This window comes from Haliotis asinina, chromosome 10 (assembly GCF_037392515.1).
Source record: "Haliotis asinina isolate JCU_RB_2024 chromosome 10, JCU_Hal_asi_v2, whole genome shotgun sequence".
Classification (NCBI taxonomy): domain Eukaryota; kingdom Metazoa; phylum Mollusca; class Gastropoda; order Lepetellida; family Haliotidae; genus Haliotis; species Haliotis asinina.
Window position 1 is genome coordinate 30,591,545 of NC_090289.1, and position 72,089 is coordinate 30,663,633.

Sequence of the window (72,089 nt, forward strand, 5' to 3'; positions counted from 1 at the left end):
TACCCACTTGGGTGTCCCATTTCCTTTGCATCAGATGACGGACATACGATCTAATTATAGCCCTATAATCAGAGTATGGAATATGAAGTGGTGTCACAGATTTGTTTATTGCTGCTTTAGCAGCAAGATCAGCCATGGTGTTACCAGAAATGCCAACATGGCTGGGCAACCAACAACATACGATGTCATATTGGCCAGTAGCAAGATCATTATATAACTCAATAATTTCTATTAAAAGTGGATGTTTACATGATAAGTTTTTAATTGCCTGAAGACATGAAAGTGAGTCAGAAAATATTATATACTGTTTATGCTTAGGATGCCTTTGAATATATTTAAGGGATGAGACTATTGCGTTTGTTTCTGCTGTAAATATAGAACTATCATCCGGTAATCTAGAAGATATTGTTCTGGATCGAATGACAGTGGCACAAGCCGCTGCGCCACCATCCTTGGATCCATCAGTAAATAATGATTTGTATGCATTGGATTCAATTTTTAATTGACTGTATTCTTGTTTATATTGTAATTCATTAGTTTGCGATTTTTTAAAAGTTGTCAGTGTTAAGTCAACTTGTGGCCTTACTAGTTGCCAGGGAGGAGAAGAAAGAAGGCGGAAAGGAGCTATATTTTCCAGTTCAATGCCGGCAGCCGGAATGAGTGTTTGAATTCTGAGCCCCAGAGGTGGAGTAAGAGAAGACTTTTTGTTATACAGATCCTCATAAAGAGTAGTAAACACACAGTTATAAGCAGGCTTGGACTCATTGGAATATAGTTTTGTGACATATTGAACCCATTTAGAACTGGCAACAACTTTCAGTAAATCTAGAGCCTTCAGGCATTTATTTTTCAAGTACTTTATGTGAGGTAAAAACGTCAGGTGATGATCAAACATTATACTTAAGAACTTACCTTCTTTAACAACTTTTATAGGAGTGCTATCTAGAACTAAATCTGGATCCTTGTGAGGCTTATATTTCCTACAGAAGTGTATACATTTTGTTTTAATCTTCGAAAATTTAAATCCATTTTCTAACGACCACTTATGAATTCTATTTAAACATAACTGCAACTGCCTCTCAATAGTATTCATATTTTTTCCAAGACATGAAATGTTAAAATCATCCACAAAAAGAGATCCATCAATGCAATCATTTAAAACCTTAGAAAGACCATTGATTTTTACACTGAACAATGTGACAGATAAAATGCTGCCTTGCGAGATACCCTGATCCTGATTTATAATGATCAGACAGGGTAGATCCCACTCGGACTTGAAATTGTCTGTCATTTAAAAACCTGGATATGAACTGAGGCAAACGGCCACGTAATCCAAAATCATGTAAATCTTTTAAAATTCCGTGTTTCCATGTAGTGTCGTATGCCTTTTCTAAGTCAAAGAATATAGACACTGCATGTTGATTTTGAATCATTGCATTTTTTACGAATGATTGTAATCGAACTAAATGGTCAATAGTACTTCGATGTTTCCGAAATCCACACTGAATATTTGTGATTAGATTATTAGATTCGAAGTACCATGTCAGTCTATTGTTGACCATGCGTTCCATGGTTTTGCAAACGCAGCTGGTTCATGAAATGGGTCTATAATTTGAGGGGTCAGTATGGTCACGTCCAGGTTTAGGTATGGGCACAACCATTGCTTCACGCCATGATGGGGGGAAGATACCAGACTTCCAGATTTCATCAAAGATTGCAAGCAGAGTTTCCAAACATGCTTCTGGTAAGTGCTTCAGGAGTTGATAATGGATATTATCCGCTCCCGTAGCAGTATCATGAGCTTGACTAAGTGCAGTATGAAGTTCGTGGATGGAAAACAACGCATTGTAATCTTCTCCATTATCTGAAGTAAAGCTGATATTTTTCTTTTCTTGTTCTTTTTGATATCTTATAATTTATATTTTTGATATTTATAATTTAGGATCGTAATTAGATGAGGAAGAATGTTTAGCAAATCAAATTTAGTTTAGGCGTTTGTGTTGTTTAAATGTACGCCTTGCTTTTGCATTTAAAATTTTAAAGGTATTAAAATTATGTACCATAGGATGGCGACGGAAAAAACGCTCGGCCTTTTTCCTTGCCTTCCTTGCTTGCTTGCAATTATTGTCAAACCATGGTTTACAAATGTGAGGGTTTGCAGAGGACCTAGGAATACATGCATCAGCTATGCCATGTAGTACATCAGAGAAACGTTTTATTGGATCTGAAACATTACGTAGAAGAGCATGCGTTAATTTCTTTGATGTTTCTTTTTCAAACAAGGACCAGTTTGCCTTTGAACAATTCCATCGTGAAGAAGCAGGGTTATCAGCTGGCACAACAGAGTGTAATATAGTGGGGAAATGGTCACTGCCACAGAGGTCATCATGGACTGACCATTCGAATTCAGAAAGTAGAGTGGAATCAGAAGCAGATAGATCAAGAGACGAATAGGTTCCTGTCCCTGGGTGTAAATAGGTTTTAGAATTGTCATTGAAAATGCATAAATCATTCTGTGAAATGAATTCATCCAATGTCTTCCCTTTATTGTTTGTATTAGCACTTCCCCAGAGCGGGTTATGTCCATTAAGGTCGCCCATAATGATACACGGCTTAGGAAGTTGATCATACAGTGCCTGAAGATCGGTTTGATGAAGATTAGAAGATGGTGGAATATAAAGAGAACACAAAGTAAAGACAATGTGTAATGTTATACGCACAGCAACAGCTTGAAGTGGAGTATTTAGTGGAAGTCGGCTCTGGATGACACCTTGTTTCACGAAGACTGATGAGCCGCCAGTTGTTTTAACACCTGGAGGCGAATACAAATGATATGAATTATACTGCCGAGCATCCAAGTGATCGGTATTCTTCAGATACGTTTCTTGAAGACAAAATGCTGATAGACTTATGTCTTGTATTAATAACTGTAAGTCATTTAGATTATTCCTAAATCCTCTACAGTTCCATTGAATAATGTTACAGGAGCTATTCATGGTGGCTCGATTGGTGATCTAGACCGGGGTGGGGGTCCACTCCCATGCACTTGAGGTGAAGGGAGAGCCTCCATATCAAGAAGCCCATATGAGTTATGGACCTCAACTGGGGATGAGGAAGAAGGAACCTTCAAATTTTGTAGGCCCCTGGATCGTCTCATCTGCTTCTTTTCCTTTTGTGCTAATTGGACATTATCCTGAATAATTTCACTTTCAATTTCTGGTTCTATGTCAGATTGAGTCATCTTGGTCTGTGAAGCTGAAGTAAGACAATGTGAAGCATAGTGACTGTAAGTAGTATCACCAAATGTAAGCTCGTCTTTCACCCATGATATGGTTGTTTGACAACTTTTCGAAGCAGTAAGAACTTTGTTAACAGGAGTAGGAGCTGCAGATGAAACAGTAGCAGAATATGTTTTGGCAGACGTAATTATGGAAGGATGCTGAACCAATTTTTTTGCTTCTTGCTAAGAAAAAATTTGAGTATACTTTAGTTTGAGAATGTTAGATTCATGAACATATCGATTCAGATTTTGGATGAAGCAGTATGGTCATTTGCACAGTTTGCACATTTGGTGGTGTCACTGGTGCAATCTGAGCTCTCATGAGCGCCAGCACAACGGACACACACAGCATTACGAGTGCAGGATTTTGCACCATGACCAAATTTCTGACACTTAAAACGTCGGAGCGGGTTTGGTATGTATACCTCCACCCCAATGTTGAAGTATCCAGCCTTGATTGATTTTGGAATTTGTTGAAGAGCAAAGGTGAACAAATATGTGTTTGTTTTGAATATTTTATCATTTTGTTTTTTTGGTGAAACGCTTGACAACTGTAACGCCTTGGTCTTTTAGTTCGGCAACAATCTCACTTTCGTCCATGTCAGAGAGAACACGGCGATAATCTCTAATGATACCTTGACAGGAGTTGAGAGTTTTGAGTACTGAGACAACTACCTTGACATTGACAAATTGTTGTAACCCCAACAGATTGACGGATTGTTGCCTTCGTGTGCATTCAACTAAGAGTGAACCATTTTGAAGGCTTGTAACATTTTTCACGCCTCCACAAATACTTTCAATACCTTTGGAAATGGCAAACGGATTCACCTTCACCGGGTTACCACCAGCAGAAGTGATAACAATAAACCGAGGCCATGAAGTACTATTGGTAGTAATTGCTTCATCATCAGATGAAACACAATCTACATGTCTCCTTTTGTAATTTTTTGATGGACCAGATTGTGCGTGTTTTGCCATGGTGGTAGAATAGGATTCAACACCCTTGCTCCCCACCCGCCATCGAGTGTCAACATGGACGGTGATGCAGGGGAAGCCAGCCTGCAACACCAGGGTTACAAAGGTGTCATACTCCAGAATACATAGACATGAAAAGCCATGATATCTTAAAGACAAAGTGTCAGACTGGTTCAATCCATGACACAGTTCTTAAGAACACGTAATTCAGAGGTCTATATAACCAGATTGGCCCATGAGCCACCGCCTTCTGGCATAGGACTCTAGGCAACGAGACAATGATAATTTGTGTATTGAAATTTTCAAATAACCAAGACCCAATAGTATAAAAGGTGCAATAATGACAATCACTAAGCACAGGGCTTGGCGTGACCAGCCGATGGATTGAATCGGGCCCATTCAACCACCCGTCTAGGTGAAGTCAGGGCCAAAGTTGTGTGTTAGGCAACAGGAACACGATTACAGGCCCCTGTTGCCCTCAACCACCAGGATCCCTTCCTCCACCGACACAGGGCCGCAACCCACGGCAAACGGGTTGGTGGACCAAATATCCCCCCGGGTCCACAACAGGGGTGTCGGCGAGCTCTTAGAGTTACCCAGCACCCACCACGAGGAGGTGGCTACAAGTATTTCTTTTTGTAAATACAACTTTTTGTAAAGTGTAGTAATAAGTTTTATAACCTATCAATGCTGAATTTGTTTTAGGTAGTAGCCTTCATGAATTACATCACAACTACCTGGGTGGAAGGCACATAGTTCCCGCCAGCAGTTTGGAACCATTATGAGACGGCACGTCACCTAACAACAACGTCGAGGGTTGGAATTCCAAACTAAACAAGCTTGCGAGGAAGTGCCATTCGAACATTCATGAGGTCGTCCAGCTATTTCGGAGGGAACAACCCAACACAGAAGTTAACATTCTCGGCCTAGAGCATCACTGAAAGGATCCAGCCAAGAAGGAGAAGTGCAGAAAGGTGGACAACAGAATTCGAAGTTTGAAGGAGGATCTTCGCAACAACAGGTTGGGTGTCCTGCAGTATACTTACTCTGAGTCTGATCTGCGGCAGTTGGAGTAAAGACTGAGGCAGTGAAATATCGCAACTCTACAGTGGATTATAAACAGTAAAACTGAGTGAACATAGATATATCTTTACATTAAAATTATTTTTAAACAATAACACTGCTTATTCAAGTTTTGTTTTCTTGTGTCTTTGTATGATTTTCTGTGATGAGTGCAGTAAGAGTGCAAGTGACTCCACAAAGTACCGGGATCGCGACACTGATTTTAGGGGTGATTATCTTAAATTTCGCGTTCCCGGGCCATAACCGATTTTGCAGATGTATGAAAGTTTTGGAAACTCTCACTCTCGAGCAGACGGAGGTTTCGTGAAGTATGGTTTCGTCATTTCTTCCTCGCCTCATCGTGAGGCCTATCGCTTTTCTTATTCCGCCTCATTTTCTTTTGTCTTGACGAAAAGCTTTTAGCTGACTAACTGAGACATGTTTTGCTCTGATTTTCAGTTTAGAAAAGCATCGTTTGTTTAATTTCCAAGTGTAGTACAAACTGACACGATAAAAGATAACGGGGAAAACGCCATGAAAAGTCGGTATATCGTCATGGCATTTCCTACGACAGAACACGAGACAAGTACAAGTGTCCTAGCATTGGCGGATGCAGAGGTGGAGTTCAGGGGGCATGGACCCTTAATCTACCCCCACCCCCACCCCCACCCCCACCCCCACCCCCACCCCCTCCCCCTTTTTGGAAATGGCATATGATCACACTGAAGGTTTCTTTGAAATTTCTTTATATAATCTATAATATATAATCTAACCATTAAGTATCGCCGAGGAGGTCTTTATCGCCAATTTGTGATTATCACACGTTTTCGACAATTGAAAAAAATATGTGTAGAATGTAGCATTTAGTTATTAATATATAAATTACGCTTTGAGCATCAGTTTCTCACGCATCTGAATCCATTTCGGTATGAAATTCTGGGTCACTATATTTTATGTACACTCATATCAGTGCACCTATTATCGTAGGTAGGTAGTCGGTTGCAGCAGAAATGCCAGTCATCATAGCTTGAAATAAAATATTTACCTATTATATAATATGCCCATCAGTCAGTGTTGTGAGTCATTTTATATATGTGAATTTATTGATTCATTTCTTACTAAAGCTCTTAACTACAGTGTGTGAAGCCCATTTTCTGGTGTCCCCCGCTGGAATATTGCTAAAAGCAGCGTAAAACTAAACTTACTCACTCACTAAAGCTTTCAAACAATTAGTCTTTCACAGATATTTGTCCCAAGAAGATGTGTATTTTAGAATTACATGTACATATGTGCTTCCTGTTTGGGTAGCATTATGTTGAAAAAAATATTTCCCATGACAGACCATATACCATATACGAATATGTGCCATATACCATATACGAATATGTGCCCTTATCTTAGTAGCAGTAGTATTGCTTCTTCTGTGTCTTAAATATAAATATATAATATAGTGAATATTAAATGAATATTATAATATCATTTCCTTTTATTTTACTGAACATTAAGAAAATCAAAACAGTTTAATGTGTACCCTTAATTCAGGAAATTAAAATGCAGTTATTGTAAGAATTTGCAATATTTTTATGCACCATTTATCCATTCAGTGAATTTATATTTCATGCATCACAATCTTTTACAGGCATAGAAAGAATAGGTTTCAGCAGGGATGTATTTGTCTCCCTGATTTCAGTCATGCCCATGTTTATCGTATTTGAACGTTGCTACATGTAAGTGATGATTGACACAATTCATTCGTTACTATTATTTTACAGTTACTTGGCCATTGTTTCTCACTTCTTCCGGTACCCGTTAAATAATTACGTTTTCCAAATCCCAATCCCTTAATACACAACCCGGCGAAATTCACACAAGAAGAATTTCACGTTTCGCGCACTGCATCAGTTAACCGTCGTAGTGAATTACATGAATGGAGCCTAATCGGCTGTAATACGAAAGAGATTTGAGTGCACATACAACGGAAAGACACTGCACTTTTAAATGTGTGACATCCAGACATCTAGTGTCATACTTAAATTATCGATTGCAAAACGTCAACAAAACGAAAAAACATGATCTGAAAACGATCAGGTGATTCTACCGCCTCGCTTCGAAATGCCATTTCGCGATTCAATATTTCAGAACATATCAATTGGTATATCATCATAAAAGGGTAAAGATATACTGTTACTGTTCATGCATATGCTGTAACGTTACCGATGAAGGTGAAGAGTACACTGGTTAACTGTCTCTAAGCGTAATAGCAATACGTACAGATCACATTGCGCATACGACATGCGCTGTCAGTTCAAGGTTAGACCGTCCGGATCAGCGCACCTAGCGGATTAGTGAAGAAAAGATAAATTCAAAAACATCGCCCATTCTGCACACACGTTGGTGAAATAGTGGTCACGTGAGGCGTTTTCACAAAGGAGAGCACTGCATGCACCCCGCGTCGTTCATCACAGTTGAAATGAGAGGATGCGTCAGATTATTCTATAAACTACCTTGTACTACCCATTGTCAATTTAATTCAAATGTGGAGTTTCTTTTCTTCTTCAATATATATGCCGAAATGGGTTTTCATTAACAGTAATGGTAGATCATCATTCCTGACCACACAGCATAATGTTTGCTTAATGGATTGGGTATCTCAAAAACTACACCACTCATACGGCCTCTCTGATCCATTACTTGGTCAATTAGACAATACAAATGTATTATTAACAAGGGAATCGTCGGACTAAAACACGTTTTTTTTCAATTAATTTTGAAAGACTCTGCAAGAAAACAAGCCCACTATGAAAACACCCAACGTCGAAATCGTGTCTAATACTCATGGCCGAACTGACTACAACACTGCAGCACCGGTGGAATATCACTACATTGACAACGTCCAAGACTCCGTCTATCAACAGGCGACGGAGGAAAACCAACCGGAAGCCGAAAATGATTATGAATTCATTGCTGAAACCAATCCTGGTTATGACTACATTGAACCAGTAAACGACCCTCGTACGGTAAGATTTGAAGTGTTGTTTCTAGGTCAATAGGTCTCAACATTACTCTTTATGCACAGCAATATTATGAATACCAAAATAAATTTACTAAAATCCTTAAATTTAAAAAAAGCACATTTTATTTATGAGAAACGGACGGGGTATTTGGATACAACTTGGAGCACTCACTCTGTAGTATTAACATAAATATTGTTTCCCTTTCTTTACACAAGACGGGCAGATAGAATGGGGGACAGTAGAACAGCAATTGCAAAAGTTAAAATAATCTTTTTGAATGACAACTATGTGTTTGAACAATTTTAAATACATATATCTAATAATTTATTCCAACAGTCTGATCTGCATTGCTATAATAGTTACTCAAAATTTATGTTCACAAATTAGACATCATGGCAGTTCTCTATCCAGTATATGTCTGTCCAGTATATAATTGACACTCAAATAAGTAATGATAAGAATTTCCACGGACATTTCCACAAGGGCTGGGTTATCATGTACATCAACACAGAATAGATCAGTGGACTACACATGTAAAGTAGTTTTGTAAGGATCATATTTACATGCCCCGATTCAAAATCAAACTATTGAGGAACAGATTCATGTTTTATAACAATATTAGTTTTGACAAAGCATCACATTGTGTTAAAACAACGACCACTCGAGATCAGTAGTCACGATCGCCATTTTGGGCTACAATACTAACGGGTTCTCGGAAGTTCACTTTTCTGAACCAAAAATAACATAACTCCCTACTTATACGTGACGCATAGCTAAAAAGGAGCCTAATTTTCATGATACCAGTTATAAAACTGAAATGCAACTGAATCATAACGTCCTGGCGATATAAAAATATAAACTGTTTTTCCTTGTTTCAGTTTTCGAGAAGGGGTATTGTTTTTCTCGCACCCATATTTGCTGGCGTGGTAGTGAACACCATGGCTGGCTTCTTCTTTGTGACCTTTCTACTGCAGATGGTTAAAGTTGGACAGATGGTCTTTAGCATCGAAACTTTTGTCATATACTTGGTAGTTAACGCAGTGGCAGGTATGATATGTTGGAGACACATGATTATAGTTTGTGTTTCTTTTCTGATAACTATCGTTCATCATCAGATCGGCGAGCGAACAAAACATGGGATAGACAAGTCACCGCTTTAACACTGCGTCTGTAACTGGAGTGATCCGCCAAAGCTAAAGGCATCATGGCCACAAACGTCATAAATTTTCGGTCTACTGTTTCATTAATTGTCAAAATGTTTCCCCTCAGAACTAAATATTGTCATATTTTGCATTCACTTACGAGGAGGAACATGTTTCTCATATGTTGTTAATTTCAGCTGCCTCTTCTGGTCCGCTTATGATCAGATACGGCTTCCGCAAGGTCGCTTTTTTCGGAAGTGTTTTACTCCTCTTTTCCTGTATCTCGTCGTCACTGGCAACCATCACACTCATCGTCATGAAAGGTCTGTTTTTAGTCGATTTTCGAGTGAAACCTAGGGGGTATTGCGTTAGTTTCTAGACAAGATCCTCGTGTAACGAATACATAATGTAATGAGTCATGGGCATTTTGAGGGGCATATTGGAGGTCAACTGAAAGTTGATGAATATGAGTGTTGTGAAAGGAACAGTATTTGGGAAAATTAATGATGACGCAGCTAAGTATGCATTTGTGTAGTGTATTGAAAAAGGACAGTTACATGACTCACTCACTTGGCAATTGTTGACACATGTCATCGTATCACGATTGAACAGAACTGTGTTCATGCTGATGATCACTGGATTGTCTGGTTCAGACTCGATTATTTATGGACCATGGCCATACAGCAGGAATATTGCTGAATGCTCCGTTACACAAGAAACCAACCAACCAACTTCTTCATTATGCAGCTTCTAAATGAGACTAAAAGGTGTACTCAACAAGCATCCATTCATTTCCATTCCCACCTGCCTCCGCCAACAAATCAATTCTTAAGAGTTACATATTGATATGAAGCCTCTGTATGCCCAGGGCTCGACCTTGATAAACGCCTTTCCATTTCCTTGTTAGGTTTTTCTGTTGGTCTTCTTCGATCTACTGGAGTCGTAGCTACAGTAGACCTCCTCAAGACTCGCCCAGCTGTCGCAGTTATCATCAGCTACAATAGCTTCATCATTGGAGCAGCTATTTCCCTATTCGCCTTCATTCGCTCCGACATAGGGCTTGAGATACCTGCTTTTTTGGGACTTGTGGCGGCATTGTTTCTACAAAAGAACTCACAGACCCATCAAAATGTGACCATGCTTTTCAAACATCCACCGTTTTATGCCCTCGTATCGATAGCAGCTGTCTGTTCTATGGGTAGGTATTTTAGATGTTGTTACTTGAAGATGATGGAGAGCGTGAATCAAAGTTCTGTGATGATCCACCAGTCACGGGAACTCGACATGAAGGTTTATGCCCCATATCTTCTAATGGTCTGATCTTGACACTGGAAAACAACTATGACTCATACAAGAAAAAAGTTTTTCTATTCTTTTTAAACAATCTTTTGAAACAAACAGGTCAGGGGCGGTGGTGTAGCCTAGTTGGTAAAGCGTTCTACCATCACCCCAAACTTTTGATTCCCCACATGGGATAAATGTGTGAAGGCCATATCTGGTATCCCCCGCCGTGATAATGCTGGATATTGCTAAAAGGGAGGGGTGATACTTACTCACTCACTCACAACAAACTGGTCAGAAGCAATCAATTTCAATGTCGAACTGGCAAATACATGTGTTGGTATTGGTTTCACAGTTGTGTGCTAAATGTATGTGGTTTTCCATGTCAGATTATAAGCCTCATGGATGTAATAATGTCTGACAGGGTTTGCAAGCAAAACAGTCCTCGTCGTGCACTCTCCAACGTGGAGGATTATTCTCATGGCGATCGTTGTCTACATCATCATCGAGCTGGTTGTTCTGTTCGTCATCCGAAAAGAATTCAAATTCCTGACAGAATGTATGAAAAGGTCAGCCCTTTTATCCATGGGACTATCGGTCGTAGGTGCTGGTGTCGTTGTCACTGCCCAAAAGGTGACCTCTCCTGATTTGGGGATTGTCAGTACTGGATTTGCCTTTCGTGAGTAAATTAAATCTACTTTATGCACTCCACTGCACATCCATAGGAAATCTGGAGATTGACTATTTGATCACATTGGAGTGGGAGGGTAGTTGCAATATATATAATGACTCAGACTGTTGAAAACCAGTAACGTTCTCAGACGCATTTAGTGTCAATCTTTTGAATAAAACATGAAAAATAATAATATGATATTAAAATGGTTAACGCGGCCGTACCTCTTTGGGAAAAGCTGGATTTCAAGTTTTATCAACACTATGCCCTCGCTAGCAGCTTTCAACAGCTTCTGATAAACTTCTGAGACCGGGGCCCGATTCACACAGTGTTCGCAGTGCTACGGCATTCGCAAGCCTATGGTAGCTATTAGTTACAACATGTAACTTTACGAATGTTTTTTGGGTCGGGAACCTGCATCACTTCTTCGTTTGCATCCACATTGAGGAGATGCTTCTGCTCAACGCTTTGTACGGGACAGTATGGTACCCTGGTGGTTAAAGTGTTAGCTCGTCACACCGAACACCCAGATACCCCACATGGGTACTATGTGTCAAACCCTTTTCTGGTGTCCTCCGCCGTGATATTGCTGGAAAATTGCTAAAAGCGCCGTAAAACTAAACCCACTCACTCGCTCAACGCTTTGTACACCCTAACTTCTCATCCTCAATGAACACATGTTAAACTTTGACGACGCTCATAATGCGAATCATTGGATTGTCTGGCCCAGACATTATTTTCAGCTGGAAAATTGCTGAGTTTGGAGTTAAACACCAAACACACACACACACTCGCAATGAAGATTTATATAGATCTGTGCTGGGAATGTTATGGTGGATGTCTCTTTTGTCCGACAGATACAGCTGAATGCTTACAGGTTGTTCAGCTTCACCTGAGTTACTCCACATGTGCATGACCCGGGAGGTCAACCGGCACTAGTCGAGTTAACTTCGTTAAATAGGGGAGCTCGCTGTCGAAAGGCCCGAACAGGAAACATTAAACCATCTGCGGCTAACTGTTTAAAGAAAGTTAGCACTTTGCTGACGATTTCTCGACACTGAGATGTTCAGGACATGTTGATAATCACCTGACAAAGTCACGCCCCTTCACAATAATAGACCAAATCAGTTGTGACACGACCACGCAATGCATTAGTATTCACTTGATCAGGTCAAGCTGAATAGCCTGTAAATTCTTCAATGTCTGTTCCAGTGGCCTCCCAGGTAATGTTGCCAGTAGCCCTGGTCAGCATTACTGAAAGAAGCAGCCTGAAGTTGGCCCTCCCTCTCTTGTGCTGTTGTGAGTTAACGGGAGGAATTTTTGGTGCTGAGATTACGGGTGGGTAGTGTCCGGTGTTTCTGTAGATTGAGTGAAGTTTTGTTTGTGTTGCACTCAGCAATATTCCAGCTATATGGCTGCAATTTGTAGAGATCGAATCAGGACCAGACAGTTCAGTCATCAATAGCATGAACATCGATGTACGCAATCGCCTCTTACGACGAGCATGGGGTTCTGAAGACCTGTTGTAAACCAGATACACACAGGTCTCCAGCCATGTGATGTCCTTTTGTAAATAGTCGAGGCTATAGTCCACCAGATATACACGAGTCTAAAGCCATGTGGTCACTGATATCACGAGCATCAATTCAAGTAATTTGAATTACGATGACAAGTATCAACCATACAATCAAGTGGCTGAAAAGGAGGGTACATGAATTCAAGAAAACTTATAACATGATGTATTTAACATGTTTGGTTTCGTACGCGTCAATGTTTCATTAAGTTTCTTATTATCTTTAGTAAGCTATTATCACAGACTACTATTTTATGGTGATACAAATAATAATCAGTAATGGAAGCTTTTCCGTATTTAGTTTCAAGTACACAATTAATACATTTCGTTGTTGAAAATATCGATTATACATACTTATCTATGCTTCTAAGGGATTTTAGTTGTAACAAAGAAGATATCCTTTTAGTAACTGTCTCATAAATGATTTACGCTTACAACAGCATCTGCCATTGTGATTTTAGGAAAAATCCTGAGGGAAACATCGTCAGTAAGTGGTGCCATGTATTTCGGTTGAGTGTCCCTGATTGTTGCCGGAGTTGGAGCCATCATTGCGTGGGTGTTGTTGGTAAGACGCGGGTCCAGTCCTAGCCATGTGCCTGCCGAAGACATCCACCATGAGGAGGGAGATCACCCTGGTGATGGTGAGAGAGAGGACCATGCCGTGGGTCAAGTCGAGGACCATGTCCAGGACCATCTCGAGAGTCAAGTCGAGGACAATGTCGAGGACCACGTCGTGGTCGAGGCTGAGGACACTTACAATTGATAGATCCGTACACAACCAAACTGGTGTGACCGACGAAGGATGGTACACGACAGAAACGCTGTAAATAACTTTCCTATATCCAAGGAGGATTTCAAGTGCCTCCTCAAAACTTACCTCTTTCTCAGTCAGTGGGTCAGTGAGCACTTATTGGTGGAGACTAGACGCTTTCTAAATCTGTTTTTACTACAAACTAGTCAGATTTAATAAACATTCAACGCAGACAAAATTGTGAAAAATAGCAATGTTACTTCTTATTGCTGCTGGAGTTATTATTAAATTTGCCTTTTAATACTGTTATGGGGCAGCTTTGAACTTTAGGGCTGTAATAGAAATGATAAACATCTCTGCCGAAAACTTTCTGAAGTAGGTTGAAATTATAAACAAAGGAAGTATCTCGACCTTTTTGTATTGTATTCATAAAAAGTATTTCAGTAGACAAGTGTGTTATTAAAATCGATGTTATCCTGTACGGCATGCATCATTTCCAGTTTCTAATAGTGTCGGCGAGCCTAACCACTAGATCCCGTTAGTCAGCTCTTATGTCAAGCATAGTTTACTGAACATCAATTTTAACTCGGATCTTCACTAGTTTTGCCCTTTTCATAAACACACAGTGTCGTCACAAACTTTTAGAGATCCAAGCAAATATTTTTAGAGCACTTTTTCACAAAATGGAATCTTTTTTCTGAGGATCATCCAGAAGGGTTATTCTTTCGCATTGAGTTTTAACATTTGCTTGATTTTATACTCTCTGTTCCTGAACAGCATTTTGTACTGGATAAATCACCTTCAATAATAAATAGATTGATTCCTCTGTGTGTTTGTGCTTGAAAATAGATATCTCCAGGAAATTGGTTACGTGTTGAAAACGTTATTGCCAATAGCAAAAAACATAGCTGTTACACTGGTTAATTCAATAAATACCGTGTTATGCTATATACCTATATGCGTGAGATTTTAAAATAGGTCATTAAATGTTTTGGATGAAATATCGAAAACAATAGTACAAGGGAGATAACTCGATGGTTTTACTTTATACATACAAATCAGATTATGTGGTAATGACTGAATGCAATATCCGTCATTTGCCACAACGGTTACAGTACCCGTGATCACCTGGGTTAGAACTGGTCTTCAGCTACCCATGCTTGTCATAAGAGGCGACAAACGGTATCGGGGTGTCAGGCAAGCTGACGTGACTGTCGTATCGTATCGTTGTCGTGTCCCAATTGAGAAGATCAAGTCTACAGATGCCAGTCACTGGATTGTCTGGTCCAGACTCGATTATGTACCAACCGTCGCCACATAGCTGGGGTATTGCTAGGTGAGGCGTTTAGAAAGAAACAAACATAACAAAACAAACAATGGAATACAGCGGCGTTGCCAAGTCATTTGGTCAAGCGAACCTCTAATCTGTGTAGAGAATAAGCAACGTTAAAGTTATGGCAACTACAAATCGATATCTCTTTATATATTTACAAAACTATTACATTTCGCAAGGAGGTTGAGGAAAATAAATGAGAAGAAGATGATGCCTGCGAACGCTTTGCTGAAATAATCCCTACAGATGATTACTTAGAATCAGGTCATATTTCTGAAATTAACTCGGGTATAGTTTACATTCAGTCATTTCACAACCTCATATTGATGAAATTAACCCTGGGATAGTTTACATTCAATCAGTTCACAGCCTCGTATTGCTGAAATTAATCCTGGGATAGGTCACATTCACATAATTCACAGCCTCGTATTGCTGAAATTAACCCTGCGGACGGTTATCTGCCGTTACCAGACAGGATATTTAAAAGAATTGTATCCCATTTTATCAGCAATAATTTCGGGTTTACCCCCCACATGAGTGAGTGAGGGGGTTTACACCCCTTTTAGCAATATTCCAGCAAGATTACGGCTTGGGACACCAGGCCATACCATACTGATGTATACATTGTACCCATACGGAGAATAGAACCCGGGTGTCTCCGGCTTGACGCTTGAAGAGGGAGGGAGAGAGAGAGAGAGAGAGAGAGAGAGAGAGAGAGAGAGAGAGAAAGAGAGAGAGAGATTTAACCAATATCATTTTTCCATGACATTGACTCATTCATCTATGTCATCAAATCTCTTCTAAGTAATGAGTATTACATCATTAACATCAACACAGAAATAAAAACGGGAATGATTCTCGTTCAATAAGTAAGCAGAAAAACAAACTGAAAAAAAACACTTCAAAAGCAATATATATATTTGCTTTGTCTAGTATTTGCCTGATGCAGCAAGGCACGCTCACGTAGTCCTGTGAGATATAATGCGACATTGTCTCCCCTGATTATATGAAAACAGTTTCCAGAACCAAGGTCAGAATATACTTGAATATTCCGGAATATGCCTAAACATTTCCAGACCACTCTTCTTTTCCAGTCGGAATGTCATCTGTTCAGTGTTAAAGGATACTGGCACACGTGATCTTTCCACAAATTGTAACCTAATTATTTGATCATTTCATCATTTCATCAATATTTGTATGAAAAAATTACAGTGCTGTGGGAGTACAGTTGAATTTGTCATTTGAATCTTCGTCAGCTCCATCGGATACGTCATTGGAGCTACAAAGTTAATCCTTTAGAGTATCCCAAGGCTATACGATTACTGACAGCTATTGGTGTGTTGTGTTGCACGTTTACCTCATACTATGATAGAGTGAGTGAGTTTAGTTTAGCACTCAGCAATATTCCAGCAGTATGGTCTGAAAATAATCAAGCCTGGACCAGACACTACAGTGATCAACAACATGAGCATCGATCTACGCAATTGGGAACCGATGATGTGTCAACCAAGTTAGCGAGCCTGACCACCTGATCCCATTAGTCGCCTCTTACGACAAGCAAAGTAGTCATGAGAAGCATGGGTTACGGAAGATCAGTTCTACCTCGGACCTTCGCGGGTGCATACTGCGAAACAGCACTTGAGTTCTTCACTCTACGCCTTGTTAGTGATAGAAGCGTCAGTATAAGTTGCTACGGCAAAGACCCGGGTTCGATTCCCCACATTGGTACAATGTTCTTATATGACTAGAATAGTACTAAAAGCGGGGTAATTGCTCACTCCAATTCACTTTCTCACCCACTGAACACGTATAGCCTTACCAAAGATTTATGTAATTGATATATATAAATATTTTATAAATGAGGCATATCAAACACAGTATACCCAGTCAAGCACCAAAGCGCAGCTCACAGACTCAGTGATCCTGCCACGGCGTGTGTTGTCCAAAGCTTCCATACCGTCGCTTTGGAAATACAGTATTGTTGTGTTAAAGGAACCTTTTCATACCTAAAGAACATGACATACATGTGGAAGATCGATTACAAATATACTCGTTGAAAAACAAAGCATTCGACGAAACCTAGAAAAAGAATATCTTTGCTTTTATGTGTTCCCTTATTTTTTCCATGAGTATATGTACTGAACAGACTGGTGAACATAACAAAGTTATCCGTACACATTGAACAGCGGACGGAGTTCGCTGGGCGAACACTTGATCAGTTTATGTTCGACCATACAGTAAAGGCCTTTCGGCGTCCCTCTGACGTAAGCGGCTACCCGCCCTACACCACTAAACGTCAACACCAGAACGTCACACGACATGAGCACGTGCTGGTCCAGAATAACCTTCTTCCATCCATCGCACCGTGATTTTCTATCAGTGCCCAGTTCCATATGAAACACCTTTCCTTCGCTTTCCATAATTTGGCTTGGAAATAACTTCCGGGCTTCTTGCATGACAGTTTCGGAGTCGGAAGTGACAAATATTTTGTATGCTGACGGATCACTAAAATTTCTAAAGAAGTTCCAAATCTTTTGCACATCTTGCATCGTAGCTCCTCTAGGATTTTTATTGTCATTTGGATTTGATGGATTTTTAAAAAGTCGAATCTGTGCCCAAACGAGCTTCGATGATCCCCTTGGTTTAGCTCTTGATAGAAACCGTGATAAGGCTTCTTTCAAAGATGCTGATAAAGAAAATAGAGTCTTGTACGCTGTGGCAAAGAATTGGTCCCTTGTCTTATTTTCCATCCATGAGAATTCTTTCCAATGAACTCTGTTGAACTTGAGGGAATCAACATAATCCAAATTGACAAGAAAATATGCAATGTCATGTTTCAACCAGGCGGTAAAATTCAGAGTTTTCGATTTGCTAATGAAACTGACTTTGCCCATCTCATTGTACACACCTGCTGACCTGTCATCTCTTATTACTTCAAACCTGGCTTCATTCCAGGGAACAGAATTCGGTGTTAGGAATGACGTCAGGTTACACGGTAGGGATGTAATGTCGATACCAAAGTTTCTCCGAGTTGCTATGGAGATGTAGAAACCCATTAAAATGCCCTTTAGTCTATCGGACCATCCACCACAGAGATCAGATTTAGCACACCTGTATATAAGATACTTAGTGTTTGACATATGGTGAGTGTCCATCTTGGATTGTCTCCCATCCAACATTGGGATCAAGGTCAAGTCTCGATTTGAACCTTTTGAACCTTTTGATGCTCTTACGCCATTCTAAGATCGAACTCAGGAGGTGGCCAACCCGTTTGTAACGTCAAAAGTATTTGGGACCATCTTAACAAAAGACCATGGGTAAATCTTAAAGTAGTTGGTGGCGATAACAATATAGGTACCTGAAACGGCGACCGGTTTAGTTAAGAACAGAGCTGATGACTTGGATTTCTGAAACCATAAACAGCGGAGAATAAATCTTTTTGCAATGATTGTGTCAATTTTGTCTAAGGTTTGCGGGACTCGATGGTATACCGATCGTCCATATTTAGCTGAAGTATTGCGTACAGTGACATAAAGTAGCATTCCAGAAAATCAAAAGCATTTTGTTCATGTAAAGAATCGAAAACACATGTCCCATGTTTGCAATTAAAGGTGACTATGCTTGTCGCAAGAGGCGACTAACGGGATCGAGTGGTCAGGCTCGCTGACTTGGTTCACACGTGACATCAGTTTCCAATGGTGCAGATCGATGATCATGTTGTTGATCATTGCACGGTATGGTCCAGACTCGATTATTTACAGACCGCCACCATATATCTGGAATATTGCTGAGTGCGGCGTAAACCTAAACTCACTCACTCACTCATTATTTCAGTAGGGACGGCAAGGTAACGCGGAAGATGCAGCCGTCGCTCGTCACAGGTCAAGGTTCACGGGTCACGGGTTCTACTACCTAGTGAGCCTACCTTGGTACTTCTGGGAGTGTATCAAAACGGCTAGAAGCCATACTCACTAACTTTTGGGGGCATGTGGGAGCCAGGTATGCCAATCGCGGGCTTTACATCAAATATTGGGTGCCTCCCCAAGGTTAAATGTTATAGCAACTAAAACCTGACTAGCGGATATTTCGAATAGTTCCAAAACTACTAGTTATCACGTATTAATAAGGACGGTTATAGCTGTACATTCTCTCCATTAATCCACCATTTCAACAGAAGAATGAAGAAATGACAAGTCCTTATAAAACGGACAATAACCATTTACCCAGTAGGATTTCCGTATCATTCTAATTATAATAATAATAAGGGTATTTATAAAGCGCTAGTTCCACATCACTGATTGACATGCTCAAAGCGCGTGTGACATCTATGCAAATGCACAGGGCAGACAACAGTGGATACAGTTAGTAGTAGCGTTGGAAGAGATACGTTTTTAGTCCAGATTTAAAGACAGACAGCGTAGGTGCACTCTTGAGGTTAAATGGAAGAGACTTCCATAATGAGGCAGCTGCATGTGAGAAGGATCGAGCCCCAAAAGGTTTCAATTTATATACTGGTACAGTCAACAGCAGTTGGTCAACTGATCGGAGTTTTCTAGAGGGCTTGTAGTGGGCAAACATCTCCTGAAGATAGACAGTCAATCCTTTCACGGATCCTGAGCCAGTGCAGTGACTGTAGAGCTGGGGAGATGTGAGAATGGAGCTTAGTCCTGGTTATGATACGGGCAGCCCTGTTCTTTATCCTCTGCAGTCTGTTCAGCTGATCTCCTGATATTCCCACGAGTAAGCTGTTACAGTAATCCAGACGAGAAGGTATGAGCGATCTAACCAGAGTGGCTGTCGTTTCGCCTGTAAGAAGATGACGGATTGATCCTATGTTTCTCGAATGAAAGTGACATACTTTGCAGAGATGGTCCACCTGCTTATCCATAGTAAGAGAAGAGTCAATAAAAACACCAAGATTTTTTACATGAGGCGAGAAAGGTATGAGAGACTGTCCAATTTGCAGGTGGGTTAGCCGGGATTTTTGCTGTCTAGAAGGTGGAGCGATGATGATGCCCTCTGTCGTTTCCTCATTTAATTTAAGCATGTTGGTTGACATCCAGGATTTGACATTGTTAAAACAACTTTCCATGCTATGCAAAGATTCCATCTGACTTACTAAGGGGGGTCTGAAACTGTCTACCATCTTAACTGTCTGTCATGGGCATAGAAATGATGAGCCACGTGCTTCTCTGATATCAAGTGTCCCAGAGGTCTTGTGTACATAGTGAACAGGATCGGACCTAGCACGGACCCTTGAGGGACACCACAGGCCAGGACTTCACTACGGGACATAGCTTTATTTGTTTGGACAAACTGTTTCCTATCTGTAAGGTATGATGAACACCACTTCAAGACAGTGTCGTTCAAGCCATAGTCATGTTCCAAACGACTCAGCAACATTGCGTGGTCGATGGTGTCGAAAGCGGCTGATAGGTCTAACAGGACTAACATGGCGATGTCTCCAGAATCAACAGACATCTTTATGTTATTCAAAACACAGTTCAGAGCCGTCTCAGTGCTGTGTGCCACTCTATATGCGGACTGATAGTTGTCCATCAGGTTAGACTTTTGAAGGTGTTCGACGAGCTGTGCTTTAACAACTTTTTCTAGAATGTTTGGCATGAATGTCAAGTTGGATACCGGGCGGTAGTTGCTCTAGGTTTGAGCATCAAGAACTGGTTTCTTGATTTCTGGCTTGATAACTGCTTCATTTCTGGCTTGATAACTTTTAACGACCGTTAAAAGTCGTTGTTAAAATTATTATATCTATCATGTTTGTACTGATGCGTTGGATTTCGATTGTTGTAAGCCGCACGTGGTTGACATAGTTTTTTTTCACTTTTCTGCACATTTTTTCACCTGTACGTAATCATAAATCCGAAGTAGTAATGGATTTTCTGGACGATGAATTTCGAATAACGTTATGACTACGGATATATACATCACATGCCAATTTAGCAAAGCCATAATAATGCTGCTTGTCTATCTATACAGTAAGGATATTCTGATAATTTATGACGCCACTGCATGAAGCCTGTAGTGCTGGGTAACTGAGGGACCCACATCTTGTTTAGGAAACAACATTCCTGGTAGCTGGAGTTCTTGGAATGACAGGACCCGAGAAGGTCACTGGGTAGAGTCGGCGTCCAGCAACCCATGCTTGCCATAAAAGGCGACTATGCTTGTGATAAGAGGCGACTAACCGGATCGGGTGGTCAGGCTCACTCACTTGGTTGACACATGTCATTGGTTCCCAATTGCACAGATCGATGCTCATGTTGTTGACCACTGGATTGTCTGGCCCTGACTCGATTATTTTCAGACCGCTGCCATATATCTGGAATATTGCTGAGTGCGACGTAAACCTACCTCACTCACTGTTAAAGGAAATGGAGCACAGATATTGGTGTTGTAAGGTATTTTCCCGTGAATATCATGGTAAGAATTGGTCTTCAACTGTCCATGCTTGTAGTAAGATCGCGCAGTCAAACTCCCTGTCATAACGTAGATCACAGGATTCCCGACTCGATTGTGTGCTAAACACACAACAACGCTGTATGGTATTTCGTTCTGGTGACAAAATACTATCACCAACTGAAAGCGGACTTTTGAATTCATTCTGTGATGCATGTCCAGGTCCTCCCGCCAACCTACGCTTGTCGTAAGAGGCTACTATCTACTTAAGGGGTTTAACATGCGAATCGCGTCAATCACTGGTGTGAGCTCCAGACTGTTAAGAACAACCTGTGATAGATATACTCTTTACAAAATGAGGAACTTCATTTTTTCCAAGTAGATTAATGTTGCGTGTGTTCAATTTTCATTTTCAAAAAATAACAGAAACAAAAACAAAAACAAAATAACAAAAAATAACAAACAAATAAAAACCACTAACAAGTGACTGATACAAGGTAATTGTCAAAAGTGATTTAAACCTTGAAAACCTTCAAAATCAAGAATGGCATGCACGTGCAACTTATGCGTTACATTTAATAGTTGTAAAAAAGAGAAATGGTGGTGTGTTTATAACATTTTTACCTTTTTCTAAAAGGGTTTTCAACACTTGTACTTCCTATTCAAATTGAAAGTTCAGGTCCCCTACGTTTTGAGAGAAATGTTCGGTAATAGTGCCGTGTTCAATAAAAAGCGCACACATACTGATTTTCAGTTACCCATGATCATACAGGTTTTAAATATTAAGGTAATGCCATATAATTTCACTGGCATGTCCATAATGCATTGTTTGTTGTTCCCACTTCATTCTGAATTCTAAAATCTTGAAAGAAACGTCCTCAGTGAATGGAGCCTTGTATTTTGCTGGCGTGTCCCTTATTATTGCCGGAGTTGGAGCCATCATTGCATGAGTGTTAATAAAACGTTGGCCACCTCTCAGTGATGAACCTGTAGTCCAGGCTTTTTTGATGGGCGGGGAGGACAACGCCGACAACACCGGTGACGACCTTGGCGACGACCTCGGCAGTGGAGACACAACTGGGGTCCAATAATCATTTGTTGCATGAGTCGATTGATATATTAGATGAATAGGGGAACTCCAGTTTTTAACTTACGATTTAGAAATTGGGATGTGTATCGGAGTCAATGTTGATATGATGAGAATGTCTTGTGAGTGCATCACCACCTGTACTTCATTGTACAGTAATCGATCTTGAAAGATGATTGATGTATGAGGGCAGAATTTTTTCATGTGTATGATTTTCAGTTTTAAACCAGAAATGCTGGAAACAAACACTAAAACTGTGTGGTGCAAGAATGTCAAAATTAATGGTCTAAGTGATTGATCGACCTTCTTGAAAACCGACAAAATCAAGAATGACACCCCATGCACGTGTATGAGGCTACGGCGTTGTGCACATGCATCCCATGCTTTGTGTAAATGGTGGAGTTTTCATGCGATTTCTATCCTTGAACAGTTTTTATACTTCCTATCCCAACTATTCCTTACATTTTAAGAGTATATATAGAGTGCTTGAATATCTATGTCGGACATCTATGATAAACTGCTAAATGACGATGTTACAAATGTCTTTTGAAGATAGTTACAAGAGTATTTAGTACAGATGACGGTGATGATGATGATGATGATGATGATAAATCTATGACAGTAATAGTGATGTTGAGGGTATTATAATGGCGTTGATTGTGATGATCACGGCTCTGACGATGAATGAGTGTATTTGGATGTATGTTATGTTGTTCACTGGTCACGAGGAGACAGGGAACATAAACAAACATAGAAGGAACATCAGTCCATGAACCCCGAGGGACTAGTGAACAACTTTTATTGTCGCTTTTTGACTGACTGAGAAACTATTGCTCAATGTGCTACAATGTGACATAGCGACAGTGCTAAGGGAGTTTGTATGGATTGAATGATACCGAAAATGAGTGACGAAAGCATTGGTCATCAACAGTATGTCTTGCATAGGACAGCTACATGTCAACAGGAGAGTATGACTCAATCCATCCACTCAACCCTTTCAACCCTGTAAACCCAGTCACAACGGTTGAGATGTGAAAATGTCAGTGAGTAGCCATAGCTGATGTATTCAGATAAAAAGAGAACAATTGCCGTCTAACCCGGCAGTTTATGCTTGAAAGCATGCATAATGGGCGTACATATCGATTTCAATGTTGTGTTTGTGGCACGCTTCACTTTCCTCAAGCAAAAACATTTCCATCCGGAACCTTGATCTTAAACAAACTTTTGTTGGACAAATCAGACTACACGACTATGATTCATGTGTATATATAAATAACAGGTTCAAATACTCAATTAATACTTAAATGTCATTTAAAATACTACGACAGTTTTCTTGCCTTTCAGTATAATTTTCTGACATTTGCATGCACTGTTATGAAACCGGCATTGCTTTCATATGCAAATTACCTGAAAACAGAATAGCAATACTTCCTTTTCATGCGGAATTATTTTTCTGGGACAAAATCGTTTACGTTTATACATCACCAGCGTCATTAAGTGTGCACACAATACCGTGTGGTCAGTGCGTCTGTGTTTTCGACAAATTTGACAGAAGTTGACATGTCTGCGGACATCATCCTACAATCTTCACTTCTTGAGCCTGGTGTTGAGCTCTTGTGTCTCGAAGAGGAAAGCCCTGGTACTTCTCATGATAAATCCATGGAAGGCTTCGTCACAGGTTCGAGCCACCTTGAACCCCAAGATGGGGACATGCCTTATCCGCCTTGCTGCACATCCGTAGAAGAAACCAATCCAGTTGAATCTGATGGGGAACCTTCTGCTGCCCCAACTCATGATTCTGTAAATGAACTCTGTGTTACCACGTCTGGCCAGTCAGGTGAAGAAGAAACAACTGCTGAAACTTACTCCATCAAAGAGATAGACGCAGAAGAGAAAACATCGGTGAGTGATCTTTGTGCTTTAGGCTGCGGAAAGAGATCATTCAGATCGTTCAATGTTTTGTTTGAATATTTGATAGTACTCACGCCGCCAAACACACTTTGGCGAAAGATGACAATCTTCTGCAGGAGTTTCGGTTCAGTTTGTTGAGAAATAACCGAAAACACCGATTCATAATCTTAGAGTGATTCTTTTGTAAAGGGAAATCTTAACATTTCCCATAAAGAAATAACAACGATTGTCAACGATTGGTGACATAAAGATAAGTCTTTAATACCATAACTGAATATGATGTTAGGATTCATACAATTGTGAAGTATGCTGCTTTTCATTGCATTGTGATAATTGTGGCAGCGCTTTGCATAGAGGATATTAATACCGTGTAATGTCATTTCTATTAAACGCGTTAGAGAACGAATACACTCACATTTGTGTACTCTTTTAACCATTACATATAAAAGAATTATGGTTAGTCTTAAGCGAAACATCAAATCTTAACGCGTGATTAATTAATACCGAGCGTTGATACCGACAACGAAATCATAGTCAGGTTACGTATCTGTCGCTAGCATGACGTCATTTGAGGAAGCATTTTCAGTTAGTTGTATATAAAAAGGATTTTCAGTAAGTTGTATATAAAATATGTAATAGGCTTGTCGATTTACTGATTTCCCGGTGTCAACAAAGGCATGCCGAATCGTTGTGTTGCCGTCAGTAACAACTGACGAATCACAATGGCGTCACCGCCGGCAAAACGTTCGTTACTGAGAACGGTATTGGTGAATTCTGCTTGTTTCCCTTTGGTATTCGTCGTTTCTGAGTGATATTTAAAGAGGAAACCTCTTCGCATTTTATTTTTAATAAAACTTAGTTGACAGATTGTAACTGAGGAGTGAAATGGAGTTACATGCCAAATGAAAGAAAAATCGTTCCGGCCAGCTGCTGCATGAGAGTGGGAAGCGTATTTTCTCTCGAACCAAATGATCTATCTGACAATTCACGTCTGTCTAAGATACTAGCAGGGGAAGGGTAACTTAATTATGTTATTCCTCTTCGCTTCCCATCGTAATTTTACAAAAAAACAACCATGAACACTGCCACGTGTTCACGTTCTTGAAAAAACATATTTCCCTTCCACCACTACTTTATTTGTGTCCTTTATTTGTATGGATGTGTGTGTGTGTGTGTGTGTGTGTGTGTGTGTGTGTGTGTACATATCTTAATGTAAACAAAATCATCACATTATATCACAGCATTATAACCTATATTTGATCTTATTTTGTGAAATCCTAATCCTGACTCCCCAGCACCTTGTCAGTGGATGAACTAACTTGGCACATACAACATATCTAAAAAGACATGATGGCATGGCTCGCTGCTTTTAGTATCGTCTCCGCCATGCCTGTGGCTTTGACTCCGAGGTCCATCCATGGTACGACCCTGAACATGTCCAGGGCGTCCTGGAAAATGATGCTTTTATGCTTCTCTGGAATAGTTCAATATACAGCCTGAGACGAATTCCAGCCAACAAACCTCATCTTGTCCTTTTTGTTAAAACAAATGAAATTATTTATATCATAGAATTTTCTGTCCCTTTTGACAGCAATGTGATTGGCAAGATTCAGGAAAAGCATGATAAATATGCGGACCTCGCCTTTGAAATGTCTCGCTTGCATCCCAAGTACACTGTCGTCAGGCTCCCCATTGTTCTCGGTGCCCTTGGTTTGGTACCTCCTGATCTCTTGGCGCAGATGAGGAGAGTGTCCGGGAGCACAGTTCCTCTGACAATCTGGGTAATGCAGAAGGCTGCAGTGTTGGGGAGCCTTCATATTCTTCGGAAAGTTCTTGATGGGTTCGACTGGGCAGTGTTTCCTGGGAGAAGTCCCATTCGCTGTCTGGGCTGCGTGTAGAGGGGGCGAGTGCTCTGAGCTGATGATGAGCTTGACCAACCTGACTGTGTCAGGATCATCCAAACCCTCTCTGCTGCATTTCAATTCTAATCTGTAAAACATAATAATAATCAACTAATAATCAACAAACCTTAAACAATTTGTCTCAAAACTAACATCTTGATAAACACTTTTTTTGCGCATTCTTCAAACATTGGTCACCTACCCAAGTGGTGGTGATTTCTAAGAAATATTACATCAAATTTGGGTTAAATATATGTTTCAATAATCATCCCTGCGAGATGAATAGTCAGCTGAGAATTATGTTCCAAGACTGAATAATGCCGTACCAGGGTGTGGCCAGGGCACCATTTGTTTTTTTCGAATTCTCTGGATGTTGAAATAACTTTTTTATGCGTTATGATACTAGTAATGCTCAATTTCAGAATGATTTTTTAGTAAATCACAGATATCTCACAGCAGGAAAGCGGGAGCCAAGAAACCAAGTCAGTACCAAGTGATTACTCTGCTGTGATATGTATTATAGTATTTGAATGTCTAGCTTTAAAACCACACGATTCTATTATGTCAGTCAAGTGAGCATAATTATTTATAACTGATAAGTTTATTATTCATTGTATTACCATTCTACGTTTACTAAAGAATGCAAGAAGGCAAGATTCTTAGAAAACACATACCTTGCTATAATTCCCAATGAATAAATTATAATGGCAGTTTTAAATACTGTATTACTGTTATAATACACCAGTCTACCTCCCATTCTTGTAAAAAATATGTTATAACAAAAGTTCAAAACAAATAATGTTCTTTTAGTTAAGAAAACCAATCTTATGTCATTCCATCCAATATTCCAGAGAGTCAATATTGTTCTCGCATAGTTTTCGTCTCGATCCATACAGAGCACGGTAATTCAGTTCAACAAGGTCCCAAGTCTTCAAAGAAATTCAGAAATATTTAAGTCATGGTTATATAACACTCGTTTGAAATAATTTCGACATTTTGGATATTGGCATCTGCTGACACTTTCCTTTGAATAAAAAGGTATTGTTACTCCTCAAATATTTTGCACTAAATCACAGATACTGTACAGCAGAGTAGGCCTTCAGATTGAGCTTTCTAAACGTGAAAACGTTCTGAAACAAGTGACAACTTTACGAATATCTACGAGCGAAGGTAACAATATCCACCTCATTTTCCCTATTATATTTTAGCTATTTTGGCAGACAGTAACTGAAATCAGATCGCCGTCAATGTGTAACTGCTTTTTCGCCCGTCTCATCTCAGCTTTATGCCTAAGTTGATTAAAACCGTTAAGCAAAATCAGTATTGCAGTTACAAGAATTATAAGTGTTTATTACATTGCCTGTTTGTCATCTCATTGGCAATGACCCGTAAAGGTCCGGGGTAGAATAGGATTTCAGCAACCCATGCATGTCATAAAAGGCGACTATGCTTGTCGTAAGAGGCGACTAACCGGATCGGGTGGTCAGGCTCACTGACTTTGTTGACACACGTCGTCGGTTCCCAATTGCGCAGATCGATGCTTATGTTGTTGATCACTGGACTGTCTGTTCCAGATTCGATTATTTACAGACCGCCGCCATATGGCTGCAATATTGCTGAGTGCGGCGTTAAACAAAACTCACTGACTCATTGGTAATGCTTTTGCGTTGTCGGCCCGGGAGCGCGAAATTTGGAATTTTAATATCCCCGGGAGTACATGAAATCCAAAGTCCAGGGACCGGGACATTTGTTATTGGATAACAAGAAGTCATTACCGTAATCCGACATTACCGCACCCCGTAGCGACTGATCCATTTGGCTCATGTTCATTATCGACAGGGCAAATGTACAGGTTCGAGTTACCTTGGTTGACACACACAGAGGAGAGCAACATTTATTTTACGACGGATTTCGATTCAGATGTAGGAAAACAAGAAATGACACAAGCTCTTTCATCAGATATACACAGTTCATGCCGAAGTTCAAGTTCCCGCTCGTGTAGTGCCTGCTTCCGGACATGAGAGAGGAAACATACGCGCGGATGTTCCTGTACCTGAAAGACAAAGCACAGGGGGGAACATTGACCTGAACCCGACCACAGTGCAGATAGACTTTGAATTGGCAGCCCACAACGCAGTGCGACGTGTCTTTCCGGCAACAGGAATTTGTGGGTGCTTTTTTTTATGACACCAAGAGCATCTGGAGAAGGACTCAGAAAGAAGGTCTGGCGCAAGAATACAAAGATGGAGGGTTGTTCGACGAGCTGCTGCTCTGCCCCTGGTACCCAGACACCAGATGGAAAATTTAAGGCTGAACACCATAGCTAACAGTCCAGAGGGTGCTAAGGTAAGCATGCATCATGGAATCTACAAGTATTTCTTTTTGTAAATACACCTTTTTGTAATGTGTAGTAATAAGTTTTATAACCGGTCAATGCTGAATTTGTTTTAGGTAGCAGCCTTCATGGATTACATCACAACTGGGTGGAAGGGACCCAGTTCCCGACAGCAGTTTGGAACCATTGTGAGACGGCACGTCACCTAACAACAACGTCGAGGGCTGGAATTCCAAACTAAAGCTTGCGAGGAAGTGCCATTCGAACATTCATGAGGTCGTCCAGCTATTTCGGAGGGAACAACTCAACACAGAAGTCAACATTCTCGGCCTAGAGCATCACTGAAAGGATCCAGCCAAGAAGGAGAAGTACAGAAAGATGGACAACAGAATTCGAAGGAGGATCTTCGCAATAACAGGTTGGGTGTCCTGCAGTATACTGACTCTGAGTCTGATCTGCGGCATTTGGAGTAAAGATTGAGGCAATGAAACCCTACAGTGGATTATAAACAGTAACATTGAGTGAACATAGATATATCATTACATTAAAATTAGGCTTATCCGAGTTTTGTTTTCTTGTGTCTTTGTATGATTATCTGTGATGAGTGCAGTAAGAGTGCAAGTGACTCCACAAAGTACCGGGATCGCGACACTGATTTTAGGGGTAATTATCTCACATTTCGCGTTCCCAGGCCATAACTGATTTTGCAGATGTATGAAAGTTTTGGAAATTCTCACTCTCGAGCAGACGGAGGTTTCGTGAAGTATGGTTTCGTCATTTCTTCCTCGCCTCATCGTGAGGCGTATCGCTTTTCTTATTCCGCCTCATTTTGTTTTGTCTTGACGAACGAAAATCGTTTATGACGAAAAGTTTTCAGCTGACTAACTGAGACATGTTTTGCTCTGATTTTCAGTTTAGAAAAGCATCGTTTGTTTAATTTCCAAGTGTAGTACAAACTGACACGATAAAAGATAACGGGGAAAACGCCATGAAAAGTCGGTATATCGTCATGGCATTTCCTACGACAGAACACGAGACAAGTGCAAGTGTCCTAGCATTGGCGGATGCAGAGGTGGGGTTCAGGGGGCATGGACCCTTAACCTACCCCCACCCCCTTTTTGGAAATAGCATATGATCACACTGAAGGTTTCTTTGAAAATTCTTTATATAATCTATAATATATAATCTAACCATTAAATATCGCCGAGGAGGTCTTTATCGCCAATATGTGATTATCACACGTTTCCGACAATTGAAAAAGATATATATAGAATGTAGCATTTAGTTATTAATATATAAATTACGCTTTGAGCATCAGTTTCTCACGCATCTGAATCCATTTCGGTATTAAATCCTATGGACACTATATTTTATGTACACTCATATTAGTGCACCTATTATCGTAGATAGGTAGTCGGTTGCAGCAGAAATACCAGTCATCATAGCTTGAAATAAAATATTTACAAATTATATAATATGCCCATCAGTCAATGTTGTGAGTCATTTCATATATGTGAATTTATTGATTCATTTCTTACTAAAGCTCTTAAGTACAGCGTGTGAAGCCCATTTTCTGGTGTCCCCCGCCGTGATATTGCTGGAATATTGCTAAAAGCGGCGTAAAACTAAACTTACACACTCACTAAAGCTTTCAAGCAATTAGTCATTCACAGATATTTGTCCCAAGAAGATGTGTATGTTAGAATTACATGTACATATGTGCTTCCTGTTTAGGTAGCATTATGTTGACGAATTATTTCCCATAACAGACCACATACCATATCCGAATATGTGCCCTTGAAAATGTACTAATCTTAGTAGTAGTATTGCTTCTTCTGTGTCTCAAATATTATAGTGAATATATATATAATATTTGCAATATTTTTATGCACCATTTATCCTTTCAGTGAATTTATATTTCATGCATCACAATCTGTTACAGGCATAGAAAGAATAGATTTCAGCAGGGATGTATTTGTCTCCCTGATTTCAGTCATGCCCATGTTTATCGTATTTGAACGTTGCTACATCTAAGTGATGACTGACACAATTCATTCGGTACTGTTATTTTACAGTTACTTGGTCATTGTTTCTCACTTCTTCCGGTACCCGTTAAATAATTACGTTTTCCAAATCCCAATCCCTTAATGCACAACCCGGCGAAATTCACACAAGAAGAATTTCACGTTTCGCGCACTGCATCAGTTAACCGTCGTAGTGAATTACATGAATACAGCCTAACCGGCTGTAATACGAAAGAGATCTGAGTACACATACACCGGAAATACACTGCACTTTTAAATGTGTGATATCCAGACATCTAGTGTCATACTTAAATTACCGATTGCAAAACGTCAACAAAAACATGATCTGAAAACGATCAGGTGATTCTACCGCCTCCCTTCGAAATGCCATTTCGCGATTCATGACGGAAGAAATATTTCAGAACATATCAATTGGTATATCATCATAAAAGGGTAAAGATATACTGTTCATGCATATGCTGTAACGTTACCGATGAAGGTGAAGAGTACAATGGTCAACTGTCTCTAAGCGTAAGAGCAATACGTACAGCTCACATTGCGCATACGACATGCGCTGTCAGTTCAAGGTTGGACCGTCCGGATCAGCGCACCTAGCGGATTAGTGAAGAAAAGATAAATTCAAAAACATCGCCCATTCTGCACACACGTTGGTGAAATAGTGGTCACGTGAGGCGTTTTCACAAAGGAGAGCATTGCATGCACCCCGCGTCGTTCACCACGGTTGAAATGAGAGGATCCGTCAGATTATTCTATAAAATACCTTGTACTACCCATTGTCAATATAATTCAAATGTGGAGTTTCTTTTCTTCTTCAATATATATGTCGAAATGGGTTTTCATTAACAGTAATGGTAGATCATCATTCCTGACCACACAGCATAATGTTTGCTTAATGGATTGGGTATCTCAAAAACTACACCACTCATACGGCGTCTCTGATCCATTACTTGGTCAATTAGAGAATGCAAATTTCTTTTTAACAAGGGAATCGTCGGACTAAAACACGTTTTTTCAATTAATTTTGAAAGACTCTGCAAGAAAACAAGTCCACTATGAAAACACCCAACGTCGAAATCGTGTCTAATACTCATGCCCGAACTGACTACAACACTGCAGCGTCGGCTGAATACCACTACATTGACAACGTCCAAGACTCCGTCTATGAGCAGGCGACGGAGGAAAACCAACCGGAAGCCGAAAATGATTATGAATTCATTGCTGAAACCAATCCTGGTTATGACTACATTGAACCAATAAACGACCCACGTACGGTAAGATTTGAAGTGTTCTTTCTAGGTCAATAGGTCTCAACATTACTCTTTATGCTCAGCAATATTATGAATACCAAAATAAATTTACTTAAATCCTTAAATTTAAAAAACAACAACATATTTTATTTATGAGAAACGGACGGGGTATTTGGATACAACTTGGAGCACTCACTTTGTAGTATTAACATAAATATTGTTTGCCTTTCTTTACACAAGACGGACAGATAGAATGGGGAACAGTAGAACAACAATTGCAAAAGTTAAAATATTCTTTTTGAATGACAACTATATGTTTGAATAATTTTAAATGCATATATGTCATAATTTAGTCCAACAGTCTGATCTGCATTGCTATAATAGTTACTCAAAATTTATGTTCACAACATTGCGCAAATTAGACATCATGGCAGTTCTCTATCCAGTATATGTCTGTCCAGTATATAATTGACACTCAAATAAGTAATGATGAGAATTTCCACGGACATTTCCACAAGGGCTGGGTTATCATGTATATCAAAACGGAATAGATCAGTGGACTACACATGTAACGTAGTTTTGTAAGGATCATATTTACATGCCCCGATTCAAAATCAAACTATTGAGGAACAGATTCATGTTTTATAACAATATTAGTTTTGACAAAACATCACTTTGTATTAAAACAACGACCACTCGAGATCAGTAGTCACGCTAGCCATTTTGGGCTACAATACTAACGGGTTCTCTATGAAGTATCGTAAAAGGTGTTTCATTCTGAAGTTCACTTTTCTGAACCAAAATTAACATAACTCCCTACTAATACGTTACGCATAGCTAAAAAGGAGTCTAATTTTCATGATACCAGTTATAAAACTGAAATGCAACTGAATCATATCGTCCTGACGATATAAAAATATAAACTGTTTTTCCTTGTTTCAGTTTTCGAGAAGGGGTATTGTTTTTCTCGCACCCATATTTGCTGGCGTGGTAGTGAACACCATGGTTGGCTTCTTCTTTGTGACCTTTCTACTGCAGATCGTTGAAGTTAGACGGATGGTCTTCGATACTTTTGTCACATACTTGGTAGTTAACGCAGCGGCAGGTATGATATGTTGAAGACACATGATTATAGTTAGTGTTTCTTTTCTAATAACTGTCGTTCATCATCAGATCGGCGGGCGAATAAAACATGGGACAGACAAGTCACCGCTTTAACACTGCGTCTGTAACTGGATTGATCCGCCAAACCTAAAGGCATCATGGCCACAAACGTCATAAATTGTCGGTCTATTGTTTCATTAATTGTCAAAATGTTTCCCCTCAGAAACTAAATATTGTCATATTTGGCATTCACTTACGAGGAGGAACATGTTTCTCATATGTTGTTGATTTAAGCTGCCTCTTCTGGTCCGCTTATGATCAGATAAGGTTTCCGCAAGGTCGCTTTTTTCGGAAATGTTTTACTCCTCTTTTCCTGTATCTCGTCGTCATTGGCAACCATAGATGACATCGAGACATTCATCACACTCAGCGTCATGGAAGGTCTGTTTTTAATCGATTTTCGAGTGAAACCTAGGAGGTATTGCGTTTGTTTCTAGACAAGATCCTTTTCAAGATTGAAAAAGGACAAATACATGACTCACTCACTTGGCTAATGTTGACACATGTTATCGTATCACGATTGAATAGAACGGTGTTCATGCTGATGATCACTGGATTGTATGGTTCAGACTCGATTATTTATAGACCATCGAGATACAGCAGGAATATTGCTGAGTATGGCGTTAAACAAGAAACCAACCAACCAACCAACTTCTTCATTATGCAGCTTTTAAATGAAACTAAAGGGTGTACTCAACATGCATCTATTCATTTCCATTCCCACCAGCCTTCTCCAACAAATCAATTATTAAGAGTTACATATTGATATTAAGTCTCTGTATACCTAGGGCTCGACCTTGATAAACGCCTTTCCATTTCCTCGCTAGGTTTTCCTGTTGGTCTTCTTCATTCTACTGGAGTGGTAGCTACAGTGGACCACCTCAAGACTCGCCCAGCTGTCGCAGTTATCATCAGCTACCATAGCTTCCTCATTGGATCAGCTAGTTCCCTATTCGCCCACATTCGCTCCGAAATGGGGCTTGCGATACTTGCAATATTGGGGGCGACATTGTTTCTACAAAAGAACTCACAGACCCATCAAAATGTGACCATGCTCTTCAAACACCCACCGTTTTATGCCCTCGTATTGCTAGCAGCTGTCTGTTCTATGGGTAGGTATTTTAGATGTTGCTAATTACTTGAAGATAATGCAGAACATGAATCAAAGTTCTGTGATGATCCAACAGTCTCGGGAACCTTGACTCGACATGAAGGTTTATGCCCCGTATCTTCTAATGGTCTGCTCTTGACATTGGAAAACAACTATGACTGATACAAGAAAAAATGTTTTTGTATTCTTTTTAAAGGAGATCTTTGGTATCACTTTCCAATCTTTTGAAACAAACAGGTCAGGGGCGGTGGTGTAGCCTAGTGGATAAAGCGTTCTCCCATCACCCCAAACTTTTGATTCCTCACATAGGATAAATGTGTGAAGGCCATATCTGGTATCCCCCGCCGTGATAATGCTGAGATATTGCTAAAAGGGAGGGGTGATACTTACTCACTCACTCACAACAAACTGGTCAGAAGCAATCCATTCCAATGTCGTATTCGCCAATACATGTGTTGGTCTTCTTTTCCCAGTTGTGTGCTAAATGTATGTGGTTTTCCATGTCAGATTATAAGCCTCATAGATGTAATAATGTCTGACAGGGTTTGCAAGCAATCCATTCCTCGCCATGGCGTCTAAAACGTGGACGATTATTATGGTGATCACTGTCTGCATCATCCGCATCATCGTGCTGGTTGTTCTGTTGGTCATCCGAAACAAAATCAGATTCCTGACAGAATGTATGAAAAGGTCAGCCCTTTTATCCATGGGACTATCGGTCGTAGGTGCTGGTGTCGTTGTCACTGCCCACAAGGTGATCCCTCCTGATTTGGGGGTTTTCAGTACTGGATTTGCCTTTCGTGAGTAAATTAAATCTACTTTACTCACTCCACTGCACATCCATAGAAAATCTGGAGATTGACTATTTGATCACATTGGAGTGGGAGGGTAGTTGCAATATATATTATGACTCAGACTGTTGAAAACCAGTAACGTTCTCTGACGCATTTAGTGTCAATGTTTTGAATAAAACATGAAAATAATTGTATAATATTAAAATGGTGAACGCGGCCGTACTTGGTTGGAAAAAGCTGGATTTCAAGTTTTATCAACACTATGCCCTCGCTAGCAGCATTCAACAGCTTCTAATACACTTCTAATAAAGACTGGGGTCCGATTCCCACAGCGTTCGCAGTGCTACGGCATTCGCAAGTCTGTGGTAGCTATTGGTTACAACATGTCGTAAGTTTACGAACGCTTTGTGGGTCGGAACCCACATCATTTCTTCGTTTGCATCCACATTGAGCAGATGCTTCTGCTCAACGCTTTGTACGGGACCGTATGGTGGCCTGGTGGTTAAAGCGTTAGCTCGTCACACCGAAGACCCAGATACCCCACATGGGTACTATGTGTCAAACCGTTTTCTGGTGTCCTCCGCCGTGATATTGCTGGAAAATTGTTAAAAGCGGCGTAAAACCACTCACTCACTCAACGCTTTGTACACCCTAACTTCTCATTCTCAATGAACAAATGTTAAAATTTGATCGACGCTCATAGTGCCAATCATTGGATTGTCTGGCCCAGACATTATTTTCAGCAGGAAAATTGCTGAGTGTGGCCTTAAACACCAAACACACACACATTCGCAATGAAGGTTTATATAGATCTGTGCTGGGAATGTTGTGCGGTTGTCTGTTTTGTCCGATAGAGACAACTGAATGCTTACAGGTTGTTCAGCTTCACCTGTGCATGACCCGGGAGGTCAAACGGCACTGGTCGAGTTAACTTCGTTAAATAGGGGAGCTCGCTGTCGAAAAGCCCGAACAGGAAACATTAAACCATCTGCGGCTAACTGTTTAAAGAAAGTTAGCACTTTACTGACGATTTCTCGACACTGAGATGTCAAACGCCGACCTTGTCTCGGTTGTTTAGGACATGTTGATAATCACCTGACAAAGTCACGCCCCTTCACAATAATACACCAAATCCGTTGTGACACGACCACGCAATGCATTAGTATTCACTTGATCAGGTCAAGCTGAACAACCTGTAAATACTTCAATTTTTGATCCAGTGCTCTCCCATCTGATGTTGCCAGTAGCTCTGGTCAGCACTACTGAAAGAAGTAGCCTGGTGTTGGCCCTCCCTCTCTTGTGCTGTTGCCAGTTAACGGGAGGAATTATTGGTGCTGAGATTGCGGGTGAGTAGGGTCCGGTGTTTCTTTAGATTGAGTGAAGTTTTGTTTGTGCTGTTGTATAACGCCGCACTCAGCAATATTCCGGCTATATGGCTGCAATCTGTAAAGATCAACCATACAATCATGTGGCTGAAGAGGAGGATATATGAATTCAAGAAAACATATAACATGATCTATTTAACATGTTGTCTTTTTGTACGCGTTTGTTTCATTAAGTTTCTTATTATCTTTAGTAAGTTATTATCACAGATTACTATTTCATGGTGATACACATAATAATCAGTAATCCAAGCTTTTCGGTAATTAGTTTCAAGTACGCAATTAATAGATTCCGTTGTTGATAATTATCGATTATAGATACTTATCTATGGAGATATCATTATAGTAACTGTCTCATAATGATTTATGCTTACAACAGCATCTGCCATTGTGATTTTAGACAAAATCCTGAGGGAAACATCGTCAGTAAGTGGTGGCATATATTTCGGTGGAGTGTCCCTGATCGTTGCCGGAGTTGGAGCCATCATTGCATGGGTGTTGTTGGTAAGACGCGTGTCCCGTCCTAGCCATGTGCCTGCCGAAGACATCATCCGTCGGGAGGGAGATCACCCTGGTGATGGTGAGAGAGAGGACCATGTCGAGGTCCATGTCGAAGATCATGTCCAGGACCAAGTCGAGGATCATGTCGAAGACCACGTCGAGGGCCAAGTCGAAGATCATGTCGAGGGCCACGTCCAGGACGATGTCGAGGGTCAAGTCGAGGACCATCTCCAGGACCATGTTGAGAGTCAAGTCGAGGACCATGTCGACAACCACGTCGTGGTCGAGGCTGAGGACTCTTGCAACTGATAGGTCTGTACACAACCAAGCTGGTGCGACAGACTTAGGATGGTACACGGCAGAACGCTGTAAATAGCTTTCCTGTATCCAAGGAGGATTTCTTTCTTTCTCATTGTCTCTCACTTTTTGTCTGCACAATTGTTCCATGATTTTTTCTGATTTTTTTCAAAGGGTCAGTGAGCACCTATTGGTGGAGACTACACGCCTTCTAAATCTGTTATTACTACAAACTGGTCAGAGGTAATAAACATTCAACGTAAGGCAAAATTGTAAAAAATAGCAATGCTGCCTCTTATTTTAGAATATGTCTTTTAATACAAGTTATTATGGGGCAGCTTTAAACTTTCTGGTAGTGATAGAAGTGTTAAACATGTCTGCCGAAAACTTTCTGAAGTAAGTTGAAATTATAAACAGAGGAAGTATCTCGAAGTTTTTGTATTGTGTTCATAAAAAGTATTTCAGTGGACTAGTGTGTTATCAAAATCGATGTTATCCTGTACGGCATACATCATTTCCAGTTTCTAATAGTGTCAGCGAGCCTAACCACTTGATCCCGTTAGTAGACTCTTAAGTAAAGCTTAGTTTACTGAAGATCAATTTTACCTCTGATCTTCACTAGTTTTGCCCATTTCATAAACACCCAGTGTCGTCACAAACTTTTAGACATCCAAGCAAATTATTTTTCACAAAATGGAATCTTTTTTTCTGAGGATAATCAAGAAGCGTTATTCTTTTGCATTGAGTTTTAACATTTGCTTGATTTTATACTCGCTGTTCCTGAACAGCATTTTGTACTGGATAAATCACCCTCAATAATAAATAGATTGATTCCTCTGTGTGTTTGTGCTTGAAAATAGATATGTCCAGGAAATCGGTTACGTGTTGAAAACGTTATTGCCAATAGCAAAGAACATAGCTGTAACATTTGTTAATTCAGTAAATACCGTGTTATGCTATATACCTATATGCGTGAGCTTTTAAAATAGGTCATTAAATGTTTTGGATGAAAGATCGAAAACAATAGTACAAGGGAGATAACTGGATGGTTTTACTTTATACATACAAATCAGATTATGTGGTAATGACTGAATGCAATATCCGTCATTTGCCACAAGGGTTATAGTACCTGTGAACACCTGGGTTAGAACTGGTCTTCAGCTACCCATGTTTGTCATATGAGGCGACAAACGGTATCGGGGTGTCAGGCAAGCTGACGTGACTGTCGTATCGTGTCGTTGTCGTATCCCAATTGAGAAGATCAAGTCTACAGATGCCAGTCACTGGATTGTCTGGTCCAGACTCGATTATTTACCAACCGTCGCTGGGGTATTGCTAGGTGAAGCGTTTAGAAAGAAAGAAACAAAACAATGGAATACAGCAGCGCTGCCAAGTCATTTGGTCAAGCGAACCTCTAATCTGTGTAGAGAATCAGATAAGAATGGCAACTACAAATCGATATCTCTTTATACATTTACAAAACTATTACATTTCACAAGGAGGTTGAGGAAAATAAATGAGAAGAAGATGATGGCTGCGAACGCTTTGCTGAAATAAACCCTACAGATGATTACTTAGAATCAGGTCACTGCCTCATATTTCTGAAATTTACTCGGGGATAGTTTACATTCAATCAATTCACAGCCTCGTATTGCTGAAATTACCTCGGGAATAATTTACATTCGATCAATTCACTGCCTGATATTGCTGAAATTAAGTCTCAGATATTTTATATTCAGTCAATTCACAGCCTCATATTGCTGAAATTAACTCGGGGATAATTTACATTCGATCAATTCACTGTCTCATGTTGCTGAAATGAACTCTGGGATAGTTTACATTCAGTCTGTTTCACAGCCTCATATTGCTGAAATTAACCCTGGGATAGTTTACATTTAATCAGTTCACAGCCTCGTATTGCTGAAATTAACCATGGGATAGTTTACATTCAATTAATTCACAGCCTCGTATTGCTGAAATTAATCCTGTGGATGGTTATATGCCGTTACCAGACAGGATATTTGAAAGAATTGTATCCCATTTTAGCAGCAATAATTTCGGGTTTACCTACCACATGAGTGATTGAGGGGGTTTACACCCCTTTTACCAATATTCCAGCAAGATCACGGCTTGGGACACCAGGCCATACCATACTGATGTATACATTGTACCTATACGGAGAATCGAACCCGGGTGTCTCCGGCTTGACGTTTGAAGAGGGAGGGAGATAGAAAGAAAGAAAGAAAGAAAGAGAGAGAGATTTAACCAATATCATTTTTCCATGACGTTGACTCATTCATCTATGTCATCAAATCTCTTCTAAGTAATAAGTATTACATCATTAACATCAACACACAAATAACAACGGGAATAATTCTTCTCACGGTTCTTCTATTATTATGTTTAAATAATAACAGCAATGTTTGCACAGGAGCGAGTGTCATTTCATAGCAAATAAGTAAGCAGAAAAACAAGCTGAAAAAAAACACTTCAAAAGCAATACATATATTGGCTTTATCTAGTATTTGCCTGATGCAGCAAGGCATGCTCACATAGTCCTGTGAGATATAATGCGAGATTGTCTCCCCTGATTATATGAAAACAGCTTTCAGAACCAAGGTCAGAATATACAAGTCATGAATATTCCGGAATATGCCTAAACATTTCCAGATCAGTCTTGTTTTCCAGTCGAAATGTCATCTGTTCAATGTTAAAGGATACTGATACACGTGATATTTCCACACATAGTAACCTAATTATTTGATCATTTCATAATTTCATCAATATTTGTATGAAACAATTACAGTGCTGTGGGAGTACAGCACAATTTGTCATTTGAATCTTCGTCAGCTCCATCCGATACGTCACTGGAGCTACAGAATTAATCCTTTATAGTATCCCAAGGCGATACCGTTACTGACAGCTATTGGTGTGTTGTGTTGCACGTTTACGTCATACTATAAGAGAGTGAGTGAGTTTAGTTTTACGACGCACTCAGCAATATTCCAGCAGTATTGCAATGGTCTGTAAATAATCAAGCCTGGACCAGACAATACAGTGATCAACAACATGAGCATCGATCTACGCAATTGGGAACCGATGACGTGTCAACCATGTTAGCGAGCCTGACCACCTGATCCCATTAGTCGCCTCTTACGACAAGCATAGTAGTCATGAGAAGCATGGGTTACGGAAGATCAGTTCTACCTCGGACCTTCCCGGGTCAATACTGCGAGACAGCATTTGAGGAGTTCTTCACTCTACGCCTTGTTACTGATAAAAGCTTCAGTATAAGTTGTTACGGCAAAGGCCCGGGTTCGATTCCCCACATTGGTACAATGTTCTAATATGACTAGAATAGTGCTAAAAGCGGGGTAATTGCTCACTCCAACTCACTTTCTCACCCACTGAACACGTATAGCCTTACCAAGATTTATGTAATTGACATATATAAATATTATAAATGAGGCATATCATAAATGAGGCATATCAAACACAGTATACCCAGTGTAGCACCAAAGCGTGGCTCACAGACTCAGTGATCCTGCCACGGCGTGTGTTGTCCAAAGCTTCCACAACGCCGCTTTGGAAATACAGTATTGTTGTGTTAAAGGAACCTTTTCATACCTAAGGAACATGACATACATGTGGAAGATCGATTACAAATATACTCGTTGAAAGCAAAGCATTCGACGAAACCTAGAAAAAGAATATCTTTGCTTTTATGTGTTCCCTTATTTTTTCCATGAGTATATGTACTGAACAGACTGGTGAACATAACAAAGTTATCCGTACACATTGAACAGCGGACGGAGTTGGCTGGGCGAACACTTGACCAGCTTGTGTTCGACCATACAGTAAAGGCCTTTCGGCGTCCCTCTGACGTAAGCGGCTACCCGACCTACGCCACTAAATGTCAACACCAGAACGTCACACGACATCAGCACGTGCTGGTCCAGAATACCCTTCTTCCATCCATCGCAACGTGATCTTCTATCAGTGCCCAGTTCCATATGAAACACCTTTCCTTTGCTTTCCATAATTTGGCTTGGAAATAACTTCCGGGCTTGTTGCATGACAGTTTCGGAGTCGGGAGTGACAAATATTTTGTATGTTGACGGATCACTAAAATTTCTAAAGAAGTTCCAAATCTTTTGCACATCTTGCATCGTAGCTCCTCTAGGATTGTTATTGTCATTTGGATTTGAAGGATTTTTAAAAAGTCGAATCTGTGCACAAACGAGCTTCGATGATCCGCTTGGTTTAGCTCTTGATAGAAACCGTGATAAGGCTTCTTTCAAAGATGCTGATAAAGAAAATAAAGTCTTGGACGCTGTGGCAAAGACTTGGTCCCTTGTCTTATTTTCCATCCATGAGAATTCTTTCCAATGAACTCTGTTGACCTTGAGGGAATCAACATAATCCAAATTGACAAGAAAATATGCAATGTCATTTTTCAACCAGGCGGTAAAATTCAGAGTTTTCGATTTGCTAATGAAACTGACTTTGCCCATCTCATTGTACACAACTGCTGACCTGCCATCTCCTATCACTTCAAACCTGGCTTCATTCCAGGGAACAGAATTAGGAATGACGTCAGGTTACACGGTAGGGATGTAATGTCGATACCAAACTTTCTCCGAGTTGCTATGGAGATGTACAAACCAGTTAAAATGCCCTTCAGTCTATCGGACCATCCACCACAGAGATCAGATTTAGCACACCTGTATATAAGATATTTAGTGTTTGACATATGGTGAGTGTCCATCTTGGATTGTCTCCCATCCAACATTGGGATCAAGGTCAAGTCTCGATTTGAACCTTTGGATATTCTTACACCATTCTCAGATCGAACTTCTTCTCCGGAGGTGTCCAAACTGTTTGTAACGTCAAGTGTATTTGGGACCATTTTTGCAGAGGACCATGGGTAAATCTTCAAGTAGTTGGCGGCGATAACAATATAGGTAACTGAAACGGCAACCGGGATAGGTAAGAACAGAGCTGATGACTTCGATTTCCGAAACCATGAACAGCAGTAGTATAGGGGCCTATATGCTCCCACATTTGACCTAGTTTTTTTAGAGTCAAAATCTTTTTTTAGACCATGAGTCACTCCTCTCTATTGTATATGGAGATCCATTGTGTCAACACCTGGTGAGTCTATTTTTAGAGTATGAGTCACTCCTCTCTATTGTATATGGAAATCTATTATGTGAACACCTGGTGTGTCTATATTTAGAGTATGAGTCACATGGAATCCCCCACATCTTATTTTTAGATTCAGCTGGGTCATATAAGGTCCCCCAAACAGCCCTCCAGATCATTCCGACTTCACTTGCCAAAGAGAACGTAACCTCTCCAGTCTATGTTCCTGACTCTACTGATTCTGGTAGCTGTTTACTTTGAAGACAGAAAATGGAAACGGTTCACCGGGAGATCCTAAGGAAGAATTATTCTGATCTCGTGCAGGCCATACAGCGTGTAGAAGAGGTGGTCGACAAACTCGTGCAGTTTAACGTCCTTACCTGCCTCATGAAAGCGGAGATTATGGAGAAACTGTCCTTTGACCGGGCCAGAGAGTTACTCAACATGTTACGTAGACGAGGGCCTCAAGCATACACCCTGTTTTGCAAAGCCCTAGAGGAATGCGGGGAGATACAGGCCCTAACATTACTGGGACTTGAGACAGATCAGGAGATGACTGAACTACAGGATCCCAGATGCCATTTACATCTAGGTGACAATGTGTATGTGACAGCCAAGACATGGGACGATGTTTTGAGCATACATGTGAGAAAGTATGAAGTGTACCCGAGTGGCATGGCCTACCCAACGAAGAGGGGTATTGTATTGAGTTTGAAACACTGGATGGAACTCCCTGGAGCTATTCGATCCATTGAAGAGGCTGTCAAGGAAGGGAAACCTAACTCCCAATGGCATTTGGGAGCTAATGTGTTTGTTACCATGGATAGTACGGGGATAGAGATTCGACAGTGTTGTTGGGATAACTCTATGCAGTCTATGGTTCCTCGTGCCAAAGGTATTCTGCTGTCCATGGATCAGTGGAAGAAACTAGGTTACTGTGTGGAAGTGATGGCAGACTTTGTACCCGAACTGAAGAACATGGTTCCCTGTATGGCACAAGAGGATCATCAGAACCAGATGGGATATCTTATGTGTTCTTTTTGCAACCCTTCTGGATATGACATGTGGAGTAACTGACTATTTTTTCTACGGATGGAAATCACCCTTCAGCAACTTTCATCCATCGGTGTTTACCTTGAATGGTATGACATTTAATTGTGTTGAGCAGTGTTACATGTACTCTAAAGCAATGTACTTTGGAGATTTGGACAGTGCAAAGTCTATACTACAGGAAACTTCACCAGCAAAGCAAAAACGTCTTGGACGATGTGTGAAAGGTTTTACTCAGAAAGCGTGGGACACTGTCAGTCTTGATGTTATGACAAAGGCTGTCATGGCTAAATTCTCCCAGAACAGTGACTTGAAACATATATTGATTCGATCCTATCCTAAGCCCTTAGCTGAAGCTAGCCCCTTTGATAAACGATGGGGAATAGGAATTGATGCATCCCATCCAGATATTGACAAACCCTGGAAATGGCCAGGGGAAAACTTGTTGGGAAAAATGTTAATGTACATCCGTAAAAAGGTGTTGTAAATATTGTCCTTGCTGTAAATAAAGTATTGTATTGTATGTTTGTCTTGGGTTTTGCTTAAATATATATATAGCATGATGCATGTGAGTCATGTTTAGTTGAGTTTGAGATAGCACCTTGGGAAGACTACTTGAACAGGATCTATTATGATCCAGAACATCCTGGTAGTTATGCTGGACCCCAGAAGTTATACGACGCTGTCAAAGCTGAGGGTCAGTTTAAAATTGGTCTACATCGAATCCAGAAATGGTTGAAAGGTCAGGAGAACTATACGATGACTCATCAAGTCAGAAGAAAGTTTCCACGAAATAAGTATATAGTGGAAGGTGTAGACAGTCACTGGCAGTCTGATCTCATGGACATGGTATCACTGGCAAAGTACAATGATGGGGTCAAATACCTCTTGGTCATCATAGATCTATTTTCACGTTATTTGTGGGTAATTCCCACTCCTGTCTTCAAAAGGTCAAGAAGTGGTGAAAGCCCTCACCAACTTATGGAAAACCGAAACACGGAAACCGACATGGGTTCAGAATTTAAGAATCAGTGGGTAAAAGCTTTTTTGAAAAAGCATAATGTAAGTCAGCTGTTTACACTGAATGAAACCAAAGCCCCTTATGCTGAGAGAGTGATTAAAACCATTAAAATGAGACTGTATCGTTACATGTTGAAACACTTTAAAAACAGGTATGTGGATATCTTACAAGATGTAGTCAAGAGTTACAACCACACCAAACACAGAATGTTAGGACAGTCGCCTGCTAGTGTAACTCATAAAGATGAAGATGAAGTGCGACTCTCTCAATATTTAATTCAACCCCGGACATTTAAACTCAGTAAAAAGAACTTCACCTTCAAGGTGGGGGATAAGGTCAGAGTGAGTCATCTTAGGAGACCATTTGACAGAGAATACCAGGAGAAATGGTCTGGTGAAATCTTTACAGTCATCAGGAGATGTTGGTCACAAGACAATGACATGTACAAGTTGAAAGACTGGGGTGGTGATCCTATTGAAGGTGCGTTTTATTCATCAGAGCTACAAGCCGTAATAGAGAACCCAGATCAGGAGTATAGAATTCAAGACATTGTCAAAACACGGACCAGAAATAAACGGAAAGAAGTCTTAGTGAAATGGCTTCATTGGTCGAAAAAATACAATTCTTGGATCCCAGAAGCAGATGTGAAACAGTATAAAAGCACAATGTAAACTCTTTTCAACGTCATTTATCATGGAAGAGACAGTAGAGACACAACCTCTCTCACGCAGCAGGTCTGGTGAAAGTTGGACTTTGCTAGGTCGAAAAGTGGCCAAAACAGAAACAGTGTTTTTCTCTCAAATCATCATAATTTACATTGTGGTGATTACGTGTATTGTCAATTTGTCCCTAGACAAAGGAAACTCCAATTTGTGGACAGCTCTCCTCAGTTCCAGTCTAGGATACCTGTTACCAAATCCCAAGATTAAATCTCAACATGGATAAATACATTACCATCAGAAGTACAGACAGTGAACGCCTATATCCCAATAACAAACCTTATAACTTCAGAGTAGATTTGAATGATCCTTTACATCTTGACCAGAGATGGAGAATAGGACTGACAGAAATATCTATATTGTCCTGGGACATAGATAAAAAGTCGGAATGTCGAGACATTTATATCTATTCCTCCATGTGTGATTCATCCTATGTGGGGGAAACTAAACAACCATTACTGAGACGTTTATGTCTCATGGGAAACCGAAAAGAACGTTCATTTTCATTTTCTCAATGCCAGTATGTCCCCATGAAATTGAGAGATATGCAGACTGTGGATGTCTATATAAATGACCACGAGGGTAATCCAGCTTCATTTATCCGCGGTCCAGTGACAGTGACATTTCACCTCAAGCCGCTCCCGTTTTGGTATTCATCATGAATAATCCACGATACAAACTCTTCGTACCCGATGCCGAAAAATGGACCCGATTTTACATGCTACAGGCTGAAGGGAAAGGAGATCCTTATCACTCCATTATGCGTGGAGGAGAAAAATCTGCCATGATGTCAGTGGATCGTTTTTTAGAACTGTACGATCCAGAGTGGAAGAAGGAGAAACCAAAAGAAACAACCTCAGAACAACAACCTAAAATTAATTTCGTCACCCCGACTCAACAAGCAGTGGAACAGGCTGAGGCTCGTATACAGATGCAGAAGAAGTCTATAAAAAGGCAAACTAAAGGTGGAAAAATCAGTTCCTCACAGAAGCGCAAGCTGTGTACATCTAAACGAAGTGGCTCTGGTGATAACTTGGATATACCCACCAAAAGCAGGAAGAAATAATGGCTTCATATACAGAGAGTGTATCCGTTGAGGCTAACGCTGATGAATTTAACCTCTTTACTATACCTCCTACCTATGCGTCAGTGAATAAACAGTATTATATGACCTACAGACCGACGTCTCAAATTACAACCGATTCCAGTCCCATTGAATTTAACATCTCAGGACAAGGGGTAGATTACATTGACTTGAGGAGAACTCAATTACATGTACAGGCCAAGATACTCAAAGCAGATGGAACAGACATTACAACAGACGAAAAAGTAGGACCAGTCAATTTATGGCTTCAAAGCCTGTTCTCTCAAGTGGATTTGTCTCTCAATGGAAAACGCATTACGAGTTCGACCAATCTATATCCCTACAAGAGTTATATCAAGGTTCTTCTCAACGAAACCACAGGATCGAAACAATCTCTACTACAATCTCAGCTCTATTACAAAGACAGTGCGGATTCTATGGATGAATCTGATCCTAATTCAACCAACGGGGGTCTTTTTCTAAGATATGAATACACTCGTAATGGAACCGTGGATATGTGTGGGCCTCTCTATGAAGATCTGATGGATTCAAAACGTTACTTGATTAATGGCGTGGATTTACAAATACGAATGTTCCGCACCCCTCCTGCATTTAATCTCATGTGTGCAGAAGACTCACCCAGTTACAGGGTGAAAATACAAGATATCTATTTGCGAATGTGTACGATTCGACCCAGCTCAGCCATCACCACCAGTCATGCCAAAGTTCTCGCTCATCACACAGCAAAGTATCCTTTCACCAAGAGTGACATCAAAACTGTATCGTTACCCAAAGGACAGCTGAACTACACAGTGGATAATTTGTTTCAAAACAAGGTCCCCAACAAAATTGTAGTAGCATTGGCATCTTCTGAAGCCGTCAATGGCAGTTACACCAAGTCACCCTTTAATTTTCAAATGTATGATCTCAGTTCTATTGTTCTTTATGTGGATGGAGAATCACTGCCGGGGGAAGCCCTACGGGTAACAAAGAAACAGTACATCACAGCTTATAATGCTTTGTTCGAAGGAAGAGCATCCATAGGGTTGGGTATTGAAAGGTGACGACTTTAAGGGCGGATATGCTCTGTACCAGTTTTGTCTTGAACCCTATCATTTGAAAGACGACTACTTGGATCTGATAAAAAGAGGAAACCTAAGGCTCAACCTCCAGTTTAGCAAGGCATTACCTGAGACAACAAATCTGATTCTCTATTCCGAGGACAATCTCATGCTGACTGTTGATAACGCGAGGAATATATTGTACTCTACACCATGAATACACTACAGCTGATGTGTGCCCTCAATACGGATGGAATCACAAAACAGTTTCATGTGACAATATGTGCAGCAGACCAACTTCCTAAGAGAATCATCTCGTACCCCCATGGTTTTATCATCAATACCCAAGATTCAACACAAGGAGGCCAGCATTTGATCGCTATTTGGTTACATTCACCAAATTATGGAGAATTCTTTGACAGCTTTGGAAAAAGACCCAGTTACTATCGAAGAGAATTTCAAGACTTTTTATGTAAAAATGTATCACGTTATCAGTACAATACCAAAGTACTTCAAAGCAGTGACAGCTCTACCTGTGGACTCTATTGTGTTTACTACATTATCATGAAATGTAGAGGATATGTGTTGCATGACATTCAAAGTAGTTTCGCTATAAATGCAAAGGTCAATGATGAAATGATGTATGACTATGCCTCTCAGTATTTTAATGCATGTATGTAAAACTGTCCATACTATCTAGATTTAGCACGTGTTTATAGTGATGAGACAATGTACCTGGAAATAAACATAAAAAAACCACTGTAATTCCGCTAGCCCACAGAAGTCCCCAATCGGAGAAGGACGGTTGGGAGGTATGGCACTGTGTTCTGTTATTATTGATATCAACAAACAAACAAACAAGGTATACATTTTCATTGTTTAATGACCCCGTTTCACACAGAAGTAGCACTACAGGTTAGGGGTCAACCCATAGTCTACTTTACAACGATATTTTACAATGTAATCCATTTGAAAGGTTTCTTCTTTTTCTTCTGTCGAGTATGAGCTGGTATCCCAGGAGGTTTTGATGTCATTTCTGGTGTTTTGGATTTCATGTCCACTTCCAGTCGTTGTCTGTTGCCTACAAGACCTTGAGGCACATGTATCTCTTTTAAGGCCTGATAGAATTCAGTCAGGCCCTTGGGTTGAAAACGTTCATACAGATACTGGGAGTCCTTGAGTAAGTCTGCAATATGACTCCCTGCAATGACTTGACCCTTGTAGATGAGGACACCTTTCTCATCCCATGATAGTCTATGTTCAGGGTCACTCTGAATATGTCTCAATAAAGCAGCACCTCTCTGTCTGTAAGGTTTGGGGAGCACACTCAGAATCAAACTGGTATCCATGGGTTCTGACTCATCAATGGTGGTATGATGATTCACATCTGAGGAGGAGGGCGCATTCATTGTCCCACCACTCATTGGATTCATGTGATATTTCAAGAGCCGTTTATATTTATCCATTGGAATGAACACCTGTTTTTGGATATGCTCCATTACAAAGTCTTCAATAAAGGCCCAACAACCTTCAACACTAAACTAATGACAGCCACACGTTTTGGCAATAATTGTTTTTTCTTTGTCTTAGATACGGTTTTATCACCGAGAAAACGAAGCACTTTTCTGTGTTTTCTCAGTACAGTCCACTGTTTCTTCGACAGACGAACATCAGTATTTGACAGATTATAAATAATCTCCACCAAGACTTTTAATTGGTCATCAGTCACGCTTTGCAACAGCAACTTCTTTTGTACAGGAGATGTACTCGCTTGCGAAAACCGTAAGAAATATACGTTCTGTCTGAGTGTCTTAGATATAATGACGTTTCATTCAGTGTTCAGCACAATTTATAAGCACAACAGTTTGGATCACTGGTGGCTCACTGAATGTACATGACAACCAATGTCACTGATATTTATAGGCTCCTCCAACTGACTCATGTGTGTAGTGACTGCCATTCACAATATAGTCCATGGGTACCATACTCCTACCTCTCCATGTGAGGGTCAGTGTGTATCCTACAGTTATTAACAACACAAGTATACACCATAGACAGATAATAATACGTTTCAGTACAGGGGGTAGTTCCACTTTGGTTGTTGCAGGAATATTCAGAGACACATGACAGTCCTCAGCTTGAGACTCCATGTCTACAAATGACAAGGTCTCTCCTAATGTCGACTGTTTATACTCTTGGCACATACACAATGGGATCTTCCCCTGGAAAAATGTTGGTTCTGAGTCTCAGTTTATCTTCTGCACGTGGAGACATGTCCAACACCAGGTAGCCATAGGGCTGTTTCATAGCATATGTGTATGCTTCCACGAGAATCCCTGCACGTCCAGGAAATAACTGTTTTCCAAGGGTCATCATTTGTGATGTATCACGCACATTCTTGAACAAGACCAGGTACCACGTGTTCAGGGCTATGGTTCGTGCAGATTTGCCTTGTCCATACAAGTTCTGAGTTATAAATATCACACTCAGACGTCGATGATGACAGCCTTGTGTAAACAACAGTTCCATGTCTTTAGAACTTAACACGTGATGTAACAGATCATCCAGAATAATGAGTCCATGCTGCCCATCGGAGGAAAACTGTTCAATGTCTGCTTCCGTAGGTAATCCCTGTTGGAACACAATGCTTGGCACTGTTCTTTCCACATCGTCAAACAGAGATTGATAAACACCATAACAGTATAGTATTTTCTGGGGTGGGTCCTTCACATACATGCCATTCACATGTTGCAACAGTCTGTACACCCACCGAGTCTTTCCTGCTCCTGTAAGTCCAGACACACAAAAGCTGGAGCAAGGTTCAAAAGGTGTTAAACTTTGTGTCTCCCACCAAGGTTTAGTCGGATCAATCACAGCGTGAGGACTCCAAGTAATGGCTGCCTTGGGTGTAGTGGGTTGAACTTCAGCCATGTCCTCCCTCTTCATTAACCAGTACCTCTTATTCTCAGAATCTAATTTGTGAACTTGAGATAAATGATTGGATAGTTTTGAAAGTTGTTTTGCAGTACATCCAGGCACAGGACAATCTTTCTTGACACGGTCCTTGCGGTGAATAACCTTCTTCACACATCAACTGTTCATCCTGTCTGCATTCAAAGTCATAAAAGATAAATTTACTCTTGGTCTGGTCCACGTCACTAGGTTTCTGGTAACAGAGATGATCTTGCTCCACCACTTCTTGACATCCAGGGCATTTCCATTCTCCGCATTGGTGTAGTTTGGGATCCCTTTCTCTTCGGCACAATACTTTCTTACACATGGTACATTTCCAGAACCACTCACATTTAGAGGGTATGTATGTGCCTTTCTTTACATTTCTTTTTCCAGCTTGGTGTCGCTGGAAACATTCGGGTGACCTACAAGTCATATGGCAATGACGACAAGTCAGTGGTGTATCTATTTCAGGACACTTTTGGCTATGGCATACAATGCAGGTCTCAGAGCAGGAATGATGCAATTTGTCATTGTAAGGTTTTAAACACCGCTCACAAAAATAGGAGGCTGAGAAAAATCCAGTACTGTTGACAATAGCATGGAAGTGAGCTTGTGGGTTTTCGACCAGGTAGAGAAAGAGTTTGGGCTGTTCTGACTCTTGAACACCAACCCTGATAAACTTGTTCCCTCTTTCAGCGCTGACCACTAGAATCTGTCATGACAAGGACGATCTGGAGGGATACCGGCCAATCTACATAACTTCAGGGCTAACTTTCCTTGCTCATGGGGTGACTTGTCTATTAATTTATTATAAAAGTGTTTGGGACATTTTCGATACTGTAGGACCAAGTCTATCAGGGGTGTTTCAGTATGACCAGTGAGTTTCTTCCATTCATCTTGACCGATTTGATTAGCTTTCGCCCAGCACACAATAATGGCTCTGACCATACATAGGTCATCCTCGTTGACAATCTGTACTATAGACCGTTTCAGATGAATAGAGTTGCTTGAACCTGCGAGTTGTGTTATGGTCTTATTGGATCGTCCACCTCGAGGTATACGTATGATTCCTATATCCACATGAAAGGAGACATCCAAGGCCAGTTCTTCACGACTGTTTAACACTTTCTCGATGTGTTGCATGATCAGTTCTGCATTTAGATGCGACAGAGGCTGTAGTGGTATGACAATAGCCTTATTTAAAGCTTGATGGTGGATAATGACCCGCCCCAAATCTCCTTCCTGAACATCATCAGGGGTGGTTTGCTGTAAAATCGCTTCAAACATGTCCTGAAGCTTGGTGTACAAAGTTCTGAGACTCTGACCCTGCCATTCGTCATTAAATTTGATTTCATACGTTGTACTTATGGCCCCAGTCCTGGCAAAAGTCTTGGTGTTCTTCTCTATAGTATAGGGTTGAGTTTTAGGAGACTCAGCATCAGGGAGGGGTGACCCTACACCACCATACTGGTAAATTGTACGTTGTCTTTTTGGAGGAGTAGGGTCAGTTGACAGATCTGCAGGACGCTTGGGGCAGGTCTTCTTATGTTGTCGCAATACATACATTTTTCTGAATGTGGCTCCACAGAAGGAACATGGTAAACCCTTCTGTCTCTGGACCTGGTTTAATGTTGGATCAATACTGTCCAAGTGGGGAATGTCGTTAGAGCTGGGGCCATATAAAGACGTCATTTCCTCCATTTCCCCATGGGTAAATTGAAGATCTTTTACTAGCTGATCTTCAGGTGTTGTTACTGACTGATCTTCTGTCTGTCTACATAGCAAGCATATAGCCCTCATGTCTACTCGCTCATCATTGGACAACCCATTTTCTTCTGCCCACTTGATCAACTTGTCATAATTGTCAAACGTATCTATTTTGGTCTGGAGGTCCATCTGAAATAAAACAAACATTCACCCTGAACCATACTTTACAGTATTGTGCCATTTTATCGTTATTGTGTCAACATGACAATAAAATAGTCTGTCATTATTATATCCATATATACACTTATCATCATTTAGAAACGGTCACGTGTGGGCAACTGTTTGGGATAGGTAGCCGTTTTGGTTATGTGTCCGTTTTCATTGAGGGGCGTTTGTGCACAGGTTTGACAGAGCGGGTTTGACACAGAACCGGTTTTTAGGCTGAGACACGCGTGTACCTAAAACCGCGCGAAAATGTCTTTGTTTGACTGTCTACCTACCCTGAGAGTGAGAGGGCAGAAATGTGCGACGGGTTACTCTGCGGCTTCATGGATTATACAAGTGTATGGAATTTGTGTGATATGCAATATTTAGACGGGATATTCTTTCTTCCGATGGATTATTCTTTATTTTGATGGGAGAGGACCTTGTTTGTGAGTATACCCTTCATGCTTTTCATACTGATCACGCATGTATCTTTACATTGTTTTAATGGCACCACGCATCATGATTCATGGTATGTATGAACATATGATTATGATTCAGAGACAGGACCGCCATCTATATTTTACATTGAAATGTTTAATATCACCACACATGGTACAAGATGTGTAGACGTTAATGGAGTTTATGAACTGTGTATTTATACACAGTGATTTTACCATACACGCTATATAAACATGCAATACATAGTGTTTGTTTTTGCAGTATTAGTTTTTATTAGGATTCAGGCAAGGTTAACAATTCTTATTTATTTGTTTTCAACAACTAATTTTATTGTAACTGAAATAACAAGAAATATCAGCAACTGTTTTATTGAAAGTGAAATAACAAGAAATAAAATCAATATTTTGAAATCTCTTCACCGCATATGATTGTATATTTTTTATGGTTGTTTCCTTTGTTAAGTTATTAGGGAAAAGTATTCGTTTAGAGCATAATTTCAGCATGAATAGTGTATATCATATACATTTGTATGACACACCGAAGTGTATTCACATCATTGTGTTGCATTGATATAACACATGTGGCTCATTCTACAGGGATTCTAATATTCTGTATGCATAGTGATTCTACAGGGATTCTAATAAACAGTATTCTGCATTCATAACGATAATAACTATGATTTTTAAAATTTTCATTTGTATAATATGAAAAGTGTCATTGGGTTTCAACATGGCGGCTGGTGGACGCGATCTATGACCTGGTTCCACGTTGGGCACGAGGGCCGTCATCCTTCACGGTTCATTGAGCATAGGTACTTCAATGTTATGGGCGAATGCACCTCACGCGGAGGCTATCGCACATGAAAAGAAAGATTAACACGGACACTCGGGAACATGTATGTGATGTTATTTACAAGTTAATGTTTTCATGTTTTCTTAATCTACATGCTTGGGCGGGAGAGGGGATTCCCGTCAGTGGATCGTAAACATAGCTTTACATGGCTGTCGATCGGACTTACGGGTGGGTAAATGAGTCATTCATTGTTGGAGTACAGTCATACCCATCCTGTTTCTTCACATGAATGGGTTACTTGTCCCAACCCCTCCAAACATCTAGACATGCTGGATATATTCTCAATATTGGATCTATCCATTCATGGACATACCTAGATATTTCATGGAACTATTCTCAGTGACACTGTGCTGCTGGATACAATGCATATATGTATTCATGGAAACGTGTGGGTACAATGGATGTATGTATGGATCTATCATGGACATATCTGTGTTGAGGAATTTCTTATGGATGCCACGAGGTAAGTTGTTCTCCCTTAGATGTTTGTACCAATGTATGAAGGGTAACTTACCTTGATGTTCTGTTGATGTACAGTTGAAAATATGTATCCACACAGTATGTAATCCAGTGAATTGCACACAGTATAATCCAGAGAAGGTTAGATCCAGTGAATTGTACACAGTATAATCCAGAGAAGGTTAGATCCAGTGAATTGCACACAGTATAATCCAGAGAAGGTTAGATCCAGTGAATTGTACACAGTATAATCCAGAGAAGGTTAGATCCAGTGAATTGCACACAGTATAATCCAGAGAAGGTTAGATCCAGTGAATTGTACACAGTATAATCCAGAGAAGGTTAGATCCAGTGAATTGTACACAGTATAATCCAGAGAAGGTTAGATCCAGTGAATTGTACACAGTATAATCCAGAGAAGGTTAGATCCAGTGAATTGCACACAGTATAATCCAGAGAAGGTTAGATCCAGTGAATTGTACACAGTATAATCCAGAGAAGGTTAGATCCAGTGAATTGCACACAGTATAATCCAGAGAAGGTTAGATCCAGTGAATTGCACACAGTATAATCCAGAGAAGGTTAGATCCAGTGAATTGCACACAGTATAATCCAGAGAAGGTTAGATCCAGTGAATTGTACACAGTATAATCCAGAGAAGGTTAGATCCAGTGAATTGCACACAGTATAATCCAGAGAAGGTTAGATCCAGTGAATTGTACACAGTATAATCCAGAGAAGGTTAGATCCAGTGAATTGTACACAGTATAATCCAGAGAAGGTTAGATCCAGTGAATTGTACACAGTATAATCCAGAGAAGGTTAGATCCAGTGAATTGTACACAGTATAATCCAGAGAAGGTTAGATCCAGTGAATTGTACACAGTATAATCCAGAGAAGGTTAGATCCAGTGAATTGTACACAGTATAATCCAGAGAAGGTTAGATCCAGTGAATTGTACACAGTATAATCCAGAGAAGGTTAGATCCAGTGAATTGTACACAGTATAATCCAGAGAAGGTTAGATCCAGTGAATTGTACACAGTATAATCCAAGGATATTTTGGTATCCACAATGTGTGAAATCACTTGAAGGTATAGCCACTAGTGACTTCTGAGACTGTCAGGGACTGTCTTGGGGGCTTTATATACCCTCCTAGGGTCTAAAAATAAGATGTGGGGAATCCCATGTACAACATGAGTCATACCCTAAATATAGACACACCAGGTGTTCACATAATAGATTTCCATATACAATAGAGAGGAGTGACTCATACTCTAAAAATAGACTCACCAGGTGTTGACACAATGGATCTCCATATACAATAGAGAGGAGTGACTCATGGTCTAAAAATAGATGTTGACTCTAAAAAAACTAGGTCAAATGTGGGAGTATATAGGCCCCTATACTACTAACAGCGGACAATAAATCTTTTTGCAATGATTGTGTCAATTTTGTCTAAGGTTTCGATGGTATACCGATCGCCCATATTTACCTGAAGTATTGCGTACAATGGCATAAAATAACATTCCAGAAAATCAAAAGCATTTTGTTCATGTAAAGAATCGAAAACACATGTCATGTGCAATCCCATGTTTGCCATTAAAGGTGACTATGCTTGTCGTAAGAGGCGACTAACGGGGGCGGGTGGTCAGGCTCGCTGACTTGGTTGACACTTGACATCAGTTTCCAATGCGCAGATCGATGTTCATGTTGTTGATCATTGCACGGTCTGGTCCAGACTCGATTATTTACAGACCGCCACCATATATCTGGAATATTGCTGAGTGCGGCGTAAACCTAAACTCACTCACTCACTCACTCACTCATTATTTCATTAGGGACGGTGAGGTAACGTGGAAGATGCAGCCGTCGCTCGTCACAGGTCAAGGTTCACGGGTCACGGGTTCTACTACCTAATGAGCCTACCTTGATACTTCTGGGAGTGTATCAAAACGGCTAGAAGCCATACTTACTAACTTTTTGGGGCACGTGGTAGCCAGGTATGCCAATCGCGGGCTTTACATCAAATGTTGGGTGCCTCCCCAAGGTTAAATGTTATAGCAACTAAAACCTGACTAGTAGATATTTCGAATAGTTCCAGAACTACTAGTTATCATGTATTAATAAGAACGGTTATAACTGTGCATTCTCTCCATTGATCCACCATTTCGACAGAAGAATAACAAAATGACCAATTCTTATAAAACGGACAAAAACCATTTACCCAGTAGGATTTCCGTGCCATTTTAATTATGGATGAATGCATAAATGCACAGCTTCCTAAATATAAACTTTATCAACGGCCACCGCTGGCCTCAGCCCCTTCACGTCGCGTGGTAGCCAACTCATTTACATACTTTCTCCTTAATGTAACCATTATTTATACTTTGAAAAATATTGATACCTTTGTTCTCTTTTCTGAAAATTAACACTTTTGGGTTTAAGAATTTGTAAACCAAAACAATCCCGATTGGATGAAGAGGAATGATCATGGCAACGGCGGTAAAACGTTTCACATGCATCGTGATTAAGAAAAATACTACTGCAGTCCTTTTCCATATGTTCAACATTTTTTTCCTGGAATTGACTAATGGTCTGATTGCGTACAGTTAAAAGTCGTTGTTACAATTATTATATTTATCATGTTTGTACTGATGCGTTGAATTTCGATTGTTGTAAGTCGCACGTGGCTGACATAGTTCTATTTTTTCACTTTGCTGCATATTTTTCCACCTGTGCGTAAACTCGTTTTCACAAATCCGAAGTCGTAATGGATTTCGTGGACGATGAATTTCGAATAACGTTATGACTATGGATATATACATCACATGCCAGTTTAGCACAGCCATAATAATGCTGCTTGTCTATCTATACAATAAGGATATTCTGATAATTTAAGATGCCACTGCATGAAACCTGTAGTGCAGGGTAACTGAGGAACCCACATCTTGTGCAGGAAACAACATTCCTGGTAGCTGGAGTTCTTGGAATGACAGGACCCGAGAAGGTCCCCGGGTAAAGTCGTCGTCCAGCAACCCATGCTTGCCATAAAAGGTGACTATGCTTGTGGTAAGAGGCGACTAACGGGATCGGGTGGTCAGGCTCGCTGACTTGGTTGACACATGTCATTGGTTCCCAGTTGCACAGATCGATGCTCATGTTGTTGACCACTGGATTGTCTGGTCCAGACTCGATTATTTACAGACCGCCACCATATATCTGGAATATTGCTGAGTGCGATGTAAACCTACCTCACTCACTGTTGATCAGGGAAAGAATTGGTCTTCAACTGCCCATGCTTGTAGTAAGATCGCGGGGTCAAACTTGCTGTCATGGTTGACACATGTCATCTCGTAAATGCGTAGATCACTGGATTGCCGACTTGATTGTGTGGTAATTGTAGAGTTAGACAGCAAACACACAACAACACTGTATGGTATTTCGTTCTGGTGACAAAATACTATCACCAACTGAAAGCGGACTTTTGAATTCATTCTGCCAACCTATGCTTGTCGTAAGAGGCTACTATCTACTTAAGGGGTTTAACATGCGCCTCACGTCAATCACTGGTGTGAGCTCCAGACTGTTAAGAACAACCTGTGATAGATATACTCTTTAGAAAATGGGGAACTTCATTTTTTCCAAGTAGATTAATGTTGCGTGTGTTCAATTTTCATTTTCAAAAAATAACAGAAACAAAAACAAAAACAAAATAACAAAAAATAACAAACAAATAAAAACCACTAACAAGTGACTGATACAAGGTGATTGTCAAAAGTGAAAATTGTGAAAACCGTCAAAATCAAGAATGGCATGCACATGAATCTTATGCGATATATTTAATAGTTGTAAAAAAGAGAAATGGTGGTGTGTTTATAACATTTCTATCTTAAAAAGTTTTTAACACTTGTACTTCCTATTCAAATAGGAAATTGAAAGTTCAGGTCCCCTACGTTTTGAGAGTATATGTTCGGTAATCAGTTTCAGTTTCAGTTACCCATGATCACACAGGTTTTAAATATTAAGGTAATGCCATATAATTTCACTGTCATGTCCATAATGCATTGTTTGTTGTTGCCATTTCATTCTGAAATCTAAAATCTTGAAAGAAACGTCCTCAGTGAATGGAGCCTTGTATTTTGCTGGCGTGTCCCTGATTGTTGCCGGAGTTGGAGCCATCATTGCATGAGTGTTAATAAAACGTTGGCCACCTCTCAGTGATGAACCTGTATACGTAGCCCAGGCTTTTGTGATGGGCGGGGAGGACAACGCCGACAACACCGGTGAAGCCCTTGACGACGACCTCGGCAGTGGAGACACAACTGGGGTCCAATAATCATTTGTTGCATGAGTCGATTGATATATTAGATAAATAGGGGAACTCCATTTTTTAACTTACGATTTAGAAATTGGGACGTATATCATGGTCAATTTTGATATGATGATAATTTTTGAGAGTGCATCACCACCTGCACTTCATTGTACAGTAATCGATCTTGAAAGATGATTGATGTATGAGGTCAAATTTGCATTGCATGTGTATGATTTTCAGTTTCAAACCAGAAATGCTGGAAACAAACACTAAAACTGTGTGATGCAAGATGAATGTCAAAATTAATGGTCTAAGTGATTGATCGACCTTCTTGAAAACCGACAAAATCAAGAATGACACCCCATGCACGTGTATGAGGCTACGGCGTTGTGCACATGCATCCCATGCTTTGTGTAAATCGTGGAGTTTTCATGCGATTTCTATCCTTGAACAGTTTTTATACTTCCTATCCCAACTATTCCTTACATTTTAAGAGCATATATAGAGTGCTTGAATATCTATGTCGGGCATCTATGATAAACTGCTAAATGACGAATGTCTTTTGAAGATAGTTTCAAGAGTATTTAGTACAGATGACGGTGATGATGATGATGATGATGATGATGATGATGATGATGATAAATCTATGACAGTAATAGTGATGTTGAGGGTATTATGATGGCGTCGATTGTGATGATCACGGCTCTGACGATGAATGAGTGTATTTGGCTGTATGTTATGTTGTTCACTGGTCACGAGGAGACAGGGAACAAACAAACATCGACGGAACATCAGTCCGTGGACCCCGAGGGACCAGTGAACAACTTATATTGTCGTTTTTTGACTGACTGAGAAAGTATTGCTCAATGCGCTACAATGTGACATAGCGACAGTGCTAAGGGAGTTTGTATGGATTGAATGATACCGAAAATGAGTGACGAAAGCATTGGTCATCAACAGTATGTCTTGCATAGGACAGCAACATGTCAGCAGGAGAGTATGACTCAATCCATCCACTCAGCCCTTTCAACCCTGTAAACCCAGTCACAACGGTTGAGATGTGAAAATGTCAGTGAGTAGCCATAGCTGCTGTATTCAGATAACAAGAGAACGATTGCCGTCTAACCCGGCAGTTTATGCTTGAAAGCATGCATAATGGGCGTACATATCGATTTCAATGTTGTGTTTGTGGCACTCTTCACTTTCCTCAAGCAAAAACATTTCCATCTTGAACCTTGATCTTAAACAAACTTTTGTTGGACACAAATCAGACTACACGACTATGATTCATGTGTATATATAAATAACAGGTTCAAATACTCAATTAATACTTAAATGTCATTTAAAATACTACGACGGTTTTCTTGCCTTTCAGTATAATTTTCTTACATTTGCATGCACTGTTATGAAACCGGCATTGCTTTCATATGCAAATTACCTGAAAACAGAATAGCAATACTTCCTTTTCAGACGGAATTATTTTTCTTGGACAAAATCGTTTACGTTTATACATCACCAGCGTCATTAAGTGTGCACACAATACCGTGTGGTCATTGCGTCTGTGTTTTCGACAAATTTGACAGAAGTTGACATGTCTGCGGACATCATCCTACAATCTTCACTTCTTGAGCCCGGTGTTGAGCTCTTGTGTCTCGAAGAGGAAAGCCCTGGTACTTCTCATGATAAATCCAAGGAAGGCTTCGTCACAGGTTCGAGCCACCGTGAACCCCAGGATGGGGACATGCCTTATCCGCCTTGCCGCACATCCGTAGAAGAAACCAATCCAGTTGAATCTGATGGGGAACCGTCTGCTGCCCCAACTCATGATTCTGTAAATGAACTCTGTGTTACCACGTCTGGCCAGTCAGGTGAAGATGAAACAAGTGCTGAAACTTACTCCATCAAAGAGATAGACGCAGAAGACAAAATATCGGTGAGTGATCTTTGTGCTTTAGGCTGCGGAAAGAGATCATTCAGATCGTTCAAGTGTTTTGTTTGAATATTTGATAGTACTAACGCCGTCAATCACACTTTGGTGAAAGATGACAATCTTCTGCGGGAGTTTCGGTTCAGCTTGTTGAGAAATAACCGAAAACACCGATTCATAATCTTAGAGTGATTCTTTTGTAAAGGGAAATCTTAACATTTCCCATAAAGAAATAACAATACGTTTGGAAACATTTCGTCCTTTTCGATTCTGTATAGTACTACATACCATAAATAATCACATCTTTTTGAAATGACTACGTGCCTTTCACACAACTGACCTGGTATCTATTCCGTTTTACCTAGCTCGGTCCACTGACCTTGATACGGTAGTCAAGTGTAATATATCAACATGCCAAATGCAAGTTGGAAGGATCTCCTATGTTAACGATTGGTGACATGAATATAAATCTTTAATGCCATAACTGAATATGATGTTAGGATTCATACAATTGTGAAGTATGCTGCTTCTCATTGCATTGTGATAACTGTGGCAGCGCTTTGCATAGAGAATATTAATACCGTGTAATATCATTTCTATTAAACGCGTTAAAGAACGAATACACTCACATTTTTGTACTCTTTTAACCATTAGATATAATAGAATTATGGTTAGTCTTAAGCGAAACATCAAATCTTAACGCATGATTAATTAATACCGAGCGTTAATACCGACAACGAAATCATAGTCAGGTTACGTATCTGTCGCTAGCATGACGTCATTTGAGGAAGCATTTTCAGTTAGTTGTATATAAAAAGGATTTTCAGTAAATCCAAACCCTCTCTGCTGCATTTCAATTCTAATCTGTAAAACATAATAATAATCAACTAATAATCAACAAACCTTAAACAATTGGTCTCAAAACCAACATCTTGATAAACACTACTTTGGCGCAGTCTTCAAACATTGGTCACCTACCCAAGTGGTGGTGATTTCTAAGAAGTATTACATCAAATATGGGTTAAATATATGTTTCAATAGTCATCCCAGTGAGATGAATAGTCAACTGAGAATTTTGTAAATTATTATGTTCCAAGACTGAATAATGCCGTACCAGGGTGTGACCAGGGCACCATTTGTTTTTTTCAAATTCTCTGGATGTTGAAATAACTTATGCGTTATGATACTAGTAATGCTCAGTTTCAGAATGAGTTTTAGTAAATCACAGATATCTCACAGCAGGAAAGTGGGAGCCAAGAAACCAAGTCAGTACCAAGTGATTACTCTGCTGTGATATGTATTATAGTATTTGAATGTCTAGCTTTACAACCACACGATTCTATTATGTCAGTCAAGTGAGCATAATTATTTATAACTGATAAGTTTATTATTCATTGTATTACCTTTCTACGTTTACTAAAGAATGCAAGAAGGCAAGATTCTTAGAAAACACATACCTTGCTATAATTCCCAATGAATAAATTATAATGGCAGTTTTAAATACTGTAATTACTGTTATAATACACCAGTCTACCTCCCATTCTTGTAAAAAATATGTTATAACAAAAGTTCAAAACAAATAATGTTCTTTTAGTTAAGAAAACCAATCTTATGTCATTCCATCCAATATTCCAGAGAGTCAATATTGTTGTCGCATAGTTTTCGTCTCGATCCATACAGAGCACGGTAATTCAGTTCAACAAGGTCCCATGTCTTCAAAGAAATTCAGAAATATTTAAGTCATGGTTTTATAAACACTCGTTTGAAATAATTTCGACATTTTGGATATTGGCATCTGCTGACACTTTCCTTTGAATAAAAAGGTATTGTTACTCCTCAAATATTTTGCACTAAATCACAGATACTGTACAGCAGAGTAGGCCTTCAGATTGAGCTTTCTAAACGTGAAAACGTTCAGAAACAAGTGACAACTTTACGAATATCTACGAGCGAAGGCAACAATATCCACCTGATTTTCCCCTAATGTAACACGTTTAGCTATTTTGGCAGACAGTAACTGAAATCAGATCGCCGTCAATGTGTAACTGCTTTTTCGCCCGTCTCATTTCAGCTTTATGCCTAAGTTGATTAAAACCGTTAAGCAAAATCAGTATTGCAGTTACAAGAATTATAAGTGTTTATTACATTGCCTGTTTGTCATCTCATTGGCAATGACCCGTAAAGGTCCGGGGTAGAATAGGATTTCAGCAACCCATGCATGTCATAAAAGGCGACTATGCTTGTCGTAAGAGGCGACTAACCGGATCGGGTGGTCAGGCTCACTGACTTTGTTGACACACGTCGTCGGTTCCCAATTGCGCAGATCGATGCCTATGTTGTTGATCACTGGACTGTCTGTTCCAGATTCGATTATTTACAGACCGCCGCCATATGGCTGGAATATTGCTGAGTGCGGCGTTAAACAAAACTCACTCACTCATTGGAAATGCTTTTGCGTTGTCGGCCCGGGAGCGCGAAATTTGGAATTTTAATATCCCCGGGAGTACATGAAATCCAAAGTCCAGGGACCGGGACATTTGTTATTGAATAACAAGAAGTCATTACCGTAATCCGACATTACCGCACCCCGTAGCGACTGATCCATTTGGCTCATGTTCATTATCGACAGGGCAAATGTACAGGTTCGAGTTACCTTGGTTGACACACACAGAAGAGAGCAACATTTATTTTACGACGGGTTTCGATTCAGATGTAGGAAAACAAGAAATGACACAAGCTCTTTCATCAGATATACCCAGTTCATGCCGAAGTTCAAGTTCCCGATCGTGGAGTGCCTGCTTCCGGACATGAGAGAGGAAACATACGCGCGGATGTTCCTGTACCTGAAAGACAAAGCACAGGGGGGAACATTGACCTGAACCCGACCACAGTGCAGATAGACTTTGAATTGGCATCCCACAACGCAGTGCGACGTGTCTTTCCGGCAACAGGAATTTGTGGGTGCTTTTTTTTATGACACCAAGAGCATCTGGAGAAGGACTCAGAAAGAAGGTCTGTCGCAAGAATACAAAGACGGAGGGTTGTTCGACGAGCTGCTGCTCTGCCCCTGGTACCCAGACACCAGATGGAAAATTTAAGGCTGGACACCATAGCTAACAGTCCAGAGGGTGCTAAGGTAAGCATGCATCATGTAATCTACAAGTATTTCTGTTTATAAATACAACTTTTTGTAATGTGTAGTAATAAGTATTATAACCGATCAATGCTGAATTTGTTTTACTTAGTAGCCTTCATGGACTACATCACAACTACCTGGGTGGAAGGGATCCAGTTCCCGACAGCAGTTTGGAACCATTATGAGACGGCACGTCACCTAACAACAACGTCGAGGGCTGGAATTCCAAACTAAACAAGCTTGCGAGGAAGTGCCATTCGAACATTCATGAGATCGTCCAGCTATTTCGGAGGGAACAACTCAACACAGAAGTCAACATTCTCGGCCTAGAGCATCACTGAAAGGATCCAGCCAAGAAGGAGAAGTGCAGAAAGGTGGACAACAGAATTCGAAGTTTGAAGGAGGATCTTCGCAACAACAGTTTGGGTGTCCTGCAGTATACTGACTGAGTCTGATCTGCGGCATTTGGAGTAAAGATTGAGGCAATGAAATATCGCAACCCTACAGTGGATTATAAACAGTCAAATTGAGGGAACATAGATATATCTTTGCATTAAAATTATTTTTAAACAATACCACGGCTTATCCGAGTTTTGTTTTCTTGTGTCTTAGTATGATTTTCTGTGATGAGTGCAGTAAGAGTGCAAGTGACTCCACAAAGAACCGGGATCGCGACACTGTTTTTAGGGGTAATTATCTCAAATTTCGCGTTCCCGGGCCATAACCAAATTTGCACATGTATGAAAGTTTTGGAAATTTTCACTTTCGAGCAGACGGAGGTTTCGTGAAGGGTGGTGTCGACATTTTCTCCTCGCCTTATCGTGAGGCCTATCGCTTTTCTTGATCCGCCTCATTTTGTTTTGTCTTGACCATATTGGTTTTGTTGAAGGTACACATCAAATCGCAGCAATATATAATAGATATAGCTAGTTTGAATAGCATAATTCGAAGCACATCGATTCAGAGGCATCGTTTGACCCCGGAAATAAGACAAATCCACAAAGTGCACCCGGACTGTTGATTGGCCGAACTTGACGTCCGCGCCTGTTTTGATTGACGGATCGGTCTATTGATAGAAGCTGCCAAAAGTGTGATGAATTTTCGCGAGTCAAGCATGGTCTTATTCCATTGTGACAGAACAGAACTCTCGTTTTGAAATGTTATAAGCGACGGTACAACCTCTTGTTTCCGGTGTGGTTCCCGACTCAATGTGCGTTGCGACAACTTCTTATATGTAAAGACAGAACCCAGCTCATGCGTTTGCCCTGCTCACATCCATTGGAAAAAAATCGTTTATGACGAAAAGCCTTTAGTTGACTAACTGACACATGTTTTGCTCTGATTTTCAGTTTCGAAAAGCATCGTTTGTTTAATTTCCAAGTGCAGTACAAACTGACACGATAGAAGATAACGCGGAAAACGCCATGAAAAGTCGGTATATTGTCATGGCATTTCCTACGAAAGAACACGAGACAGTGCAAGTCGTGGGTGTCCTAGCATTGGCGGATGCAGAGGTGGGGTTCAGGGAGCATGGACCTAAGGTTTCACCGATCAGTTTCACCGATATCATCTAACCATCAAGTATCGCCCAGGAGGTCTATATCGCCAATTTGTCATTATCACACCTTCCCGACAATTGAAAAAAAATATGTGTAGAATGTAACATTTAGTTCTTAATATATAAATTACGCTTTGAGCATCAGTTTCTCACGCATCTGAATCTCTTTGGATATTAAATTCTGACGCTATATTTTATGTACACTGATATCAGTGCACCTATTATCCAAGTAGGTAGTTGGTTGCAGCAGAAATAACAGTCATCATAGCTTGAAATAAAACATTTACCCCTTATATAATATGTCCATCAGTCAGTCTTATGAGTCATAGGTGTGAATTTATTGATTCATTTCTTACTAAAATTTAACACCGCTTAAAGCTCTTAACTACAGTGTGTGAAGCCCATTTTCTGGTGTCCCCCGCCGTGATATTGCTGGAATATTGCTAAAAGCGGCGTAAAACGAAACTCATTCACTCACTAAAGCTCTTAAAGAATTACTCATTCACAGATATTTGTCTCAAGAAGATGTGTATGATAGAATTACATTAACATATATGCTTCCTGTTTAAGTAGCACTATGCTGACGAAATATTTGCCATGACAGACCATATACCATATCCGAATATGCGCCACTTGAAAATGTACTTATCCTAGTAGTAGTATTGCTTCTTCTGTGTCTCAAATATTATAGTGCGTAAACGAATATTATGACATCATTTCCTTTTATTGAATATTAAGAAAAGCAGAACATTTTAATGTATACCCTTAATTCAGGAAATTAAAATACAGTCATTGCAGAAATTTGGAATATTTTTATGCACCATTTATCCATTCAGTGATTTTATATTTCATGCATCACAAACTGTTACAGGTATAGAAAGAGTAGATTTCAGCAGGGATGTATTTGTCTATCTGATTTCAGTCATGCCCATGTTTATCGTATTTGAACGTTGCTACATGTAAGTGATGATTGTCACAATTCGTCCGTTACTGTTATTTTACAGTTACTTGGCCATTGTTTCTCACTTCTCGCCGTACCCCTTAAATAATTGCGAAATTCACACAAGAATTTCACATATCGCGCACTGCATCAGTTAACCGTCGTAGTGAATTACATGAATACAGCCTAATCGGCTGTAATACGAAAGACATCTGAGTACTCATACAACGGAAATACACTGCACGTTTATATGTGTGACATCCAGACATCTAGTGTCATACTTAAATTACCGATTGCAAAACGTCAACAACACGAAAAAACATGATCTGTAAACGATCAGGTGATTCTACCGCCTCGCTTCGAAATGCCATTTCGCGATTCATCACGGAATAAATATTTCTGAACATATCACTTGATATATCATCATAAACGGGTAAAGATATACTGTTCATGCACCGACGTTAACGTTACCGATGAAGGTGAAGACTGCACTGGTTAACTGTCTCTAAGCGTAATAGCAATACGTACAGCAAACATTGCGCATACGACATGCTATGTCAGTTCAAAGTTAGGCCGTCCGGATCAGGGCACCTAGCGGATTAGTGAAGAAAAGATAAATTCATAAATATCGCCCATTCTGTACATCCGTTGGTGAAATTGAGGTCACGTGAGGCGTTTTCACAAAGGAGAGCACTGCATGCACCTCGTCGTTCACCACGGTTGAAATGAGAGGATGCGTCAGATTATTCTATATACTACCTTGTACTACCCATTGTCATTATAACTGAAATGTGGAGTTTCTTTTCTTCTTCAATATATATGTCGAAATGGGTTTTCATTAGCACTAATGGTAGATCATCATTCCTGACCACACAGCATAACGTTTGTATACTGTATATCAACAGGCGACGGAGGAAAACCAACCGGAAGCCGAAAATGATTATGAAACCAATCCTGGTTATGACTACATTGAACCAATAAACGACCCTCGTACGGTAAGATTTGAAGTGTTGTTTCTAGGTCAATAGGTCTCAACATTACTCTTTATGCTCAGCAATATTATGAATACCAAAATAATAAAATCCTTAAATTTTAAAAAAAGCATATTGTATTTATGAGAAACAGACGGGGTAATTGGATACAGCTTGGAGCACTCACTCTGCAGTATTAACATAAATATTGTTTCCCTTTCTTTATACAAGACGGACAGATAGAATCAGGAACAGTAGAACAACAATTGGAAAAGTTAAAATAATCTTTTTGAATGACAAATATATGTTTGAACATTTTTAAATACATATATGTTATAATTTTGTCCAACAGTCTGATCTGCATTGCTATAATAGTTACTCAAAATTTATGTTCACAACATTGTGCAAATTAGACATCATGACAGTTCTCTATCCAGTATATGTCTGTCCAGTATATAATTGACACTCAAGTAAGTAATGATAAGACTTTCCACGGACATTTCCACAAGGGCTGGGTTATCATGTATATCAACACAGAATAGATCAGTGGACTACACATGTAACGTAGTTTTGTAAGGTCATATTTACATGCCCCGGAAATCAAAATCAAACTATTCAGGAACAGATTCATGTTTTATAACAATATTAGTTTTGACAAAACATCACCTTGTATTAAAACTACGACCACTCGAGATCAGTAGTCACGATCGCTACAATACTAACGGGTTCTCTATGAAGTATCGTAAAAGGTGTTTCATTCTGAAGTTCACTTTTCTGAACCAAAATTAACATAACTTCCTATTAATACGTTACGCATAGCTAAAAAGGAGCCTAATTTTCATGATACCAGTTATAAAACTCAAATGCAACTGAATCATAACGTCCTGGCGATATAAAAATATAAACTGTTTTTCCTTGTTTCAGTTTTCGAGAAGGGGTATTGTTTTTCTCGTACCCATATTTGCTGGCGTGGTAGTGAACACCATGGCTGGCTTCTTCTTTGTGGTCTCTCTACTGCCGATCCCTAGAGTTGGACCGATGGTCTTTGGCATCAAAACGTTTGTCATATACTTGGTAGTTAACGCAGTGGCAGGTATATGTTGGAGACACATGACTATAGTTTGTGTTTCTTTTTTAATAACTATTATTCATCATCAGATCGGCGAGCGAATAAAACATAGGCTAGACAAGTCACCGCTTTAACACTGCGTCTGTAACTGGATTGATCCGCCAAAGCTAAAGGCATCATGGCCACAAACGTCATAAATTTTCGGTCTACTGTTTCATTAATTGTCAAAATGTTTCCCCTCAGAAACTAAATATTGTCATATTTTGCATTCACTTACGAGGAGGAACGTGTTTCTCATATGTTGTTAATTTCAGCTGCCTCTTCTGGTCCGCTTATGATCAGATACGGCTTCCGCAAGGTCGCTTTTTTCGGAAGTGTTTTACTCATCTTTTCCTGTATCTCGTCGTCATTGGCAACCATAGATGACGTCAAGATATTCATCACACTCATCGTAATGAAAGGTCTGTTTTTAATCGATTTTTGAGTGAAACCTAGGAGGTATTGCGTTAGTTTCTAGACAAGATTCTCGTGTAACGAATACATAATGTAATGAGCCATGGGCATATTGAGAGGCATACTGGAGGTCAACTGAAAGTTGATGAATATGAGTGTTGTGAAAGGAACAGTATTTGGGAAAATTAATGATGACGCAGCTAAGTATGCATTTGTGTAGTGTATTGAAAAAGGACAGTTACATGACTCACTCACTTGGCAATTGTTGACACATGTTATCGTATCACGATTGAAGAGAACTGTGTTCATGCTGATGATGACTGGATTGTCTGGTTCAGACTCCATTATTTATGGACCATAGCCATACAGCAGGAATATTGCTGAATGTTGCGTTAAACAAGAAACCAACCAACCAACTTCTTCATTATGCAGCTTCTAAATGAGACTAAAAGGTGTACTCAACAAGCATCCATTCATTTCCATTCCCACCTGCCTCCTCCAACAAATCAATTCTTAAGAGTTACATATTGATATGAAGCCTCTGTATGCCCAGGGCTCGACCTTGATAAACGCCTTTCCATTTCCTTGCTAGGTTTTTCTGTTGGTCTCCTTCGATCTACTGGAGTGGTAGCCACAGTGGACCACCTCAAGACTCGCCCAGCTGTCGCAGTTATCATCAGCTACAATAGCTTCATCATTGGAGCAGCTAGTTCCCTATTCGCCTTCATTCGCTCCGACATAGGGCTTGAGATACCTGCTGTTTTGGGACTTGTGGCGGCATTGTTTCTACAAAAGAACTCACAGACCCATCAAAATGTGACCATGCTTTTCAAACATCCACCGTTTTATGCCCTCGTATCAATAGCAGCTGTCTGTTCTATGGGTAGGTATTTTAGATGTTGTTAATTGAAGATGATGGAGAGCGTGAATCAAAGTTCTGTGATGATCCACCAGTCACGGGAACTCGACATGAGGGTTTATGCCCCATATCTTCTAATGGTCTGATCTTGACACTGGAAAACAACTATGACTCATACAAGAAAAAAGTTTTTGTATTCTTTTTAAACAATCTTTTGAAACAAACAGGTCAGGGGCGGTGGTGTAGCCTAGTTGGTAAAGCGTTCTACCATCACCCCAAACTTTTGATTCCCCACATGGGTTAAATGTGTGAAGGCCATATCTGGTATCCCCCGCCGTGATAATGCTGGATATTGCTAAAAGGGAGGGGTGATACTTACTCACTCACTCACAACAAACTGGTCAGAAGCAATCAATTTCAATGCCGAACTGGCAAATACATGTGTTGGTCTTGTTTTCACAGTTGTGTGCTAAATGTATGTGGTTTTCCATGTCAGATTATAAGCCTCATGGATGTAATAATGTCTGACAGGGTTTCCAAGCAATGTAGTCCTCGTCCTGGAGTCTAGACCGCCGATGATTATTATCATGGCGATCGTTGTCTGCATCATCCCTATCAGCGTGCTGGTTGTCATCCGAAACAAATTCAAATTCCTGACAGAATGTATGAAAAGGTCAGCCATTTTATCCATGGGACTATCGGTCGTAGGTGCTGGTGTCGTTGTCACTGCCTACAAGGTGACCTCTCCTGATTTGGGGATTGTCAGTACTGGATTTGCCTTTCGTGAGTAAATTAAATCTACTTTACGCACTCCACTGCACATCCATAGGAAATCTGGAGATTGACTATTTGATCACATTGGAGTGGGAGGGTAGTTGCAATATACATGTATAGTATGACTCAGACTGTTGAAAACCAGTAACGTTCTCAGACGCATTTAGCGTCAATCTTTTGAATAAAACATGAAAAATAACAGTGTAATATTAAAATGGTGAACACGGCCGTACCTCTTGACCTGAGTTACTCCACATGTGCATGACCCGGGAGGTCAACCGGCACTGGTCAAGTTAACTTCGTTAAACAGGGGAGCTCGCTGTCGAAAGTCCCGAACAGGAAACATTAAACCATCTGCGGCTAACTGTTTAAAGTTAGCACTTTGTTGACGGTTTCTCGACATTGAGATGTCAAACGCCGACCTTGTCTCGGCTGTTCAGGATATGTTGATAATCACCTGACAAAGTCACGCCCCTTCACAATAATAGACCAAATCAGTTGTGACACGACCACGCAATGCATTAGTATTCACTTGATGAGGTCAAGCTGAACAGCCTGTAAATACTTCAATTTTTTGTTCCAGTGCTCTCCCAGGTAATGTTGCCAGTAGTTCTGGTCAGCACTACTGAAAGAAGCAGCCTGCAGCTGGCCCTCCCTCTCTTGTGCTGTTGTGAGTTAACGGGAGGAATTATTGGGACTGAGATTACGGGTGGGTAGTGTCCGGTGTTTCTATAGATTGATTGAAGGTTTGTTTGTGTTGTTGTATAACACCACACTCTGCAATATTCCAGCTATATGGCTGCAATTTGTAAAGATCGAATCTGGACCAGACAGTTCAGTCATCAATAGCATGAACATCGATGTACGCAATTAGGATGATGACATCTGTTAACCAATTCGCCTCTTACGACGAGCATGGGGTTCTGTAGACCTGTTGTAAACCAGATCTTCTCGGGTCTCCAGCCATGTGATGTCCGTCTGTAAATAGTCGAGGCTATAGCCCACCATCCGGTCACTGATATCACGAGCATCAATTCAAGTAATTTGAATACGATGACAAGTATCAACCATACAATCAAGTGGCTGAAGAGAAGGGTATATGTGTTGGTTTTTTTGTACGCGTCAATGTTTCATTAAGTTTCTTACTATCTTTAGTAAGTTATTATCACAGATTACTATTTCATGGTGATACACATAATAATCAGTAATCCAAGCTTTTCGGTAATTAGTTTCAAGTACACAATTAATACATTCCGTTGTTGATAAGTATCGATTATAGATACTTGCCTGTGCTTCTAAGGGATTTTAGTTGTAATAAAGAAGATATCCTTATAGTAACTGCCTCATAAATGATTTATGCTTACAACAGCATCTGTCATTGTGATTTTAGACAAAATCCTGAGGGAAACATCGTCAGTAAGTGGTGCCATGTATTTCGGTGGAGTGTCCCTGATCGTTGCCGGAGTTGGAGCCATCATTGCATGGGAGTTGTTAGTAAGACGCGGGTCCCGTCCTAGCGATGTGCCTGCCGAAGACATCCACCATGAGGAGGGAGATCACCCTGGTGATGGTGAGAGAGAGGACCATCTCGAGGGTCAAGTCCAGGACCATGTCGAGAACCACGTCATGATTGAGGCTGAGGACACATGCAATTGATAGATCCGTACACAACCAAACTGGTGCGACCGACGAAGGATGGTACACGAGAGAAACGCTGTAAATAACTTTCCTATATCCAAGGAGGATTTCAAGTGCCTCCTCAAAACTCACCTCTTTCTCCTTGTCAGCACAATTGTTCCGTGATTTTTTCTGATTTTGTCGAAGGGTCAGTGAGCACCTATTCGTGGAGACTAGCCGCTTTCTAAATCTATTATTACTACAAACTAGTCAGAGGTAATAAACATTCAACGGAGACAAAATTGTGAAAAATACCAATGCTACTTCTTATTATTGCTGGAGTTATTATTCCGTTAAAATTTGCCTTTTAATACAAGCTATTATGGGGCAGCTTTGAACTTTAGGGCTGTGATAGAAATGATAAACATGTCTGCCGAAAACTTTCTGAAGTAGGTTGAAATTATAAACAAAGGA

The 72,089-nt window shown here is 40.2% G+C and overlaps 2 protein-coding genes and 1 pseudogene across 2 annotated transcripts; 1 reads left to right on the forward strand and 2 right to left on the reverse strand.

Moving 5' to 3' along the window:
* Positions 1 to 17,249: 17,249 nt before the first annotated feature.
* LOC137298628 (uncharacterized) lies at positions 17,250 to 20,565 on the reverse strand. Its single transcript, XM_067830916.1, has 3 exons — positions 20,269 to 20,565; positions 19,597 to 19,722; positions 17,250 to 18,323 (listed from the first exon to the last, which is right to left on the reverse strand). The coding sequence occupies exons 1-3, from the start codon at positions 20,563 to 20,565 to the stop codon at positions 17,250 to 17,252; spliced, it is 1,497 nt and encodes a 498-aa protein (XP_067687017.1).
* Positions 20,566 to 41,061: 20,496 nt separating this feature from the next.
* LOC137298629 (uncharacterized) lies at positions 41,062 to 42,185 on the reverse strand (annotated as a pseudogene).
* A 506-nt stretch (positions 42,186 to 42,691) lies between these two features.
* LOC137298630 (uncharacterized) lies at positions 42,692 to 43,498 on the forward strand. The gene has a single exon (XM_067830917.1). It carries the CDS (start codon positions 42,692 to 42,694, stop codon positions 43,496 to 43,498), a length of 807 nt encoding a protein of 268 aa, XP_067687018.1.
* Positions 43,499 to 72,089: the final 28,591 nt, after the last annotated feature.

What these genes read in the sequence shown, in the direction of transcription:
- LOC137298628 (XM_067830916.1), bottom strand. Translation starts at nt 20,565, where the DNA reads ATGTCTGTTGATTCTGGAGACATCGCCATGTTAGTCCTGTTAGACCTA. An exon ending in ACTTGATATCAGAGAAGCAC is followed by an intron (nt 19,723 to 20,268) that starts GTGGCTCATCAT and finishes ACATCTCCCCAG; the next exon opens with CTCTACAGTCACTGCACTGG. An exon ending in AACTGCTGTTGACTGTACCA is followed by an intron (nt 18,324 to 19,596) that starts GTATATAAATTG and finishes GTTCGATCTTAG; the next exon opens with AATGGCGTAAGAGCATCAAA.
- LOC137298630 (XM_067830917.1), top strand. Translation starts at nt 42,692, where the DNA reads ATGGAAACGGTTCACCGGGAGATCCTAAGGAAGAATTATTCTGATCTC.